The sequence below is a fragment of the Carya illinoinensis genome, chromosome 12, assembly GCF_018687715.1.
Source record: "Carya illinoinensis cultivar Pawnee chromosome 12, C.illinoinensisPawnee_v1, whole genome shotgun sequence".
NCBI lineage: Eukaryota > Viridiplantae > Streptophyta > Magnoliopsida > Fagales > Juglandaceae > Carya > Carya illinoinensis.
Window position 1 is genome coordinate 1166777 of NC_056763.1, and position 72089 is coordinate 1238865.

The window sequence follows — 72089 nt, forward strand, 5'->3', positions numbered from 1 at the left end:
GCTAGAACTTTAGAAATCAACTTATATACTACATTACAAAGGCTAATAGGCCTAAATTCAGAAATCATTTCAGGCTTGCTTTTCTATGGTATTAGGGTTATAAAAGTATGATTTAAAGAAGAGGGAATTGTACCAGTTCTGAGGGCCTATAGAACAGCAGAGGTGACTTCATTTCCTACAATATGCCAGTATTGTTGGAAAAAAAGTGGTGGCATACCATCAGGTCCTGGTGATTTTGTAAGGTGCATCTGGTTTAAAGCAGCTTTGACTTCCTCTCTTGTAAAATCTTTTAGTAACTCCACATTCATATCCTTAGTTACTCTTCCTTGCAGCCCTTCCAGGAAATTCAGCTCCTCATTCGAATTGCTACTTTGTTGCTCTGATTGAAACAAATTCTGGAAGTAGGAAAGAATAAGTTGATTTCTGTCCTCACCATGCTGCCAAATCCCATCTTCATTTTTCAGGCTTGTAATCCAGTTTTTATTTTTTCTTTGAGATGCTTTATGATGAAAGAACTTAGAGTTACTGTCACCACCTTTGAGCCATAATGCTTTTGCTCTTTGGCTCCACAGTATCTCTTCTCTTTCTAACCAAACCTGAAGTTGATCCTGAGCCTTCTTCATTTCTTCTCTTGTTATACTACTTGGTTCGGCTAACTGAATTCTTTGAAGTGACTCTCGAGCCCTTTTGATCTGCTGTTTCACATGCCCAAACTTCTGTCTGTTCCATGCCTCCAGCCCCTTACTGCATGTGCTCAATCTGTCAATGATAGTACCTAAAGGCCTATTTGCATGAATTCCTTGCCAACATCTTGATATAACATCACCACATTCATCATCCTCCACCCACATTGCCTCAAATCTAAAAAGCTTGTGTCTATATTCATTCTGAGTAGAGCTTAGTACAAGAATGATAGGCACATGGTCAGAAGATGCAGCAACACCATGCACAACTCGAAAATGGGGAAAACATACTTTCCAAGAAGGAGTAGCAATAAACCTGTCCAGTCTTTCACTAACCACCCCATCTTCATATCTTCTGTTACACCATGTATATTTCTGGCCCTCAAATCCCAAATCAATCAAATTGCAATCATCAAGTACACTTCTAAAAGCTTGCATTAACCTCTCTGGTCGTGGCCTGCCCCCCAACTTCTCTTGTTGACTGAGTACTTCATTAAAATCACCACATACCAACCATGGTATATTTCCTTCTACCCTCAGTGTTCTAAGTAAACTCCATGTTTCCTCTCTTTTTTCAGTTTCTGGGTGTCCATACAAACCAGTGAATTTCCACTCCAACCCTCCATCATTCTCACTACTTTTGGCATCAATGTGAAACAAAGAGTAACTTGTTATAGATAACTTTATTTCCTTCCTCCATAATAATGCCACACCACCCTTCCTTCCATCACTATCCACTGCAAAACAGCATTCAAGCCCAACTCTCACACGAACTCTTTCCATTTGTCTACTAGTCAACTTTGTTTCCATTAAAAATAAAACCACAAGATCTTCTCTCCTGACTAAGTCACAGAGAGCTCTACCTCCTCGTGGGTTCCCAAGCCCACGAGAGTTCCAGCTTATAGTTTTCATTGTTCTCGGCGAGGCTGCTGAACAGCCACCACCGTTGTGTTTAAACTGAGATCCTCACTTTCAACCATATCTCTCCTACTACGTTTTTGAATAGAAGAAATCAGTTGAGTAGAAGAAGCCTTCCTCTTACCTTTCACTTCTGTTACCAGAGACACTCCAGTATCTGCATGAGCTACGTGACACATTCTGACCCACTTTCTAATAGGCCTGCCCCTCTTTGATTTTGGTTGTGTTTCCTCCTCTCCTATGGGCTGAAGCCCACTTGTATCAATCATCATTTGTTCAGCCACTATATTAGTATCTTCATATGATGGATACTGAACCTTTTCCATTCTGTCATGCTTTGAGGAATCCTGCTTAGTTGGCATATTAGTTATAACACCCGGAGTCATCATAGCCATATTATGACATGCTACGTTATCTCCCATTAACTCCTCCTCCCGTAATTCATGCATAACAGAAACATCAAATAACTCATTCTCTTGTAACGTCTCCTTGTTCTCCTCTCTCTTCTCTGTCGATTCCATACCTCCTAGCTGGACACCAGTGGCCTGTCGTTCACTCCCTGATGAAACTTCCGGTGTAGACTTCATATGAGCTGAAGTCTGAGGTTCAGTACTCTCCTTCCCTCTGCGTTGCAATGATCCAGCACGTAGCCAAGGCCCAAATGGTAATTGATCAGCAACTCGTGTCTCTTGAGGGCCAGCAACCTCACAGTCTTTAAGTTGATGGCCAAGTTTGCCACACCAGTAGCAAAAGTTTGGCAAGCGTTCATAGACAAAGCGGATCCAACATATACCATACTGACCCAAATTAACTTTGACACCACGCATAAGGGGCTGTGATATATCCATCTTGACTCTAATTCTCATGAATTCTCCCCATGCAGCCTCGCCTTGTTCACCATCAACCTCCTCCACAGTTCCTATCTTGTTACCAATAAGGCGTCCCACCTCCTCATTCATTGCATTTAACAGCATCTCATGTAATCTAATCCAAAAAGAAGCTTCTGAAATTTTAATTTTAGTTACCTGTCGATCACCTTCCAGTCATTGCAACAGAACTAAGTTTCGATCAAATGACCAAGGTCCCTCACGAAGAACACGTTGCTTATCACGCTCGTCCACAAACTCCACCAGAATAAGCTTAGGCCCCAAATCCTTAAAACTCACTTTATGAACTGGTTGCCACACTTTCCTCATCATGCTCTTGAGGGCCTCACGATTATAATACCGATCCGACAACAATGACATCACCAGACAACGTTCACCACTTAGAATATTTGGTTCCAAAACATTAGGATCCACATGAATCTCACTTCTCTCTTTCTCGGATAGAGACAAATGTTGGTATAAGGATTCAATCTCATCTGCCATTGAGACAGGAGACAAAAGAAAAAGAAGAAAAAACCTGCACTGGGACAGGGGAGAGAACCTCTACGCAGAGAGAATTTCAGGAGTGTATTTATTTAGCAATCTAGTTACTTTGTTACTTTAATGTGCCTGAAAGTATAATTTTGACATTTTATCTTCTCATTTCAAATTGTTTCAATTTTGTGGTTGTGATAATAAGGTGATTTGTAGGTTTTCAAACTACAACTTATCAGATTGACAAAATGGTGCAGTGGTCTTTCTGGTTATTATATTAGTGATTTCTTTGCTTTACTCATAAGAGTATAACTTTTACTTTCCCTTGGAATTGTGTTCTATTTAACTTTTTCCTTCTTGCTTATGACACTATATCCTTGCGTATTGCAAATTCATGGCCTTGCTGAATATATAGCTCAGGTGAGAATTTCATTTGATTTTCTTTTGCATTTTATAATATATAAAGCTAGGCAATTGTTTGGTTTCCTTCTAGTCAGTAGTTCCTGCTTCTGAGCGTTCAAGTGTCAAATATTTTGCTTTCAGAAGCCAAAAAAAAAAAAAAAAATTGTTTATTTGTTCGTATTGCTTATTTTTTTGAAATAAATTGTTTACCAGACTGACTGTGGTCCGAGAGCAGATGGATTTAAATGAGTCTGATTCTCTTGTTCATTCCTTGACTTTTCTCTCTTTTTTGTAATCCAGGTTCGTGTGCTGAGAAAAAAGTACCCAACATTTGATATGGAGGAAATATTCACAAGACTGTTAAAATGATCCAAAAAATATTTAACAATGTTATTTATTTTGGATTGCTAAGTATTAGTTTAATTAATTGTGATGTATTATTATTTATTTTGCTCTATGTAAATTTTGTTTTGCATTGTGATGTAATAACAATATTATTTATTTTGCATTTTTAATTATTTTGTTCTTTAATTTATTTTTTATAGAATTCTTTTAAGAAGTGTTTAAATTATTTTTTTAAAGAAATTTGGGCAATTTAAGGATGATATCAGAATTTATTTAAAAAAAAATTGCTATAAAACATTGTTTTAGGTTATAGTCTTATTTAAAAAAATATATATGTAAAAACCCGGATTCAATCCGGATTTAAGCCAAAAAAAAGAAAAAAAATTGGATATGTGATTACAATCCAGATATTCGGATTGGATCCAGTTATTCATCCGGATTGAATCCGGATTAATCCGGACGGATAACAGCCCATTACTCTCCATTTTGCCGTCCGATCTCACATTCCTCTGCATTCAGATTTTGTTATTACGCTCGTACGTACACACATTCCTCATCAATTAATTTAACTTTTTTATACAATAATCGTACTCTCACGCTTATTTGTTTTTGTTAAGTCTTGTTTAGATAGAAAGATACTATAAATATAAATATTTTTTAATTTTAAATCTTCAACTTTTTAATCTAATTATTACATAATTATTATAATTTTTCTAAACTTTTAAATAAAACATAAAAAATAAGTTTTGCTACAATAATCACTTTTATATATTTTTAACAGACTCTATTAATGTGATTAGTCAAATCAGTTATTTTATATTAAAAAAATGTGACACAACTAATTATATTAGTGGAGTACATAAAAGTGACTGCATATAGAATTTTTGATATTTTATTTTTATTCAACTTTTTCTCTCTTTTTTTTTCCCAAAATCTCAAAAAAATTTAATTTAAACTAATTCTAATTTATCTCATCTCATCTCATCTCAATTCAAATATCTCACTATTATTTACAAACCATTTCAATTCATTATCAAAATCAAACCTTATTCTATAACTAGCTTTTAATAAAGTCTTATATATGATGTTGACAAATAATATAATTAAAAATAAAATGGATAATCGAAACGTTATTGCCTATCTTATATGATATTGTGAAAGATCAGAAAGTCAATTGATGGAACCTTCGTACGTGTGCATAGGATGATGTGGATTTTCCTACAAAATAAAAATAATAAAATAGTGACAAATAATTGAGACCATATCATAAGTAATTGTGAAAAGCATTGACCTTCAATTAATTAGATGAAATATTCAACTCCACCCCCACCTATCTTTCATACCTAAACAACCTAAACACTCGGATTCATGTGCTTTAACCACTTGATACTTACGTGCATGACAACTGCTACACATCGTGCGCTTTACGTACGTCCTTTGAAGATACCTATTGCCTCAAATTCCACAAACTAACAAAAATAAATAAACTGACAGAGATAGAGACAGGCCTAATTTTTTCTCTCAATAACTCATATATAGATATATATAAATATATATATATATATATTAAAGGCAAAATGATGATAAACTAGACAGAACACATGGCCTGATCAGCAGAATATGGTTTGGCGAAATGTTCACTAATGTAAAAAGTCCAACCACTACATTTTTAATATATGCTATTTGATCACAGACAATGAAATCAGGCTAAATTAAGGAAGCTAAATTAAAGTTTATATATAGAAATGAGACCCACCTATTTTAAATTAATCATTGATAAAATTTATTATTATTTTAATTTTTTTATAAAAGAATTTATATGTATTTCAATCTATTTTATATATTTAAATATATTTTATCTATAAAATAATATTATAGAAAAATTAATTCACATCATTTAAAATTACCACAATATTCAAATTCAGTCTGATTTTATCTCACGGCGCAACCCAAGTGATCGTGGCCCTCGACTAAAGAGAGCTGCAACGAGAATTTCGCATGATTAGGTTTGACAAGTAAAATAAAACATAAAATTTTCATTTTATTTGATTTTTTTATTATAATTTTTTTAAATTTTTACATAAAATATAATAAATAATTCAACGTTTTCAAATCTTAATTCAATTTTTTTAAATTTTAAAATAATAATAATATTAAAAAATAATATTTTAAATTTTCATTTAAAATAAAAAATTCTTATCTACACGGAATCCTCTAACAGTAAAGCCTTAAGTTCCTGAAGTTAGGGACATGTGTTTCTTCGTAGTTATAACTCGACGCCTACTATGTAGGTAGAATACTGGCAAATAGTTGTATCATAATTAATTGAGTACTGTTAAGTACTATTATTGGCCGTATGATCCTCCTCGTAATCCTTTAAAAATATATAGTATTTATTATTAAAAACTTATTTTTTTTCAAGTAGTATCTATATTTATTTACTTCAGCTTTTAAAAGGAGAGCGTCGTGCTTATATATTTTATGATATAAATATCATTTCTCTAATTAATTTGTAGAATTATCTTATGGTACCACGCGATTAGTTAGAAAAAAATCATGTTTAAAATAAAAGGGCATCTAAAAATATAAAAGCATGAAGACTAAAATTCTAGATTCTTTATACTACTTTTGTATTTGTGTGGTTTTAGAAAAAAGATATTTATAATTTTAGAATGTGTAAATCTCGCACACCAATTTTTAAAAAGATATTTAAATATTAGATCTACGTAAAAAAATGATTTTTAACAATAAATCCCATTTATTCAAAGGAGTACACGAGTTTTGTATATTTTAAGACTTTATCTATCATTATTTTTAATTTTTTTTTTTAATAAACCACTTGTGTTAAGAGAGCCATCCAAAAGGTGGATTTCCAATGACCAAATAGCATTATTCTTTAGTTTTGATCTTATTTCCATTGGTGGGGGCACGCCCTCTCTTAAAAATAAAAATGTTTGATAATGGTTTTAAAATATATAAGTACCATGTATTTACTTTTTTTAAAAAATGGAATCACTATTAAAAAGTGAATTTTGCATTCGTGTCCCCTATTTACAAGATTTCTTTTATGGGAAATGGTTATATAATTATAAATTATGTAAAATTCATGGACTCCATAAGAAAAAATTATTTTTTTTATAGTGAATTCTACTTTTTTTTAAGGACAATGCGAGAAGTTTGTACAATCTTATAATTTTTTTTAAAGACTTCAAAAAAAAAAAAAACCTTTTTTGATCAGACAATGTGCAATACTTGTATATTCTAAAATTACATCTAATATTACTCTTTTTCTTTACTGAAAATTTGTGGGACTTGAAATTTTAAGACGGTACAAATCATGTTTTTTTACACTTGAATTATAATTTTGTAAATAGTAATGAAATGATTTGAATTAAGATATTTATTGAATTTTAGAAAATCTGAGAAAAAATTGAATAAAAATATTATAAAATTAAAAAATTATTTAAATATAAATTTTATTTTAATGTTTGAAAAAATTATATTGATTTTGTGTTTTAATTTAAAGTTTGTAAAAATTTTAATAGTTATAAAATAATTAAATGAAAAAGTTAAGAATTTAAAATTAAAAAATATTTTATGATCGAGTGATACTTGTAAATGAATTTATGAAAAAAATTATGATAATTTTTCGTTACCCGAACCTACCATTAAATTCTACTTACATAGTAGTACTTTATCATGTTTTTCAATAATATTAAATAAACTCATAAATTCTATAAGTGGTGTATACTCTTTTTAAAAAGAATGACTAAAGAAATTAAATTTTTTATGTGTTCACATAAGTTATAAGTTAGGAAGCAAGCGACATACAATATTTTTAAAAAATTAAGAGGAAGATTTTAAGTATAAAGAGATTATATAAACTTAATTTTATAAATTGACGTGATTTGGTGTGATTTATCAAAATATTAAATTCATTTTATTATAAAATCAATTTAATCTATTTTATAAAATTATTTTAATTTATAAAATTATTTTTATATAATTTTTTTTTTTATGACGGTAATAGTTCAAACCCCACAATGAAACATTTATAAAAAAATGAAAAAAAAATCATTCGGATGAAAAAATAACGATTAAAATTGTTTTTTTGTAATTTGTGTGGGGGGACATTGTGATTTATGAAGAAGTAATTATCTCCCGCCTGCAGTTTTGTTTATTTACTTAATTGAGTGCTCCCGCGAAGTCATCATCAAATATGTAATTGCCTAAAAAGCAAAGCCAAGGTAAACAAAGGGCAAACAAGTTAGAGATACGAAACAACCGTCACGGCCCAATGGTGTGTAATGATCATGTGAACAAAAGAGATGCTGTGAGGAAACGCATGGTGAGGTTAGGAGACAGCTCGAAAAAAGAGGGTGGACCAGGCCGGGAAGCTTTCGCTATCCAAGCTGTCAATTAAACTCGTAAAGGATACCGTATTTATTGAAAGGCGAATTGGGTCCCACGCTAAAAGCTGTGAACCCAGATATCTGACTTTTCGGCTCAATTTCCGATTTACTAATAAAACAGTACTCTCCTTCCCCACTCTCAGATCTCACTCCATTGATTTTGATTTCTCGTGTTTCTTTGTTATTCGGGTGGTGCTTATCCCATCGCCGGGAGCTCCAGCTGCGGGCTCCGGTAGATGTTTTGAAGTTTTTCTTTTTGATGAATTTTTGTAATATATTTTAGTATTTTATAAAAAATAAAAAAATTATAATATTATTAAAAATATTTACTTAAATATTAAGTAAAGAAAAAAAATCACAACAATAACTTCTAAAAATAAGAGTATCATTTTCATACAACTCTCAAATTATCTTTGACCCAAGCCCATTTCTCTCCCCTTTACAGACCCAATTGGCAAAATATCTAAAAAAATATTTAAAATATATCATTATTGGAAAACATAAGGACACAACAAAGTTAAAAAGGAATATAAGTTCTTATTATAATCTGAAACGATTTAATGATTTATAATAAAAATGATTTTATGACATAATATATATTTGAAAAAATTTTACACTAAACTTTAAAGCTTTAAATGATAATTAACGGATGAAGATAAAGGAAAGTCGTTTTCATACTTGTTTACCAAATCGGTTAGAAACTTTAGATAAAAGTAATTTAAGAGAGAAAAAAAAATGAAATCCCTTAGAAATGAGAGTATTTAAAAGCATTGGGATGAATAATACGAGCAGTTAAATTTGATACCCAATTCAGTATCATTTGTTTTTTTTTATTTTATTTTTTTTTTATAAGAGGGTGAGGAGTTTTCTATTTGAAGAACTGAATTATATATCATTAGATCATCACGCTTTTGGCCTATCCCGGATCATTGTTAGAGAGTAAGTTGCAAGGAAAATAACAATTTATTTATTTATTTTTATTTCTTATTTTTTATTGAAGTTCTAGTTATAAATTATATTGGTCATTCAATTATTCAAACGCCTCACAAATAAGTAATATTTCTCGTCGTTCTGTTCACAAGTTGGTGGAAGAACAATCAATATAATTGATATGAGATTATTTAATTTATAATATTTAAATTTATAAATTCTACTTACAAATTAAAACCTGCCACATTAACAATAATCAATATGTAATCTACAGTTTAGGATGGTAATATATGTCACGACTCGTGAATTCAATATATGAAGACAATATGAAATTAGCATGTTTAGATTTGATATAAATAGATTCAAGTCAAAACGGGTTGAACCGTTAAAATATGATTAAAAAGCAGGTCAATAATAGGTCAATCTACTTAATCCGCAATAATTTATTTAAAATTTATTTAAAAACTAAATTTTTATTATTGTTGAGTTATAATATTTATATTTCTAAATATCCTTATATTTTTATTTTTGAGATTGTAATTATAGACCCATACTTATAATTGTTATTATTGGATTTATAATATTTGTTTTATTATATGTTAAACTTTAATAAATATGGATATTTTTTGTTAGTAAGTAGTTTTATTATTATTTTAGATATTGTGTCTACTAATAAATATAGATTTTAACTTTTATTTAAAATTATATTAATCATATCAAATGAGTTATTTAGGTCAGTTTAACTAATTTATATGAAATAAGTTGAAATATATTGTTTTGTGTTCATCGGTTTCTAATAAATTATTAAATGGGTGACACGATATGACCATATATTTAAGTAAATCGTGTTAAGATTTAAATGTCTGACCCATTTCTAGTTTAACAGATTAAGTTTAGATTGAACTATATAGTCAAATTTCTATGATATGATATGACGTGCAAAACTAATTGCAACCCTATAATTTTCTAATACAAATAATAATAATTCCAAAACAACTTATTTTTGTCCATCTAGTTATAAATTACACAATCGATCATATTCTTCTCTACTTTTATTTTATCATGGGACACTTTGTATTATCTTGGATTATTTCTATTTCTTAATAAGAATTAAATATTAATAATCAACGCCAACTCATTTTAATAATATAAAACTTAGATTTTTATTAAAATATTATGTTATTAGATTATTTATATAAATAATAGTGCATACTGCATAATCACTTAATAATTACTTAGATAGACTGACCGTCCCCACTCTCCAAAGTCGCGTCTCCATTGTCTGTCGCTGCTGAAGTGCTACCATTTCTTCCTCCATTTCATTTCCTGCTCCTCTGCCTCGCCCCTTTCCCTACAATACATCCATACATCCATCCATCCCCCTCACCTTTTATCTCTACCCTGTCTCTCAAAACCCTAACAAAACTCTCTCTCTCTCTCTCTCTCCCTCTCTCTCTGTTCGCTGAAAAAGCAAGCAAGCTCGCAAGCTCGCTCGCGACGTCAGCCATGAAAGCACCAGAAAACGACCCAATAACCCTCTCCAACCACCTCATCTGTTCGCTCCTAGACTGTATCCCACACGCTGAGACCTTCAGAGGAAAATGGTCTCTAGTCAGAGCCAAGCTTACTGATCTCCAAATTCACCTCTCCGATTTCGCCGACTTCCCCAACTCTTCCTCATCCATCCCTCTCTCTCTCGACCTCCTCCACTCCATTTCCCACACATTGACCGACGCCGTCTCCCTCTGCCACAAGTGTCAGACCCCTAATTTTTCAGATGGTAAGCTCAAGACCCAGAGCGACATCGATTCCGTCCTAGCCAAGCTCGATCGCCACGTCAAGGATTCCGATATTCTGATCAAGAGCGGGGTTCTCCGAGACGGCGTCGCCCCGAGCACCTCTTCTTCCTCTAAGAGAGAGGCCGCTCGGGCTGAGTCGAGGGGCTTGATTACCCGCTTGCAGATTGGGAGCGCTGAGTCCAAGAACTCGGCCATGGACTCCTTGCTCAGGCTTCTCGAAGCAGATGACAAGAACGTGATGATCGCCGTGGCGCAGGGAATGGTTCCTGTGCTCGTTCGCCTACTCGATAGCTCCTCCTCCTGGGAGATGAAGGAGAAGGCCCTCGCCGCGATCTCTAGGATCTCTACGGTGGATAGTAGCAAACATGTGCTGATCGCCGAGGGTTTGTTGGTTTTGAACCATTTGCTCCGTGTTTTGGATTTGGGAAGTGGATTCGCCAAGGAGAAAGCTTGTGTGACCCTCCAAGCGCTGACCTTTTCGAAGGAGAACGCAAGGGCGATTGGGTCTCGAGGTGGGGTTTCGTCGCTGCTGGAGATTTGCCAGGCCGGCACGCCGGGTTCTCAAGCTTTCGCTGCTGGGGTTCTGAGAAATCTCGCTGTGTTCAGTGAAATCAGAGAGAATTTTGTCGAGGAAAATGGGGTCGCCGTTCTTTTGGGGCTTGCAAGTTCGGGGACTGTATTGGCGCAAGAAAATGCAATTGGGTGTTTATGCAATTTGATCTCCGAGGATGAAAGTTTGAAGCTTCAACTTTTCAAGGAAGGTGGGATTGAGTGTTTGAAGAATTTCTGGGACTCGGCTCCTACGGTTCAGAGTCTCGAAGTCGCGGTGGACTTGTTGAGGCACTTAGCCTCGTGCCCCATAATCGCTGAAGTTGTTGTTTCAGATGGGTTTGTAGCCCGGCTTATGGGGGTCTTGAATTGTGGCGTTTTAGGGGTGAGAGTTGCGGCGGCTCGTGCTGTGTACGAGCTGGGATTCAGCACAAGAACTCGGAAAGAGATTGGTGAATGTGGTTGCATTGGTCCTTTAATCAAGATGTTGGATGGTAAGGCTGTGGAAGAGAAAGAAGCGGCCGCCAAGGCCTTGTCGATTTTGATGTTATATGCAGGGAATCGGAAGGTTTTCAGGAAGGATGAGAGGGGAATGGGGAATGCAGTCCAGGTTTTGGATCCTTCGGTTCAGAATTTAGATAAGCAATACCCTGTTTCTATATTAGCCTCACTTGCGCATTCAAAAAAGTGTAGGAAACAAATGGTTGCTGCCGGTGCTTGTGTTTACTTGCAGAAGCTTGTTGAGATGGATATTGAGGGGTCCAAGAAACTATTGGATAGCCTTGGTCGTAGTAAGATTTTGGGCGTTTTCTCCAGACCTTAGCAACGGAATTTGATGTTGAATTCGGCGCAAAAACATGGTTATAGGAACAGGAGGATCATTTCTATTGATCTGTATGTAAAATAGTCGTGTTTGTTCTTTTTCAGTTATTTTTTTGGTTTGTTTTTATCTGTTTTAATGTTCATAAGCGCTGTTTATTTGCGGTAGAAAAGCCGATGTTGCTAGCTTAATTCTTGATGAATACTTCTTCTGTGTAGAGACATGATATAGGTTTGGTGACCTAACTGGATTCGAGTTATTTTATTGTTTTTCCCCCACTCAAAAACTTAATAAATTTTATTGCTTTCTGCTCCGACTTTTGTTCTTGTACTCTTTCTTCTAGTTCTATTTAAGCTAACAACTTACAGAGCAAGGCTTCTCTCTGTCTTTCTTGCTCATTCACTTCCATTTCTTTCTGCACGAAGCACTCATTCTGTATTCCAGGGAGTTATTTTCAGCATTGATACTAATTAGATATCTCTATAAGAAATTGTTTGCCAATTATTGCCCAGTGTTCTCTAATTTTATTGAGTAGAAGAAATCTTCGTGGCTGATACGTTTTAAAGAATTGTGGAACTTGGTTTTAAGCATTTGAGAAGCATTTCATTATCATATGCAGCAAGGAAAAGGTTGCTTTGTGGCCCTGAAACCAGGTTGGCAGGCAAGGCAACTCGTCTCTTCTCCTCCCGTTTCTGGGACAAAAACTTCAATTATTTAGACGAATTAGTTGGTTTCCACACAATTTAATAATTTAGATTTTCACATTAGTTTAGTACCTGTTTGCAATTTGGCAGGTCTCCCCTGTTTGATGTCCACCTAATACATGTGCATTTGTTCCTGACCACGTGCATTTGCTCTACGCGTTGCCTGAAATTGCACTCTTTGTGTTGGCAGTTACCTAAACAAGTAGGGATCTGCAAAACTGTTTTTCCTTCAAGACTTCAATGCCCGTCTTCTTCTTCTTCTTCTTTTTATTTTTAATTTTTAATTTTTTATTTTTTATTTAAAAAAAAAAAAAAAAACTGTTTGGACATGAAATGAGACAATTAAAAAGCCTTTTGTTTTGGTGCAAATTGCAATATCGACACCCCGGTTGGACATGAAATGAGACAGCTCAGTCCGGTGAACCTTATTTATTCCAGTGGTTTGCCTTTCCAATTTATTGATATCGTCAATTCAAAGAATCGAAAAAATCTATTTCACCTCTAATATAATCAACGTTGGCTTCGTCAAAAACCTAGCCAGCTTCAAAATTTGATGATATGTCTAAGAAATTTGGTAAAGACATCTATGACAAGATTTGAACTATAGTAAATGTTGGACTTTTTTCAAATTTGAAGGGCTACTATTCATTCATCAACTTTATATTTTATTCTAGTTTTAATCTCGACAACCGCCTCTTCTGAGTGCTTTCCTCTTTCCTGGGCGAATTCGAGTTCTTTTGACAATGGCGATGACCATCGAAGGTACGATTCCCACTTCATAGAATTATTGTTTAAATGATTATTGCGGGTCTGGGCGGGCTTAGCCAAAAAGGATTGGACTAAGGTTTCAAAGCACTAATTATTTCTAGGATCTGAACGAGCGAAACTATGTGGATTAATGGATGTAGAGAAAAGTTAATTGATTTGATTTTCAATACTGGTAGTTAACGCAATGGATATTAATAGTTTTGAAGATACTAATAGTTGGGAAAAAAAATAATTTAATTAAGATGAGGAAAAAAATTAGTTTGGAAACAATAATTTAAGTATTAAATTAAATTATTAATTAACATATGGTTATTGTAATTGTAAAATATATAAAAAAATTAAAAATATGATTATTAAAAGAATAATATTATATTATTATTTTGATGAATCGAATAGCTAATCTAATGTAGAATTATTGTTAAAGAGGTTTTGGATTTATGAAAAATATGTATTTTTTATCAAATTTTAGAGACGGTTTTGATAAAGTCAATGCCAATGTTCTAACATACCACTAATGCGTCTTACTCATAAATTTATCCAAGAATGGTAAAAGAAAAGAATTATAGCCAGAGAAATTTTACAAAAAAATAAATTTACAGGTGATTTCATATGATATATTAAATTTATTTTATAATAAATATAACTTTACAATCTATCATATCACATTAAATTATATTAATTTATAAATTTATTTTTATGAAATCTATTTGTAATTATTTTTTTTTTATTTTTATTTTTATATAAAAACTAAAGAGCACAACTCTTACATAAGCTGAGTCTTATGTAAGCATTTCCAAGTTCTGGAATGCGTTTCCTATACATACATATATATATATATATATATATATATATATATATAAAATAACTCTTACAGGTCTACCTTTTAAGGAAGTCTAAATTTATTATCTTGTTTAAGAAACACTAGATTCATTAATGTTCTTCAAATAAAGAGAACTATTATGGTAAAGGTACCTACCCACCGCTCATTGATATCAGAATATTTGGTCACCACCCACTTTTTCAAACAAACGGTGAATGTGTTTGAATAGGTGACTATTCAAAATTGTTGGGTATATGGGCTGTCAAGGCTGATTAGTTCCCTGGTCCGTCGGACAAGCCACCACACACAGCTAGTTAGACCCAAAAAGTTAAAATTAATTATATTTAAATTATTAATTAAATTATAGTTAGTGTTAACATTAAAATGGGCCAGCGCTCACAAGAAGCCGAAGGTAAAATCGCAACCAAATTCAGAACAAGATGGTGGACAAGTCACCATCCAGATGGTGAGGCGGTGGACAAGTCGATAGATCACACTCAACTCCTTGAAAGATGGCCAAGCAAAGCTAATTGCTCCTCTTTTGGGGAAATGTCTCTTGACACGAAAAATTGATGTCAAATCATTAAATATACAACATATAAAAGAGATATCTTTCCAGTTAACTTATCTTATCTTACCTTACCTTAAAATTTTTTATAATCTCATTTCTAAACATAATTTAAATCTAAACACTTTTTAATTTTAAATTTTAAATTTTTTTATCTAATTATTATCTTATCGTTATAATCTTTTTCAAATTTTTAAATAAAATACAAAATAATTATACTTTTTTTAAATACTAAAGTAAAAATAATATTTTAACTTTATAATATTTATATTCAATATTTTAACTCTTCTTTTTCAAAATTTAATAAAATATATTAATTCAAATTATTTTATTACTATTTACAAACTAATTTATCAATATTAATAAATTTTTATTTTATCTCATTCTCTAAACGAGACTTTAAAGCGATGAAAGCTAACGAGATAGAGACTCTCATCACTTTAAAGAAGATAATATTGAATAAAATGCAATATTTAATAAAGGTTAGTTTGAATTCAGAGATGAGATGCTATAAGATAATTTTAGATAAAAAAAATTAAATAAAATATTATTAAAATATTATTTTTAATATTATTAAAATTTAAAAATTTAAATTATTTATTATACTTTATATAAAAATTTTAAAAAAACTTTATGAATCCGAGCCATCTCCAATGGCGTACAAGATCCTCATAAGGGAGCATTAAATGCAGCCACCTAAGGTACAGTTGCCCTAAGAGGATGTCCCTTGCACAATATATAGTTTAAAGGCTCTATTATAAATGAAAAATTCTACGTATAAACTTTACTCCCAATCTATTTAATTAAAATATAATTTATTATTTTTATATTTCTATCTAAATACATATATATATATATATATTTAAAAATTAAAATAAAATAATAAATATAATAAATTATATATTAATTAAGTGAATATATATAGTGTAAGATTTGATTATAAATAACTACAGTTATGAAGTAAAAAAGTTTCATTCCTTGCATACTTTTATGCTTATTAGTACATCCTTACTCCTTAGTCTTTTCTTGTAGGTTACCTCGGACTCATTCCTTGCATTATCTTTTCTTGTAGGTTACCTCTGACTCATTCTTTGCATTATCTTTATTGTAAGTTTTTTTTTTTTTTTTTTTTTAACATGTATTACATTTTTATGCCCACGAAGAAAACTATTTCTTCTGGTAGCAAGAAGCTCATAGTTCTATTCAGTAACAAACTTGGTAACTGTTCATCCATCTCCATCTTAATTTTTGTACCCTCGTCTAACTTGCACATCCAGTTATTGTTTTTTCAAGCTCAACATTTACTCTTCCAATGCAATGACGATGAAAGCTTTCCCATAAACGATAATATAATAAAGTTTATACCACATACTGATTTGTCTTCCTTTGAAAGTCGAATAGTATTATAAGTTCTACAGGTGTGCTAACCAGAGGAGGAAAAACAATGGAATTCAAAAAATTATAAAGGATGATGGCGTTGAAACTACTGATCCGAGAGAAATCTCTGTATTATTTTCCTAGTAATTTCAAGATCTATTTACCTCTTCAAGTCCAAGAGATGTGGATGTCTGTTTGAATCATGTCCATCACAAAGTAGATAGAGAGATGAACTCCAAGCTATCCAAACAGTTTACAGCAGAAGAGATAAAGGCTGCTCTTTTTCATATGAATCCTATGGGTGCTCCTGGCCCAGATGGTTTTCCAGCCTTGTTTTACCAGTCTCATTGGGAAGTTGTAGGAGAGGATATCACTAAAGCAGCCCTGGAAATATTAAATGAAGGAGGTGAGATTGCTCCTATTAATAATACCTTCATTGTCTTAATACCAAAAATCAAGAATCCTCAGAAAGTACTAGAATATAGGCCTATCTCCCTCTGTAATGTCATCTACAAAGTGGTCTCAAAAGTTCTATCTAACAGGCTGAAGGAGATTCTTCCTCTCATCATTGCCCTTACACAAAATGCTTTTATTCCCGGGAGGATGATCCTTGATAATGTCATTGTAGCTTTCGAAACACTTCACTCAATGTCCACTAAAGGCAAAGGGCAGCAAGATTATATGGCTATTAAGTTGGACATGAGCAAGGCCTATGATAGGGTGGAGTGAGAGTTCTTGAGGAAGGTCATGGCAAAAATGGGATTCAATAGTAGATGGATTAGACTAATCATGAAATGTGTCTCTACTGTATCCTACTCTATTCTTATAAATGGAAATTCTCAAGGCAGCTTCAATCCTTCTAGAGGCATTAGATAAGGAGATTCTCTCTCTCCCTACTTGTTTATTTTGGCGGCTGAGGTGTTAAGCAGTTTGTTGAACCATGCTGAAGACTCCAAAGTGATTCACGGCTTTCCAATTTGCAGGGGGAAACTCAGCATCAACCATTTATTTTTTGCGGATGATAGTTTGCTCTTCTGTCGAGCAAATGCAAGGGACTGGTCCTCTATCCATTTTCTGTTAAACCTCTATGAAGAAGCCTCTGGCCAGAAACTAAATAAGACAAAAACCTCTATCTTCTTCAGCCCAAACACTAAACCAGCTACAAAAGAATACATCTTAAGCCTTGTAGGTACCAGATCTTCATCTTGTTATGAAAAGTACCTTGGATTACCAGCTCTCATAGGTAGATCCAAGAATGCTGCCTTCAAGAGCATAATCGATAGAATCAAATCAAGAGTAGGAAATTGGAAAAATAAGTTCCTTTCTCATGCAGGCAAGGAAATACTTCTTAAGGCTGTGGTACAGGCCCTCCCTGCTTATTGCATGGGGGTCTTCAAAATGCCCAAATCCTTGCTAAGTGATATTAACAGAATCATGCAGCATTTCTGGTGGGGCCATCTACAAAATGAAAGAAAGGTGCACTGGGTGTCTTGGGGTCAGATGGGAAGATCGAAAGCTACAGGAGGGCTGGGGTTTAGAGACCTTGAGGTTTTTAATTTGGCATTGCTGGCAAAGCAAGGGTGGAGACTTGTTCAATACCCAAACTCTCTAGCTGCTCAAGTCCTGAAAATGAAGTATCATCCACAACATGACTTCTTCCAAGCCAAGGTGGGAAACAGGCCATGCTTCATATGGAGAAGCTTCTATGCAGCAAAGGGACTGCTGGTTAAAGGCTCATTGTGGCGTATTGGAAATGGTTATAGAACCAGAATATGGAAGGACAACTGGCTGCCTCAACCTACTACATACATGGTCCAATCTCCAGTACATATTCTTCAAGAAGATGATAAAGTGGAAAGGCTGATTAACAGTGAGACTAAGCAATGGGATAGAGGCTTGATCTCAGATGCTTTTGATTCAGATACAGCTGCAATGATACTAAAAATTCCCATTAGCTCCTTGGGTATTTAAGATAAACTAATTTGGCTGGGCACCAAAGATGGTTCATTCACTGTCAAAAGTGCTTATCATATGCAGAAAGAGGCTATCAAAATGCATAGAGGGCAGTCATCAAGAGGGACAGAAACAGAGAAGCTGGTCTGAATGCTGGAAGATGCAGGTCCCTAATACCACAAAAACTTTCTTATGGCGTGCATGTCTTGAGGCTCTTCCCACCATGCTCAACCTTTTCAAGAAGAAGATAGTGGACTCTCCTATGTGCCCCATCTGCTGCAGAGAAGAGGAGACCACCACCCATGCTCTATGGAGCTGCAGTTCAGCCATGGATGTTTGGAGTCAAGGCCATATCTTTTTTCAAAAAAGCACTTTGAGGGAAGCCAGCTTTAAAGAGTTGTATGAATGTCTCACTCTACTGTGTGATAGGGAATTACTTGACCTGTTCTCAGTCATTGCTAGGAGCATATGGTTAAGAAGGAATAAGCTGCTATTTGAAGGGTCATTCTTGCACCCAAACATGCTACTGAGGCAAGCATCCCAGTCCCTAGAAGAGTTCAAGACAGCTCAACCTAGTAAGATGGTTAAAACTCAAGTGGCCTCTATTCACCCCTCGAGGTGGACCCCTCCTCCATCTAATTGGGTAAAAATAAATTGGGATGCTGCTGTGAATGTGGATCAAGGTAGAATTGGAATAAGTCTGGTGGCTCGAGACCATGAGGGTTCCATTTTGGCCACTAAGAAGCTCTCTGTCCCCAACTTGGCTGAACCTGTGTTGGCTGAAGCCTTAGGAGCTTTTCATGCAGCTTCCTTGGCAAGGGAATTGGAGTTGAACTCGGTTATTCTGGAAGGAGATGCACTCCAGATTGTGGCAAGGATCAACCACCATTTTGAAAGATGGGATAGAGTGGGCATGGTTTTCTTGGACACTAGGATGGTACTATCTAGTTTGGTCCAGTGGAAAGTAGTTTTTGTTAGGAGGAGTGGCAACCAGTTTGCTCATGGTCTAGCTAAGGAATCTTTAGAGCTAGCTGAGAGCTCAGTTGAGTTGGTCGTTAGACCTCTTTGTAATCATGTTCCTTCTTTTCCTTGAAGGTGAATGAAAGTATGATGTTTAAAAAAAAAAAGAGTATTATAAGTTCTAAAACTCATTTGTCTTGCATATGCGTGGACCACTATATGAAGAAGACAAGACAGTTCTCAATTTAGTTAAAAACTCTATTAGGCAAGTTCATGTCTTGTTAATGCTGTCCTATCATTTCAACTTCAGTATCAAAATCGTAGCTCTACCAACTGGCCGGGGACCATGCATGCCTAAACTTTCTTTTTCTCTAACTTTTAGGGTTTATATTTGCTCCATTTGGCTCTCCATTTTAAAGCTTGAGTTTGTGGATGCTACAGTGGTTCCCCATACATAGGATTGTAAATGAATCAGTATGTTCAGTAGCCCGTTCGGTACTCACTTGGTTAAACTTAAATTGAACTTGACTTGTGAAAAAAAAGCTCGCCTGTGAACGCAGATATCTGCTCGATTAGTAAATAACATATACCCAAAAATGATCAATTATGTATGCAAGTAAATCACGTACAAGGGCAATGCAACTCAAGGAAGAATTGACCTTGATTCAGTGTGGAAATCGCCCAATCCTAGAGTATCTTCATGCGATTAAAGGCTTGGCTGATGAGATAGTCCTCATCGATCACCCAATCTCCAACGATGACATCACCTTCTATGTCCTCAACGGGTTAGGGCCTGAATCTGGTGAGATTGCCACACCTGTTCGGCTAGAGAAAAATCTCTTGCCTTTGAAGAGCTCCACGATCTACTTGTTGGGCATGAGAGTTACTTGTGAAGGATGGAGGCTACTACCCACATGAGCTGCTGCGAATCACAAGCCATCGTTCTGGCTTCTCTCAGCAATTGAAAGGAAATAACAAGGGTCAAGGGTCTTCACGTCAACAAGGCGAAAATCATTCCTCAAATGGCCCATCTTGTGATCAATGGCGTACAAATAACTCGGGCCACTCCAATTCAAACCAAAGACGATACCAGCCCAAATGCCAGTGTTGCGACCAAGTGGGCCACACAGCTAAGGCCTGCCCCTAATTACATCCTTCTGAAATGACTATTAATTGTGTAGGAACATTTGATGGTCAAGAACATAAATGGTTAATTGACTCTGCAGCTTCTCACAATATCATGGGTGATATACAACATTTATCAATTCACTCTAAGTATGATGGCATTGATGAAGTCATTCTTGGTGATGGTACAGGTTTGGCGGTTACATATATTGGTTCTTTAGCCTTACCCATACCTAAAAAAATCTTTCATTTACACGATGTATTATATTTTCCAAATATTCATAAGAATCTCATTTCCGTTCATCACTTCACCAAACAAAATGATGTTTTTCTTGAATTTCACCCACTTTATTTTCTTGTAAAGGAACGATCCACGGGGGCGATACTGCTAAGAGGAGCGTGTGAGAACATCATCTACATGTTTCCAAACTCAATGGAGGCTTCTTCCACTCTTAAAATGGTTGCTTATGTGCATGAACAGACATCAATCGATGGGTGGCACAAGCGTCTTGGACACCCTTCGATTAAAGTTGTTCAAAATCTAGTTAATCTTTTTTCCCTTCCTCTTACTACAAATAAGTTACCATCTTCAAGTACTTCTTGTTCAATAAATAAAGCACATCAACAACCATTTGGCTCTACAAGTCTTCAAAGTCATCTCCACTTGAAATTATATACACTAATGTTTTGGGTCCCGCTCACATTACCGGGTCCAATGGCGCACAATATTATCTCATTTTTGTGGACCATTATACCAAATACAAGTGGTTTTACCCAATGTCTACAAAATCTCTTGTTTCTAGCATTTTTCCACAATTTAAAATACTTGTTGAAACAAGGTTTAAGTCCAACATCAAAAGTTTCTACTTGGACAATGGTGGAGAATTCCCAAGTTTAAAAAAATATTTGTCCGATCATGGTATAAGCCACTACACCACTGCTCCCTAAACCCTCCAATGAAATGGTGTTTTCGAAAGGTGTCATCGTCATCTTGTATAGATGGGTCTTACTTTGCTTCATGATACTTCCTTACCTCTCTTTTATTGGCCTCATGCATTCCAAATTGCCACTTATCTCATAAATCGACAACCAACTCCCCTTCCCCAAAACAAGTCTTCGTTTGAGGTTCTTTTTGGTCAATGCTCAAATTATCTCAAACTGCAAAAAATTTGGATGTTTATGCTACCCTCTCACAAGGCAATACGATACCTGTTGAGGCTTCTCCGCGATCCTCCTTTGATTCTTAGTCATTGCCTTAATTATAGTAGTTTACCCATGATTGTAGAGATGTTGTATTTATTTTTATGATTGTTTTCCTTTCTTGTTGTATACCTGTACATGTATGTCTATCTCTATGAATGGAAAACTGTCTCCACCTTTTTATAATGTGGTGGATTTACAAACATTCTCATGGTATCAAGAGCCTCTCTGGATTAACATTCGATACCAGTCTTTTTTGTTTTCCCCCTTTTCTCTCATGGCTGAATCTCTTTCTTTCAATACCATGGTCCACATGGTAACTACCGAACTTTCATCCAGCAACTATTTGCTTTGGAAGAGCCAGTTGATTCCGTTGCTTGAATGTCAAGACTGTCTTGGTTTTGTGGATGGTTCTCTCCCCAAGCCCTCTCCTACCACCACCAATGGTTCTTCCACTCCTAACCCCAAGTTTCTTGAATGGAAACTCAAAGACCAAAGCATCCTTAGTCTTCTCATCTCTTCTCTCTCTGAAGAAGCCATGGCCGAAGTTATTGGTCTCACAAACTCTCGGGATGTCTAGGTTGCACTAGAACGTGCTTTCAGCCACACTTCTAAAACTTGAGAGATACGGATCAAGGATGAACTTCAGTTGATTAAGAAAGGAACCAAAAATATTGTTGAATATTCTCAAGCTTTTAAAGCTCTCTGTGATTAGCTAATGGCTATTGGACGCTCAGTCGATGATGTCGATAAATCTCATTGGTTCTTACATGGTCTCGGCACCAAGTTCTCTGCCTTTTCTTCTGCACAAATGGCTCTCACGCCGCTACCCTCCTTCCATGAACTTGTTCCCAAAGCTGAAAGTTATGATTTCTTTCAAAAATCACTTGAATCTCCTTCTCTGTCTTCTGCAGCTTTTACCACAACTTGTGGACGTGGTCATGGTCATTTCTGTAACAATGGAAGTCGTCGTTCTCAAGGCCATTCAAATGGTCGTAATAATGGTCAGCCCATAGGCACTGGACATGGTCGTCGATCCTACACCCCACAGTGTCAAATTTGCAAAACTGAAGGTCATATAGTTGATAAATGCCACAACTGGTATGATTGCAGTGAGCCATCTGTGCAGCTTACTGAAGCTTTTCAGACTGGCTGTTCTCTTTCTGAAGGCTCCTCGTCCGACTGGAACCTTAACACCGGTGCTTTTGCCCACATGACTTCGGACTCAATTGCCCTTGATTCCTTCGAGACTTATGTTAGTAAGGACAATGTTATTGTAGGTAATGGGGCTTCTCTGCCTATTACCCATACGGGTACCCTCTCTCATTCTCCCAACATTCAATTACTTGATGTTTTAGTGGTCCCACGTCTAACCAAAAATCATCTGTCCATTAGCATGTTGACTCTGATTATTCCCTCTCTATTACCTTTACTGATTCTTGCTTTACCATTTAGAACAAAGCAATAGGAAAGGTGGTGGCAACAAGATGATGTGATGGTGGTCTTTATGTACTGGATCGTGGCACGATAGCCTTTGTTTCCATCCTTAATAATCCCTCTTTGCGTGCTTCATATGAGTTATGGCATGCACGTCTTGGCCATGTAAACCCCTCTATTATTTCTTTATTAAATAAAAAACGACAGCTTTCCCTTATTTCTTTATTGCCTACTCCGTCTATTTGTTCTACTTGCCAACTTGCTAAGAGTCATAGACTTCCTTTTTCCACAAGTGCTAGTCGGGCCTCTTCTATTTTGGGTCTTGTTCATTTTGACATTTGGGGCCCATCCTCGATGAAATCTAATATGGGCTTCGCTTATCATGTCTTATTTATTGATGACCACTCACGGTTTACATGGCTTTATCCTATGAAATTAAAATATGATTTTTTTTGCCATCTTTAATCAGTTTCAAACATTTGTGGAAAATCAATATTCTTACAAGATTAAAATTTTTTAGAGTGATGGTGGCGCTGAATTTCGTAGCACTCACTTTCAATCTCAACTCCTTTCTTCGGGTATTCACCACCAAATGTCTTGCCCCTATACCCCTTCCCAAAATGGCCGTGCCGAATGCAAACATTGCCATGTGACTGAAATGGGTCTTGCCCTTCTCTTTGATTCACATGTCCCTAGTCGTTTTTGGGTTGACTCTTTCAGTACAGCCACCTATATCATCAACTGGTTGCCCCACCTCTCCTTGGAGACATCTCTCCCTTTGAAATTTTGCATGGTAAGGCTCCCAATTATATTAATTTTCATCCTTTTGGTTGTCGTGTCTATCCATGTTTACGTGACTATTCGCCTCATAAATTTTCTCCCCATAGCATTCCTTGTATTTTTCTCGGCTTTAGTCCCTCATACAAAGGTTTTCGTTGCCTTGACACGCTTACCTCTAGGATTTACATCACTAGACATGCACAATTTGATGAGACTTATTTTCCTTACTTACGTACCTCCCAAGCCCAGCCCATGTCCTCTCTTGATTTTTCCAATTTTTTTGAGCCCAGTACTGTTTCCTCCCCTACACCCACCCAGCCCACTATGCCCACAATGTCACTATCCAATCCATCTAATTCTTGGACCAGCAACATGACATGCCGCTTATGCCCTGATGATTTTTTCGAGTCCTTGCAGGTTCCAACTGAGCCCACTCCTATTGTCTAGGTGCCTTCAGCTCAATATCCTTCCTCTATGTAACCTTCCGCACCAACAGTTGGATCTGAACCTTCTGCTTCGGTCCATGATGGTTCTTCTGCCTAGCTCTGGTCACTTCCTTCTCACTCTATGATCACCAGAGCCAAAGCAGCTGTCTTTCAACCTCGTCATCCGTCCTATCTCAACCATCACACCTTTGGTCTTCTAGATGCTCTACTCACCTCCTCTGAGCCCAGAGGTTTCAAGTTCGCTGCTAAGAATCCTGCTTGGCTTGCCGCTATGGATGAAGAAGTTCATGCTCTCCGTGCCAACCATACTTGGGATCTTGTTCCATGTCCTCTAAACACCAATATTGTAGGTTCCAAATGGGTTTTCCAAACCAAATATTTGTCTGATGGCTCCATTGATCATCTCAAAGCATGTCTTGTTGTAAAGGATATACTCAGCTCCCTAGTCTTGATTATACAGACACCTTCAGTCCTGTTGTCAAGGCCTCCACTGTTCATGTTGTTCTCTCTATTGTTGTCCCCAATGGATGGCCTCTGCGTCAACTTGATTTCAAGAATGCATTTCTCAACGAACATGTCTATATGGAGCAGCCCCTTGGTTATGTTGATCCTCGCTTCCCTACTCATGTTTGCAAACTCAAAAGGCGCTCTATGGCTTAAAGCAAGCCCCTCATGCTTGGTTTCAACGTTTTAGCTCGTTTCTTCTGAAGCTTGGTATCTCTTGTAGTCATGCTAACACTTTTCAATACCCATAAATTACAACCAAAATCAATTCCATGTATTTTCATTGGGTATTCACGAACACAGAATACATATAAATGCATGGATCCTTTAATGGATCGGATATATGTTTCTAGGCACGTGACATTTGATGAACTGTAGAGCCCAATTTCTCCAAACCTCACACACGACCCAAGCTCCAGAGAAAGCCCACCTATCGATCCCCATTTCATTCTTACACAGAACCCGTGCCCTAATTTTTTCTCCTCTGCTCCTTTAATTCCTACACCTTCACGCAGTCCCGATAGCTCCTCACAGCCGCCCCCGAGCTTGGAACATGTTGCCGTCATTTCTGCACCACGACCAGGTATATCCTCCTCTATCTCTACTCATTTTCGTTATGAATTTCATGAAAACCAAAGTGATGTGAATTTAACTTCAAACTTGGATGCTGGTTTAAATAACTACAGTTATGAGGTAAAAAAGTTTCATTCCTTGCATACTTTTATGCTTATTAGTACATCCTTACTCCTTAGTCAACGCTAACATTATCTTTTCTTGTAGGTTACCTCGGACTCATTCCTTGCATTATCTTTATTGTAAGTTTATTTTTTTTGACATGTATTACATTTTTATGCCCATGAAGAAAACTATTTCTTTTGGGTGCAAGAAGCTCATAGTTTTCTATTCAGTAACAAACTTGGTAACTGCTCAATTATCTCCATCTTAATTTCTTTACACTCGTCAAACTTGCACATCCAGTTATTGATTTTTCAGGCTCAACATTTATTCTCTTTCAATGCAATGACGATGAAAGCTTTCCCATAAACGATAATATAAAGTTTATACCACCTACTGATTTGTCTTCTGATCCTTTGAAAGTCAAATAGTATATTATAAGTTCTAAAACTCATTTGTCTTACATAGGCGTGGACCACTATATGAAGAAGACAAGACAGTACTCAATTTAGTTAAAAACTCTATTAGGCAAGTCCATGTCTTATTAATGCTGTCCCATCATTTCAATTTCAGTATCAAAATCGTAGCTCTACCAACTAACTGGCCGGGGACCATGCATGCCTAAACTTTTTTTTTTCTCTCTAAATTTTAGGGTTTATATTTGCTCCATTTGGCTCTCCATTTTAGAATTTGGGTTTGGTGATGCTACAGTGGTTCCCCATACATAGGGCTGTAAATGAATCAGTCTGTTCCATAGCCCGCTCAGTTAAACTTGAATTGAACTCAACTCATGAAAAAAAAAGCTCGCCCGTGAACGCAGATATCTGCTTGATTAGTAAATAACATATACACAAAAACTCGACTCGACTCGACTAACGCTCTTTAAGGTCTGCTATCTCTTTTATGCCCCGAGTCGACTCATTAGCTCAACTTGATTAAAACTCATCTATATATTGATAAATATATACATAAACCTATATGTGTGTGTATATATATATATATATATATATATATGTATTAGGTAATAATATAAGCATATATTAGCTAATAATTACTTATTTCTATATATTAAATATACTTCATAGCTATATTTTATAATTTGTAAAAAGGTTGTTGATAAGATTTAATAATTTTATATACTATTATGTGGGAACCATATATGAAATAGATATATGCTATCATATTATGTGTATGTATTAATAATTTCTATAGGCATATAATATATTGTTATTATGGATAAATATCAACTAGTTAGATATGAATTATTTATAAATTTTTAAAATCTTATAATTCAATAGAAGTTCTACTTGTTAATTGTACAAACTCAATATTAGATTTTTTTACTTTTTATCTATCTAATTTATTAATTATTAAATCATTTAAAAAAAATGAAAAATTTGAGCCGAGCTCAGCTTGACTTGAGCTAGTTTTTGGGACAAGCTCAAGTTGGAAATTTATCTTACCAAGTTGAGCTCAAAAAAAGAATAAATAAAAAGCTCGAGCTCGATTATTTTGTGTCATGATATGGGAATTTATTTCACACATTTTCTCAATCCTAATTGTTTTGATTCAAAGTATTTTGTATGTTTCATAACTCGTTTACTTAGAATCTTTGGTGTCTTTTACATTTATTTAATTCTTGAAAATGTTTAGCATTTTTCAGGTGTTTAATTATTAAAATAGGTTGAAATTGGGCTGATGTGAAGATACACAATTAGGGCTAGGCCTAGAGAACAAATCGTAGTTGAGCTGATTAAGTCAAAACAGAATACTGTTTGGATTTTTGGGTTCTAACTGGAGTTACACATCTCGGTTTTAGGTGTTGTTTGGATTTCTGGAAATCTAAGAGGTAGGCCTAAAATGTTTATGAAGAGTCTAAAACCTAGTTCTGCCGTTTTGAAGTTTGAAACTTAGAAGAAACAGAGAAATCCGAATCTGTCCAGAAGTTTATTACAAGTCACAGCCCGTTTCAGTTTTTAGCCTGTATCTAGAGTTCTAAACGTTAGAATACAGTATACTTAGGTGCGTTGAAAAGCTGAGAATGAAATCTAAAACTTTAATGAAGGGCCCAAATCCAAAATATGTTATGCTGATACTCTAAATCTAGCTAGAAGTCGGGCAGCTAAGAATTCCAAATTTTCAGCAACATATATGGGGAATATCTTTTGTTTTAAAATTTGAAAAGAGAATCATTTTTGAATGGATTAGATGGCCTGAAGCTATGGAAGGAGGTTTTTAAAAAGAAAAAATTTCCAGAAAAAAAGAAAAGGAAGTAAGAAAAAAAGAAATCACAGATGGAATCCATAAGAAATTCAAATTCAAAATGCACTAGGAGATAGCCTGTACATGGTTTAGTATTTTAACCATACCTTTCTACTCACATATCTGATCGATAGGATTCTTGATGGGTTGGAAAGCTATCTTAAAGGGCTACAACTGTTTTTAGATAAGGATTTCAAAATTTAAACTCCTGAAGCTCAAACACGACTACCAAGATAAGTAAAACAATTTAGGCATTTTTTAAGAAAAATCAGGAAAACCTTAGGATTTCTTTTCTACTATATATAAGCATATTATTGGCATAAAATTGAAAGAGGGGGATTGAAAGGAGCAGCTATAATTCCAAGAGAGAAAACAAAGCTCACGATTTGTACAATTACAAAGTTCTTTTTTTCTTTCTATAATTTTTAGTTGCTAAATTGTTATTAAGGATGTTGGATTTGAATTTATGTTTGAGAAATAATTGGATTGTTTTATCAGTTGTGATTTGCTAGTTTTCTTATTCTAGGGCTAGGATGTAGTCATTGAGTTTTTAATATGATTTGAGTATGGTTGTATTGAATATCCATTGTTAGTTGCAATCTGATGATTTCAGTTTTCATTCTTGCAATATGCTGACCTGAATTACATGCTTAAGATGTTGAATTAAGTAACGAAAGTTGAAGTTCAATATTAGTTCGTGAATTCATCAAACATTGGCAGTGTAGTTTAGATATAAATACACACATTTGTGACCTACATTCAAGAATTCCATCGAGCATAATCAATTTATATTAATTTCTATGATCACGACAATAGACATAGGATTAATATAGGTATAAGTGTTATACCTTGAAAGAGGATATCACATAAAAAAGTGAATTCAGTTATTGTAATTAGCAAAACATTAATGCAAGCAACCATTTTTAAACTCACTGAAGGAATTCAATTTATGAAATCCAAGCTCTAGGAACTTTTCATATTTGATTTTTCAAGTAAAGAATTTGTAGTCAGTCACAATAATTTGGAATCATCTAAATAATATAGGAGATTTTATAAATTGATATTTGAATCTCTTCCTTTTGGAAACAATACGCTTTTTGCCTTATTCTATTTGTCACGACCCATGCACTTGTGGTAAAATCTAGGGACTATCAAGTTTTTTGCGCCATTGTCGGGGATGATTGTTTTCAATATTGATGCAATAATTACCTATATTAATTTAGGTTGTTTTTGTGTTTTGGTTTTTCAATTTACATTTTTTTATTTAGTGTATGCCACGTAGTTGTAAGCTAATTGAGCTTTTTGATCTAGAAATTGAGAGAACCCTATGTGCAATAAGGAGAAAACAAATATTGGAGCAAGAGCAAGAACAAGCCATAGCCATGGCAGATAACCAGAATCAGAGGGTGTCGTGTGACTATGCTGTGCCGGATGTCAATGGTGCTCAACCCAGTATTGTGAGACCTACAGTCAATGCTAATAACTTTGAGATTAAGCTTATCTCATCCAGATGATGCAGCAGGAGAAATTTGGTAGAGGACTTGTTGAGGATCTACATGCACACCTTGCCAATTTATTGGACATTTGTGATACAATTAAGATGAATGAAGTTAGTGATGATGCTATTTGGCTCTGACTTTTTCCATTTTCTCTAAAGGATAAAGCCAAGGCCTGGTTGAATTCCAAAGCGCCTAACTCTTTTACCACTTGGAATGCATAGTCATAAGCTTTTCCATGTAAGTAATTTCCCCCAAGTAAGACTGCCAGGGGCTATGATGAAGGTCGAATTTTTGGGTGTACCTGAGTATAATATTAGTAGCTCTAATGAATGGCCATCGATTGATATGGCAGGGTAACCCAAATGACCATCTTAATTGTGAAATTTTCACAAAGGCAACTGGGATTTGCAACCATCCTATCTTGTGCCCTTTGCTATGCTTGAGAAGTAAAGATATAAGCCTCCTTGATATGTAAATATAAGCTATTTTGCATGATGGTTTTATGCTATCTTGTGCTTTCTTCGCTGATTTGGTTGGGTATGCATGGAGGGTTGACCTTTGTTGGTTCATGTGGAACATGTTTTCTGCTTTGACTTGTGCCTTATACCTTGTTTCGGAGTTTGGTTTTGTGATTTCTTGGTAGTGCTTGGTTGGTTGTGATTTCTTGGCATTTGAGGTTTTTCCTAAATGTAAACCCTAAAATTTAGGGAAAATGAAGTTTTAGGCATCCAAATGCGAGTGCTCTTAGAAATATATATTCTTAGTTGGTTCAATACATACATGTAAGTAATTAGTTATTGAGAACAACTTGTATTCAATGGGATAGATGGCCATGAAAAGAGTAGAAGGTGCAACCCCTTTTGGTTCTTGATTGATATTAATGTATTTACCATTGAAAACTTTATAAAAAGTATTGAAATTAAGAAATAACTCCAATTGATAAATGTTTTCTTATACATTTCAACCTTACAATCTTGTCCAAGACTTTCAAGGTTTGTGATTGTATCCTCTTGAATGTAAGTTAAGGCTCCAGTATAAGGAAGACTAATATGAGCTATGTAATCATTGGTCAAAAGAAGAGGTAGGAGTGGTGATTATATCCTAGATCCAATCATTGCCCATGTTCCAAGATCTCACTTGATTCATGAATCTTCTTTTTATTTTAGAGCATGAATTAACTTGCTTTTGGTCCTCCTTTGCTATCGCTGCTTTGTAGCCTCAGCTAAACTAGCCATTAGCCAAAGGTTATCATGAGTGTTTGGGATTTTTATTGGTTGATAGGGGCAATGTTCCAATTTAAACTCTGTTAAGAAATTTGTTGTTTTTATGTCTTATGATTGAAATAAAGGTTGGAATGTTGTTTGTTGTAACTGTACCTATCTTAGAATTGAACTACCTTTAAATAGCACAAATCGAGTTGAAATGTTGTTTGTTGGCATTATAACCATTTCCCAGAATTGGTTTAGCTTAAAATATCATTCCCTAGCTATGTATATTTTACTTAATGAAATTTAGATACAGCAGTGTAGAAGGTGAACTTTCATCTGGATATTTATTCCTATACTTTTGTCTCTTTGTTTGTCTAAGTTGAATAGGCAGTGGCCTTTTCATTTCTCATTAACTTTGCTTGAGGCACGTGTTTTGTGATTTAGGTACTCTACTACACTACATGCATGCTATTCAGTTTTTTGAAAGTTGGATTACTTTGATGAGTTTGTTGTTCAATTAAAGGTATATTTTCCTCGGATGCTTTTCTTGTTTGGTATGATTTTGGTTGTGTATCTTCCTCGGCTGTGATGATAACAAAGTTGGGCAGGAACACAAAAAAGTTGTAACATACTCCATGGCATGGTAATAAGGATGGCCAATCACAAAGGCAATTGATTGTTGCAGCCATTTGACCATGTTGTTTTTTCCCATGTGTTACCATTTCTTTCCTGAGCCACTTTGTATGACTTAATGGTTTGGGTATGTTTGGGAGCTTCACAAGAGAAAGTTGAGTGTCGACAACGACTCATTGTTTGTCTACAAACTTGATGCAAAATAAAAGACAACACTACCCAATGCTTGGGTCAAGTAGTAGCATGAGCAATATCTTATGCTCAACAAATTATCGTCAAAATGAATATCCAGTTTTTTATTGTAGTATTAAAGCATGTCAACAAATTGCTCATACAAAGGATAATGAGGGGCGCCGATTTTTCGGTTGCCAAAACTATGAGCTAATTTTGCATTTGTTGGTGGTCTTATTTGTTGAATTGTTGTGGTATTATTGTAATTATAGATTTCAATATTTGTCAATTGTGCAAGCTGGGCAGGCATGCTTGTTTTTCTATTGGTATGATCTAGAAATATCCGCATATGGCCAAAAGGCACTTAACCAGTTAAAAATTGAACTTCATAAGATACAAACTTCAATGGACATCCAAACTACTAGACATCAACTAGAAATTGATGTAGAGAGGCGTAAGAGAAAGCTGGAGAAAATCAGTTTGATTATTTTAATTTTGATGTCATGGTTATTTGTTTTGGCAATTTATTTTGAAAAATTCTGAGTAATCTTATGGCGACATGTACTAAACTTTTGGGTCCGGTGTATGAGCATTTTCAGTAGTTGTAATTATAATATAGTTTTATTGTTCACACATTAAATTTGTGTTTTGGGGCTAGTGTGAATGGGCAAGAGTAATACTTATATGTAAAATTTATAAAATATTATGGATGTATTTTACCTCTTGTCAATTTTGTATTTCAGTTATTAAGAATGAATCAAATTTATCAAGTGTGTAATTTTTCTTAACGTGTGAAAAAAACATATTTATCATTTCATTTGCTTCAATTGTGTCTAAAAATTAGATCATTTCGATCATTGTTAGATCTGGTAGGAAAACGATATTTTTGTATTTTATTTATTCATTACAAATAAAATACCCTTGGAAAAGATGAATATTTATTATTTTTAAACTCATAATAACTTCAAAACTATTTTCATACCGGGATAAAAAATCAGCTTCTTGTTTAAAATTTATGTAGAAGCTAAGATTGCTTAACATAGGAAAAAGATAAAAGAGTAAGTAGTTAAGATTGTAAATGGAAGTGAGAAAAAATAATAAAAAAAGAATAGAGAAAAATTATTTTAATAGAACAAAAAAATATAAAAAATTAGATGTAGAAGGTTTTTGAAAGATTAGTAAAATTTAAAATAAAATTTTAGGAATGGTGTATTTTAGTTTTATGAAAAATGGGATGTGAATGCTCTGAAGGAGATGCCTTTCACTTTTCGTTTGCAAAAAGTATATTATAATTGCTAATATATATACTTTTTAGGAGACAATAATCTTAAATATATTAAAAGAGTAATGCTATACACTACACTCTCATTCTACTTTCATCCTATTAAGTAAGATGTGGCACATTCATCATTATTTGATGATAAAGAAGCATGCAATAAATGATCATTCAATAGTTTGATACTCTCATGTTCCTCCTTGGCATTAGGTTGACACTTTTAGCATGGCGAGCTATATTATCAACCGGTTGCCTATGCCTGTTCTTGGTGGTCTTTCACCTTCTAAAGTTCTCTCTGGTAAGTCTCCTAATTATGAAAATTTTCATCCCTTTGGTTGTCGAGTCTACCCTTGTTTATGCGATTACGCACCTCACAAATTTTCTCTCGATAGCTTATCGTGTATTTTTCTTGGCTATAATTCCTCCCATAAAGACTTCCGTTGTTTTGACACTGCAACTTCTCGCATATATATTGCACAGCATGCTCGGTTTGATGAGAATTTGTTTTTCCATTTTCAAATACTTCCCATGCCACTTCTATCGCTAACATTGGTTTTTCCAATTTTTTCTAGCCCTGCTCCCTTGAACCATCTCCCAGCACATCTTTTCCCACTACTACGCAGGTCCCTACCACTGCTCCTTGTCATTTTTGTGCAGATGACTCTGTTGTTGAGCCTTTGCAGGTTTCTTCTTCAACTACAGAGTCAACACCTTCTTCAGCTGTAGTTTCACCAGCACCTGCGTGTGCTACGGACTTGGTTCCTTCTGTAGATTCCATGGCCCCGTCTCGTGCCACTACTTCAATTGTTCCTTCTGCCTCTCATCCCATGGTTACTCGTGCCAAATCTGGAATTTTCAAGCCACGACATCCAGCCCATCTCAACTTTGTGTAGTCTTCACCATTGCTTCATGCTGTGCTTGTCACCTCTGAGCCTAAGGGGTTTAAATCAGCTGCCAAAAATCCAGCTTGGCTTGCTACCATGGATGATGAGATGAAGGCTCTTCAAACAGATCATACTTGGGATCTTGTTTGCTAGCCCTCCAACACCAATATTGTCGGTTCCGAATGGGTTTTCCAAACTAAATTTCTTCCCTATGGATCCATTGATTGCCTCAAAGGGCGCCTCATTGCAAAGGGCTGTACTCAACTTCCCTGTCTTGATTACACGAACACTTTTAGCCCTATGGTAAAAGCCTCTACAGTTCGTGTTATTCTCTCTCTCGTCGTGTGTCACAAGTGGCCCTTACGTTAACTTGACGTAAAAAATACTTTTCTCAATGGCATTATTCATTAAACTGTCTACATGGAGTAGCCCTCGGGCTATGTTGATCCTCGCCATCCTCTTCATGTTTGCAAATTAAAGAAGGCCCTCTACGGCTTGAAACAAGCACCTCATGACCTTCTAGTTCTTTTCTACTAATTTTTTTTTTTTTTAACAGCCGCACAGACCCTTCTTTATTTGTCTTTAATCAGTAAGATGATCTTATTTATCTCCTTCTCTACATTGACGACATCATACTAACTAGGAAAAATTCTGCTCTCATAAACCGATTTACTACCCAACTGCACTCCGAGTTTGCTATCAAGGATTTAGGCCCACTGAATTGTTTTCTTGGCCTCGAAGCGTCTTACATCCCAGACGGCATTTTCCTCAGCCATGTCAAATATGCTACTAATGTATTGGCCCGTGCTTAGCTACTGGACAACAAACCAGTTCCTACCCCTATGATTGTCTCTCAACTGCTCTCCTCTGAAGGTGCCCCATTTGCGAATCCCACTCTCTATCGCTCCTTAGTTGGTGCCTTGCAGTACTTAACAATTACACATCCTGATCTTGCCCATTCAGTCAACTCTGTAAGTCAGTTTCTTCATGTGCCTATTGATGTTCATTTTTAGGCAGTCAAGTGAATCCTTCACTATGTGAAAGGCATACTTCACTTTGGTCTCAAGTTCACTTCATCCTTTTATATGTGTTTAGTTGCATACTCAGATGCCGATTGGGCTGGATGTCTGGACACTAGACACTCCACTTCTGGCTACTTGATCTTTTTCGGCAATAATCTTGTCTCTTGGAGTGCCAAGAAACAACCCACAATTTCTCGTTTGAGCTGCAAATCAAGGTATCGTGCTCTCGTCCTTCTTGCTACTGAAGTCTTATGGCTCACTTATCTCCTACGAGATCTTTGGGTCACTTTAACTCATCGGCCTCTCCTTCTTTGTGATAACAAAAGTGCTATTTTTTAAGCTCCAATCCCGTGTCCCACAAGCGCGCCAAGCATATCGACGTTGATTATCATTTTCTACGTGAGATCATTGTTGCTAGCACTCTTCGTCTTCAACATGTTTCGTCCCACTTACAACTGGTCGACGTGTTCACCAAGAGTGTTTCATGGGATCTTTATGTCTTTTTCCTATCCAAGCTTCTAGTTTGTGTTAATCTCACTCTTGGCTTGCGGGGGGTTGTAGAGGATTCCAGTAAATCAGTTACGGAATCCTCCTTGATTGTAGGAGATGCGGTTTCCTCTTGTAATTATCTTTCCTATTTTATCTCCTTGTATTCAACTTATATTGTGTTTTGTATATATCTATATATATAAATGGAAAAACGCCACCCCAGACAAGTGTGGTGGTTTTACAAACGTTGTCAGATAGAAGATGTGAATCTTCAAAATCGTAGTTGTGGGTGCAAATTAAAAAAGGAAAAAGGTAATAAATAGTTTGGACGAAAACACAAATGTAAGAAGTTCCATTTTAAGATGGTTTATTACAGATCCAAGTCCATAATTACATCCCACCATCATGTTCCCATGTCGTTATTCTTCTTCTTCTTCTATGGATAGCATATACTCTAAATGAGGAGTTCTAAAGCTGAATCTGGGTAAACTACAGAATTTGCCAAAGTGATCACAAATTCGAGGCCAACCCGCATGGCTGTTGCCATACCGTCTAATGTACCCTTCAACTATCGCAGCCGCACATCCAGCAAGAACCAACGACATCATAAACTGTCACAATCAAGACCAAATAAATTATGTTAATGAAAACATCCTTTTCTAGGTGATATATGCCCAATTTTCATGAGAACTAAAGATATTTGGACAAAATATAAAAATAATAACAAAACTAAGCGTACCAAATCATGTAAGAACAAGTATTAGTAGTACGGCAGAGTTTGTGCCTGGACGACATAAAACGAAAACAAAGAATAGGGAAAACATAGAAAAGGCACATGCAACAGCGTTTGCAAAAGCAAAAAACTTGCGAATGGAAGATTGAATTGTATATAAACATGGCGCCCGAAGTTATTTGTGGTTCTTCTTCTTTCGTGCATTTTTACTTTTTTCACAAAGCTTTGTCTTACTTGAAAGTAGAGGAGTAGCTATATCGAGCATCAAAGGTGATGCCAATAATCTCTGTTGATTGCTTGCTAGTGAAAATAATGCAAGTTGCAGCCAATGTTGTCACAATTGCAAAAATTCTAGAGCAAATCTGGATTCCAAGGACAATCTTTTGGGTTTTCAGAGGTGGGTTCTGTGAAAACATGGCTTCGACGCTATCCGTTATGAGATCTTAGAGAAAAACCAAGAAGTGTTGGTAGAAGGCAGAGCTAAAAGAGTGCAGGAAATAGGAATAGGGGAGAGAAGCATTAAATAGTCTTGAGTTTTGATTATTTTCTCCAAAATATACTTAATGCAGGTATTAAATAGTCTTAATTTTGTGTGGTTCTCTCTGAAATATGCTTTAAATTCAGGTAGAGGGCACTCAATTATTGTATTTTTCTTGGAAGGAAAGGGAAATCCACCAATTAAGAGAGAGGATAGTGAAATAAATGTTAATTTAGGGTAACTTTGTCATTTTAGGTTTATTGAAACAAAAACAATAAGTCCCCAACCCAACATGTATTTGGGAAGCCAAATGCTACAAAATATGGCTATCAATTAGATATGATCCTTGATAAGTGCAATATCTAAACCAAGTCATATGTCCTACCTTCCTTTCCTTACTCGAAGACATTTTTTTCAACATTTCTCGGAGCGTTGGGGATTCTAGAACCCTGTTTACAAAAGAGTTATGGTGGTTATGATATGGGAACATATACCAGACAACATTTCTAGAAAGGCTTTCAATTCTAAATTCTGATAGCCAAATGTTGGGAAAGTGATGTTTTCTTCAACGAGTAATGCTACAAACGACACTCTCATCCCACTATGTGCAATGTGACACTTTTATCTCTATAGGATTATCCTTTATTTTTAAAGAAGAAACTCAAAAATTGATGAATAATGCCACCTCATTATAGTAGGATGAAAGTAAGATGTGAGAGTAGATTATAACATTGTCCAGTTTGAACAATTCAAGCAAGAATACTTTCGAAGTGACTATACTATCTTGGATAATAGATGATCAATTTAGTACCATATATACCTGACGATATTGCTGGTTGGATAGTGCAATGCATCAAATGGTAATTGATCTAATCCTTAGATAGAATGTATAACTGACGATAAAAGTCACCAAAATAGTCCTAAGATAGAATAGGCCGCCTAAACCGTAAGAAAACTACATGTGATTTTAATATGAACAAATATGGAAATGATCCTATTCGATCGAGTAGATGATATACTTTAAATTGAATAATATAATAGTTTATATATTAATGTTAAATATATACTTGAAGGAGAAATTCTATTAGCAATTCCAGGTGGGAGATTGCATGTGCAGACCCATTGATGTATGGGAGCAAAAGGGGAAAAAGCATCATTAATTTTGAGAAGTATATTATTGTAATTTTAATTTTTTTTAAAGATAACTATATGGGTTTGCATGGACAGTCTCTAAATGGAAACAGTACATAGACTAACTCGCATGCATCTTCTTATTTATTAAGTTGTCATAAAAATCATCTTATTAAATGTATCACTTTCTTCCTTTTGTATAGATGTCAAGAATCATTGAAGTCATAGTTGCTATTATTGTTGATGGTCAACTTATGATCAGGGCAAACAGATAAATATACATAGGACAGAGAATAGAGATACCAAGTCGCTTGGGGAAACTCATAGTTTCACTTTAATATGCCCATAGTTAATGAACATCGGCCCCTACAGCACCTGCAATTAGTTATCCAAATCCGTCATAGAGAATATTCTTGTAACATCCGTTCTGCTTAGGATTAATAATAATGTTAATTTTAGGAAATAGAGGGATTAGAATGCTACTCACCTTAATTTTTTTTTTCCTTAACGAAGCACTGGTTACGAAAGATCTACTTCATAAAAATATAACATGATTTATAAAATTAAAAGAGAGTTTGTTGAAGTATTTATTAAAAATTTCTAAAAACTCTTTCTATCAAAAGCGTAAAATAACACCTAAATTCATGATATAGGCCTTTGCATCTTCTCCTTGAGCCAAGTCTCATCTAGTAGCCTTTCACTTTAACTCCACTTCCTGAAAGTCTAGGCGAGGATCTTTAGTACCAAGGATGCTAGCCAATCGGTCAAAATCCATGAGGGGATGGATAGGCGCGTAATTTTTTAGAGGGAAGTACATGTGTAATATATTTAACTAGTAAAATCGTAAAGAAATTTAAGCAGAATACGTTGCATTAACAATGCTTATAGTTAAGTACTAGGACACTAAAATTTATGAAAAAGAGGCTTCTCGCCCTTCATTAAAACCTCAAAATATAACATTATCCAAAGTATAGAAGATTAGTTGCCACGAAATGACTAACTGATTACAAAGAGTTGCCAGAATCATTAATGGACATTCGAGAGGAAGGTGTAAGGTAGCTATGCTAGGTACTGATGCTAAGGTAGGATCTCATCTCCATAATCAGGACTCAGGTGGGATTGATCCTTCTTCCTTGAGCGTCATACTAGGGTTAGAATATGCATTAAATTCTATGGTCCCAAAAATAAAACCATAGGCAAGTTAGGTAGCTATAACATAACTACTAATGAGGGATAATGCAACCAAGGATGCTATGAAAACTTTTTATATAAATGCTGGACAGACAGGTATATGTGAGGAGAGGAATCACCCTCACTCTTATAGCTATGTGCATCCTCAAAACCTATTGAGGAATCACACCCTCTTAGTTAAAATGTATATATAGGCACGATGAGGAATCACCCTTTTAGGACGCTGCCATTTCTATATGCAAAATAGATAAAAACGCATTAGTATTATCATGGAGAGGAGTAATCCATCCTCATGTAGTATAAAACCAGTCAAAACCAAAATTCAGCCTAGTAAAAATCTCCCACCACATAGATATTTGTCATATAGACATACATTTGCCACACAAGTATTCATTCGCCACACAGATCTCTCACATAGAGAAACTTGTTGCACCATGGATTCTGCTCTACCTAGACAATCAAGCCAAGGACACCACCACGTGATACGTCGGGAGATGCCCCGTCCCAACTATTAGGTGTGGCCAAGTATGACACCGTTCCACCCCACTGCCCACAAGACATTATGCTTCTTGTGTGATATACGGCTAACATTTCGAGGAATGGTCCCAGGGAATTCTCCGTCCTATACCATGAGTATAGATTTACACTAATGATGTCTCATATAGAGACAAACACATAATCGAATACTCAGTAAGAACTACATCATACAATAATCATATAAGATTAGTCATGCAATAACATTCACAGTTACATTCAATAACATTCAATAACATTAATACATCAATGGGCATCACTAAGTGCACCGCCAGTAAAACATTATGACGCTGCATTCGTCCCTTATCTTCATGGTTCATGGTTTCATCTTTACTATCATGGCCCTTTTAAATATTTTACCTCAACAGTTAAACATGCATTTAAGTCCATTTCATTTTACTTTCATTTAGCCTTTCCTTTTATTGTCTTGCATTCATTCAATATATAGTAATACTAAACATACAATTAGAAACATGCAACTTATATCATTCACATATTACATGTAATAATAAGGGTACATGTACAAGGGGCAGCCAAAAAAGGGTCTAGACATATATCATTAAAACATATACATATATCGTAACTTGCACCAATAACATTTTTGTTTACATAAAACATAGAAGGTTATGAACATAGTCACTGACCACGAGGCTTGTGCAAAAATTCACCTTTATGTAGAAAATCACTTTCATCCAATCAAATCACATTCATGTCACTTGACACCTACATGTAACATATTGTAATTTCAATTTCATTCTTAAGTGCACCATTAATATAAATACATAGAACCTCACTTAATAAGACTACGACCTTAGACCCATTATACGTTCTCAAATTGTGAGGACCACATCGAGGTAAGGGAAGAGACCCCCTTTCAAGCACAAAAGGTGGGTGACAAGGAGGTAGATGGGCAAGCAAAAGTCCAAGAGAAGGGTGAGTAGCACTATGTAGAAAGCTTGAAGGACACGGTTCAACATCAGGCGATGAAGGACTATTCCCCTCATGCCAAGCGAGCATTGAGGAAGGACAAGCTTGATGAAGACGTGAGAGCTCTCTGAGATAACACAAAGGTGCTCAAAGGGCAAACTCGTACATAGAGACCCATACTCTATAAGAGATGTCATTGGAGTGAGTCTGCGAAAAGAAAAATTATGAACTTGTAGGCCATATTGTCTGATCTTTAAGGAATGGTTTACCATCCCATGGGAAACCCTTATTAGGGGAAGGACTGTAGGATTGGACTCAAGGCAAGTTGTAGGGACGTGCATGCCTTATCCCATTAGCTATTTGGCTTCTTCAAGTTCAGAGGGAAAATTCATGGTCGAGAGTGAATGTCTCTTATTCAAGCATACTAGAAGTCAAAAGAGCATCGGGACTATAACTAACAGTCTTGTCATATAAAGGCATTGGACAAAAGCCAAAATCTCACTTTTAAGATTGAAAAGTGTTTACTCTCTTTTAGAGTCAGTGTCTTCAAGAAAGCAAGAGACTTCAAAGCTTGCAACGGAAGGATCAACACTAGTGCCACTATGGTACTCAAAGCATTGTTCATGTAGGTTAGCTCTTACATTCATTTTGTGAACATATGGGTAAATGTTTGTGAGTATGTTGTAAATTTAGGGTTTGCATATTCTGTAAGTTACCTTCTTCTTACATGAAAGTACATTCTTCTTCATTATATTTATTGGTTATTTTTACACTATGATTTTGAGATGATGATGTGATGTATGAGTGGTGAGTCTTATCGTGTGTTTATAATCATGGAAGGGTTGAGAGTCCCCGCATCATTCCTATGGCACGTTAACACGAGTTACATATGGGTAGATTGATTCCCTGTGATAATCGATGAGGGGACCACGCTGAATTAAGGGAAGAGACCCCTGCCCAAGGATGAAGGGTTACAAAGACGAGGCAAGTAGGCAGGCAATGTGCAGCCAAATTGAAAGTAAGATGAGCAGCATGTTGTAGGAAACCTTGCTAATACAGTCCAATACCAGGTGATAAAATACTTTTCACCCTATACCAGGTAAGCAAGCACTATGCTGATAGTACAAGGGCAAGAACGAAGAGCTCAAGAGGTTGGTAGTTTTGAAAAAGGATAGCTCGCAATACAAAGGCACGAAACTGTGAAAGAAAAGACCGATATAAATGTGAGAGCTCTCCAAGACAACATGAAGATGCTTAAAGGTGGTAGGTGTCGTATGCAAAGCCCATGCTCCAAAAAAGTTGTCATGTCTAAAGTGAGCCCACGAAAAAAAGATTATGAACCTACGTGCCATATTGTCAAATATCAAAGGTTTGGTCTAGCGCCATGTGGGAGATCCTCATTTGGGGATGGACTAAATGATTTGATATTATGGAAAGATTCAGGAGTCCTTGCGCCATTCTTATAGCACATTACCACAAGTTTCATATGGGTAGAGAGAGTCCTTGAGTTGATAATGCATGGTGTCCTTGTGTGTGTTGTCTAGGTTGAGTGATTCCTTGTGTCGGATAGTTTGGATTTGACGAATTAACTTGTACGTTGGCTGGGTAGAGTGATTCCCGACGTCAAATGGTGGAGTAATTCCCTATTGGTACTTATATGATAAGATATAATGGATTTTATGTGATTTGATAAGAGGGTTCTTCCTCACCTTGATAATGACTATGCATATATGAGACTTGCTAAAAGGGTGGCTTCTTGCCATGCTTATATACTTATGATTTATTTTGGGGGTGATACCTCTCCATGACTATGAATACATGTATTTCTGCTCGGAGGTTGATTCCTCGCCATGCATAAATATATGTATTCATAGATTTATTTACATGAAACAATTCATACATATTCATCTCCATTCTCTTATTAATAATACTGTCATGGGATTTCTTAGAAGTCTCACTGTAGTGGTTCCATTAGCAGTTTAGTTTACCAAAGCCATAGATCTTAATGTAGTGTAGCCCAGGTGGAGTTCCCTGAGGAAGAAGGGCTGATGTCGCCTTAGTTGTAAATACTGAGGTCTGTCTCCGATATTAGTTATTTGTAATTGTTAAGATATATATTTTAGATAGGCAACAGACCATGTTCAGTTTGTTGTATTTAGACATAAGTGATTCAGTAATGATGGTGTATAAAATTATTTGGGAAGAAGTGATAGTGATATCTAGATACTACTATTATTAATGGATAAGTTTCTTATTGGTATAAACCTCTAGTACAATTAGTACTAGTCTCTGACTAATTCTTTGCTCATTTTGCTTTGACTTATTTCACTTACTATGTACTCTATCCATGATTACACACCTAGACCTAAAAAAAACCACTAGGGTGTTGTCGATAGGCTAACATCTCTAGCATGACGAATCCACTTCAGGCTCTTTACTGAGGGACGGTGTGCCACAATCGAGGTGGAACATCTTTGTATTGGACTCACTTTGAGGAGAGATTTATCTTTCGAAGAAGGTGATTGAGTTTATCTCAAAATCTCTCCCATGAAAGGAGTTAAGCATTTGGTAAAAGTAGGAAACTGGATCCGAGATATGTTGGCCCTTTCAGATTTTGGAGAAGGTAGGGTCCGTCGCTTATAGAATTGCATTGCCAGAATATTTTGGGAAAATTCATGATATTTTTCATGTATCATCCTTGAAGAAGAGTTTTGGACAACAAGAGCCGCGTTTCATTGACCCAGAGCTTATTCAGCTCCAACTGGATCTTACTTATGAGGTTGTTCCTTCGTAGATTATGGATTGGAAAGAGCAACAGTTGAGATCCAAGACGATACCTCTGGTAAAGGTGGCACAGGGAGATTCGTTAGCTCAAGATTTCTCTTGGGAGAGAGAAGCAGACATGAGAGAGCAGTATCCCTATTTGTTTGAGAAGCAGACATGAGGGGCATCGCTCGTTTAGGTGTCACATGCGTAGTCGTTACCTGCGGTGTGGCACAGGAGCCAGAGTGTGCAGATGATCACTAGGGGAGATCATGGTGCATGCAATAATTGGAACAGGTTTTGGATATTGGATACGGGCAATTTTCTGGAAAAATGGCAAGGTTATGTTTGAGGTTATTGTGATTCATTTTCTGGGAAAATGGTGGTTTTCTTGTTTTGGGCCATTATCTGGGATAATGGCAAGGATTTGTTTAAATGATATTTTTTGGGCCAAAATGGGATTTTTGGCGTGCGTGGAAAAATGTAGATTTATGGGATATGTGCAATTGACATTCTTTCATGCATATTGTTTGAGTTTAATATGTTTTTATCTTGTGGCGTTTGGAATGTTACTTACCTGAGGCACCATTTTAGTACCATAGATTTTGATGCAGATGTCGAGGAGGAGGAGGAGGCTGAGCCCGAGGAGGCGGCTCCGCCAGAGTTTTGATTTGGAGTTTTTATGCCTTGCAGTTTGGTTTTGAAACGATATTTGTGACTTGTAATATTTTATTATGTATGTTTTAAATGGATTTGTATCAAACAAAAATTTCTGGTACTCAGTTATAAGACTTTTATTATCCATTGCGTGTTTTTATTGTACACTTGTTGCATGTACACATACTTGGCACTTGGCGATAGGATGGTGACCCGTGTTGTTATCATCCCGACGCTTCGATCTCCACGTGTCCGTACGTGAGAATTGGGGTTGTCACATAATCACACTCCTAACATGTTTGTAAATCAAACTTAAGTGATATCATGCTTGATCAAACAAAAAATGACAAAAATGTAAGCTATAAAGTAGGCTTGAACTAAAACATCAAAATCGAGTACAACATGCTTTAGGTTTTAGATCAAAATCACTAGATTCCAAATTTTCATGCAATTAATCTTCAAGAATATAACCATATATCTCATATTCAAGTTCTAAGTTGATCTAAACATTAAATCTAGCATCACATGGAAAAAATTTCATTAAAACACAACTCGTACCTGAGGTCCTCTAGATTGAGTCCTAAACAACTCTTGCATGTGTAAAATCGTTACATCAACGATAAAAAGGAGTATTCTCAAAACATAAACTCCTAGCACATAGATAAAATCCTTAAGAACATAATATATGAATATAACTTAAGAACATCATATGTGAATATCAAAGCCATTAGATCAAGTCTCCATAACAAAAGATTACAACTTCACAAAAATAGAAATTGCTATGAACCTTTCAATTTCTAACTTTCCAAAATCATGCAAAAATTTTTATAAAAATTATTAATATGTTGAAGATCAATATCTAATTTGCATGTTAACATGTTATCACTTCACCATAGCAAGATCTACCAAGGATTTCACCAAAACTTTCATCAAAGTATCAAAGTTTCATACAAACATCAAGACCATTGCTCACTGTTACCTTTACATGTTCAAACCAAACTTTCACCAATCAAACTCCATGAAAAACTACCCAAAATAGACCAATGTAAACTATACTAAAAAAGGAACAAAATATATGGGATAAAGTCATGAGTATAGACTTCAAAATGCTGAAAAATGCAAGGCAAAAACTGCCAAAAAATATGCCTGAAACTCTCTCTAAGGTTCTCTCCATACAAGTGAGGAAAATATAAAGTGTGAAATGAGGAAGGCATGATATGCACGATAGAGGGCTAATATGGGGTGACTGGGTGACCCTTGGATGGGAGGTTTGAAGCCAAAATATGGAGGACAAAGCGGTTGCACAACTACTGCCTTTTGCTGCCCAAGCTGGCCGAGTGATGGCTAATGATGGTGGTAGGCTTTTTGATTTCTATGAAATAAGTCTTGGGGCCTAAATTTGAGTGGTGTTTTAGGCATTGCCTTGGCCACGGGAAGGAGAAGAAACTTCCTTAAGAAGCCTCCTTTGGTGGTGGTCTTCGGTGGACCAAAAATGGGCCTAACTGATGGGCTCCAATTTAGGGTTTCAATGGGCTTCAATTGGGATCAAGTCCAAATCAAATTTTTCTTGACCCATGTGATTAAAAAAAATTTAATATAGTGGTTAAAGATGTATGAGTTAAAAATACAGTGATTAATAACATGTAAAAATGATTAATCTAAGTGATTAAACACTTAATCAAAACTAGGCCACATTAGGGTTTGAAACAAAGTTTAGGATTTTAGCCATCATCATGGTTTTAGGGTATTGATTGAATTTCAATAGTTTGAGGTTTCACTATGATTGAAACCCTATTTTTAGCTTACCAAAAAGTGTTTCGGGTGGTTGGAATAGTATTTGTATAGTTGGCAAGATCACATGCCTTGATTTGCCCTCCATACCATTACACTCAACTCTCTAATTGACAAATGTCCTATTACTATTTCAATGAGTGGTTAGGAATGAGGTAAGTATTCATCCAAAAAGTAATCTTAGTGATTCTAAGTGGATTTGGATACTCTACATAGCGATTTGACAATCGTTTGAACCAGGTGTCACGTGATACTATCCTGGGTGTTACTATTTATCAAAAAAATACAATATTTATTATTATACCATAAAATATTAAATAATCATATGAGTCTAGTGATGCAATTCAATTCAAAAAATTTGACTCCTAACTGCCTTGATTAGATCAAAAGGCACTCCTAGGTAACATTCACTCAGAAAGTGGAAAACATATTTTTGTATTGTAAAATCCTAAATATTCATTTCAAGTCTAATGGTGCAATTTGTTTTGCCAACTTACACTTCTAAATTATTTAAATAAATAAAAAGACAACTTTTTCACCATAACAGGTTGGGATGCAACTATGCAGATAGACTAAAATCTAATCGGTCGCTCAATTTGTGAGATTTTTTCAGGATTTCACAACATTACTAAGGTGTAAAGAAATTTGTTAATTGAATTTTTTGTGGGCTGTTAAACCATATGTGCTACCCTCATACCCCTTAACAATATGGAATTACTGTGATGAAGCATAAAAACATAATTAAAACTGGTTTGGCTTTGCTTACATTCTCATTTACCTTTGACATATTGGGTCAACACTTCAACACTACCATTTAACTGATTAATTGACTCTCTACTTTTTCCTATTAAAGAACTCTCCATTTCAAGCACTATTACACAAAATCCTAATTATACATCAGTCAAAGTCTTTGGTTTTACTTGTTACCTACTTCTTAGATTTTATAATGCCCCCAAATTGCTGTTTCGTTCCAAAAAGTGCATTTTCTTATGTTACAGCTCAAATAATATGGGGTATCAATATTTAGACCCCTCAACTAATTGTGCCTACCTCAATAGAAATGTGATTCTTGATGAACACTATTTCCTTTATTGTGCCTCCACTCAATCCCTATAGAGGTGACTTGTCATGGAGTATAATCTTGGACACTGCAATTTCACTACAACTGCTTCTACAACTAAGGTATCTTCTCATTCTTCTTCTTGTTTATTTGATTGTTCCTCTCATATTTTATTGTCTTCTTCCCAACATAGCCATGCCAATCAATCACCTCAGCCACTACAACCCAACAATCTTATAATCCGCCTGACCCTCCATCCTCCTTAGTTTTTGCTTTGCCTCCCTCTTCGGAACCTAAAAGTGTTAACCAACTTAGTTTCTCCACTAGTGTTAGTCAACCTACCTCTACATTTCCTATGCTTACCCATGCTAAGATAGGTAGTCATCGTCCCAAACACTTTCCTAACTACCATTTATATTACTCCATCAAGCTTCCCTTGTATGTATTGTATTCTCAAATGGTTCCTAGAGCTCCCTCACCATTCACTCAAGTAGTAAGGTGTGCTGATTAGAGAATTGCCATGCAAGAGAAGTTTCATGCATTGCAGGCCAAGAAGTCTTGGTCTTCATGTCCTAGGCCTCCAAACCACAACATAATTAAGAACAAGTGGGTTTACAAAGTGAAGCAAAATTTCCATGGTTTAGTTAAATGATTTAAAGACCATCACCAAAATAGTTAATAACCACAATGAGAAATAATTCACTTTCAAGAGAGAAAGGGGGTGAGAAGTAAAAAATAAAATTCTGAACATTCTCATTAACATTTACCCCAAATTACTAGCATAGTCGTAGAAGTGAACCTACCTGGAAAGTAATGTTCTCGTTGGTGAAGACTCTGAGCCCTTAGTCTTCTTGAAGTCCCAAAAATAAGGAGAAAGCAAAGAGAGTGTATTGATGTACTTAATGATCTCGAAAGTGAGATAAAGATTGTCATTGAGATGTCTTTTATATAGCAAGATTATCAGTCACGTTTTCGACAGTTCTAGCATCTAATTGACTAACAGACTGTATGCTAGATTGAAGAATGGTAGATACTGAATGGATTGATGGGACAAGATGCGCGGGTCCCTACAACTTACCACAAAACTAGGTGCATAGTTTGTCTCCTTATGAAAGTTGCCCACGAGGTGTTAGGCCTTACTTTTTTGTTCAGGCATATTGCAAGTTCATATTCCTCTTTTCCCATGCATGCTCTTATTGACATGTCATTGTTGGAGTAAAAGTCTTAGAACGTTACTTGCTATGATCTAAGCGCCTCAGTGTTATCTTGGAGTGTTCCTGGCTTTGTATAATATTATTTGTTGCTCAATTTTCACCTTACGTAGCGCCAACAAGTCGCCTTGTTTGTTGCTCACCCAAATGACACTCGTCGTGCTACTTGCATTGATCTTGCCTGCCGGGATGTGCTATTTGCCTTACATCATTGTTGGCTGCATCGCCTCGCTGCCTTCTTCTCATTAATGTTTTGCCCAAGTAGGAGGACTCATTCCCTTGATTTGGCATGGTCCTCATAAGTTTCGTTGAAATCTCACTGTGATAGTCCCACAAAGGTTTCACCCCTTTGAACGATATATTTTGATGCAGATGTTGCTCATGATGGTTACCTCGAGGAGGAAGGACTAGTGCAGCTCGAGGAATAGACAAACACCATAAGTCAAAGTGTATTATTTCAAGTGGAGCCCTAGACAGTCGAGTAGGGATAGGAAAAGTTAAAGACTTGCACTTTGCTAATTAACAAGGCTTACAAATGGAGTTATTGTCTACAAGGCCCTTAATTGGAAGATTACATTGAGATTTTAACAACTTAAGAACAATAGATGCTAGGTGGTCTAGAAATAGGTGCTAAAGTGTAGACATAGGTGCTAAATTGAAGAATCTACTAAAACTCTTATGTGGGCAATGTAAGCATCTATGTGTGTTATTGGTAGAAGCTAGAAATTGAATAGGGTAGGGATCATCCCTACTTAGCCTCTTGACAGAGTTTGCCCCCTGTGGTTGTCCTTCACAACAAAGAAAGTCAAAAGTTAGTTTGAACCAAAAATTGCTATCATGCCAAAATCTTTGAATAGAAAGAAGGTCGACAATAGCATTAGGGCAATGAAGAACATTGTTTAAATGGAGGCAAGCGGTAGGTGTTTCAACATGGCTAGAACTTGTGTGTGTAATGTGTGATGACCTGCTTTTACGTGTATTTTCACTGAAGGAGTGTTTTTAATTTAATTAATATATTAGTTCTTTTATTTTAAATTATTGTATTTTAAATTGGTTTTAATTTATTTGATGTGTTTAATTTATTTTAGTCGTGTTACAGTTTTTAAAATCGTTTTCGACAGATCAGTTTTTGGTTTCTGGAGTGAGGATTGGACTTCATTTCTTTTCTTTTCTCTATTTTCTTTTTCCCTTTTTCCCTTTTTCCTTTTCCCTTTTCTTTCCTTCTTCTTTCTTTCTTTTTCTTCTTCTTTTTCTCTTCTCCCCGTGCGCGCGCTGCTTCCTTTTCTCCCCTTCCCGTCGCCGCCCGTTGACCAGCCCTGACCCACCACCGTCCGGCCGCCGTGTAGTACACCACCCCCACCAAAATCTTCCTCTCCCACCGGTGATCACCCCCAACAATTTTCAGGGCCATCCGTCCAGCCGTTAGCCGCCACGCACAGCTGGAAGTCATGGCACCAACTCTCTTTCCTCTCTCTGTCGCCGGTTGCTTTCTCAACCCAGAACCGTTGCTCGCTGGTGGCGTGGCCTACACCACCCACCCAGTTTTCTTCCCCTTCCACCGGTGAACATCCCCACCAAGTTTCACCTCCATCTGAGCCACCGTTAGCCGCCATGAGCTCCTCCAAGCCACACGGTTTTTGATCTTTTTTTGGTGCCATCGTTCCACGTCTGGCCACCACCTCTTCATAGATTCTTCCCCTACCTCTTGCTGACCTAACCCACCCATTTCTGGCCTCGATCCGTTGCCAGAGCAGCTCCCACGAGCTTAACTCCGATCAGCCCCTTTTTGGCCTTCCACCGCCATTTCCACGGCCACCGAGGGCCAAAACTCACTCCCTTTAGCTTCATAAAAATCTCAAGGCCATTCCCTAACAATTTCGTGCATTGGTTTGTCCCCGTTCGAAAGTGGGTAAATTACCCACAGCCACAGTGTAAAATACACTGTTACGTTGCTTTTCCTCCGCCTTTTGCAACGCCGCGAGTTTTCAAAAAATACCTTATAGCGCTGTAAGTATTTTCCAAACTCTACTTTTAGATTTAAATATATTTTTCTTTTACAATAAATTTATCTGCTGGTTGGTTGATTCCGAACTGAGTCTGAGGAGTTCGAGGCTCGGATGGATTGAGGATGGAGTTGCTTGATTTGTGATTGGTTGTTTGTTTTGTGCTTTGAGGCGTGCATTACATGGAGCATACATGTGCATTTTATTTTAATTGAGAAAAATCATATTTTGTTGGCGTAAATGGATTTTCGGGTGCGTGTGTCTCACGAGCACAAGTCGGGATGGGTTATTATCTCGATGGAGCTCTTCTGGTCACTCAGGAGTGGATAATACTGAGTGACTTCCCCTGGGTTGTTGCAGGGCGACTACCGGTCGCACGATACGGTAACGCTGTCGTGTCAACTCCGTGGCCCCTAGAGTGGCGGGGACTAGAGGATGGCCTGGCCAAGGACACGCTAGGTGCGAGTTCTGGGCATCGCTCGTTTAGTTGTCACACGCGTAGACATTACCTGCGGTGTGGCACAGAGCCAGGGTGTGCGGATGATCCCTAGGGGAGATCATGGTGCATGCATAATTGGATCATTTTTATGGTTTTGGTTACGAGCCCTTTTCTGGGAAAATGGCGAGGAATGATTTTAATGGTAATGTTTTTGGGCCAAATGGGTTTTTGGCGTGCGTGAAAAAATGTGTTTAATGGGTTATGTGCATTGCATTCTTTCATGCATGTTGTTTGAGTTAATATGTTTTTATCTAGTGGTATTTGGATCTTACTTACTTGCGGCACCATTTTTGGTACCGTAGATTTTGGTGCAGAGTTCGAGGAGGAGGAGGAGGAGGCTGAGCCCGAGGATGCGGCTCCGCCGGAGTATTGAGTGGAAGTTTATGTCTTGTTTTTGGCTTTGAACTATATTTGTAATTTGTAATATTTTATTATGTATTTTTTGATCAGCTTTGTATTAAACTAAGAAAAAATTCTGGTACTTAGTTAAGACTCTTTCGTTATCCGCTCCGTGTTTTTTTTGGCACATTTGTTGCTTATACACACACTTGGCACTTGGCGATAGGGTGGTGACCCGTGATGTCATCATCCAGACATCTCGATTTTCCCGTGTTCGTACATGGGGATTTGGGGGCGTCATAGGTGGTATTAGAGCGGTTTGGCTCTGGGTAAAACCACATGTCCCGTAGGTAGTACCAGAATGTTTGTAAAGTTGTGTTTTAAAATTTATTTTAAGTAAAGTTGCTATTTGACATGTTTTATTTGTTTTATTTGTCTGATGCTTGTTGCTTGTTTTATTTATTTAGTTATGTTATTGCATGCTGGTTTCTTTTGTTTCTTGTTATGTGGTTTTGATTTTTGGTTTTTGGTTTTATGTTGTTGGTTTTATTTTTTTTTTTTAAAGGGGGTCAAAGGTTGTGTTGTGGCAGGAAAATGGTGAGACCAAGAAAAACTACTCAAGGGCCTCGGGACATACACTGAGAGATGATTCCATAGCCCAAGCAATAAGGCAGATGCCTGAGTTCATGTAACAGAATTTTAGTCCACAACAAGGAGGGCCTTGGCCACAACAAGGAGGGCCTTGGTTACTACCTGGAGGGCCTAGTGGAGGGGTGCAAGCTGGGTGTACCTATGAGCGCTTTCTGGCGTATAGAACTCAACACTTCACTGGAGAAGAGGATCCACTTCAAGTTGGAAAGTGGGTCAGAGACTTGGAAAGAACTTTTGAGGTGTGTGGTTGCAATGAGGCGCAACAAGTACTTTATGCCAGCTATCTGTTGCAAGGCACCGCTTCTGAGTGGTCTTTTGCTGGAATGCTGGAATCAGAATTGGGGTCTTTTGCCCCTGTGACCTGGCAACGCTTCAAGAAAGAGTTTAATGATCGCTTCTTTCCCGCTTCTGTAAGGCGACAAAAAGCAAGAGATTTCTTAAGCTTGGTCCAAGGGAGCATGACCGTGGAACAATACGCCCGGAGATTTATAGAACTTGGGCGTTTTGCTCCCCACCTCATCGCCTCGGAGGAGATGCAGGCCGAGCGTTTCTAGGAGGGTCTGCGTCCTGATATACGCAGAATAGTGGTCAACCACTGGATATGCACTTTTCAGGATTTAGTGGATGTGGCCACCCTTGTAGAGCGAGAGAATAATCTGAGTCTGGGCTCCCCTCCAGGACATAAGTGGTGGAGTTTTTCTGGTGAAGGAAGTAGCTCGGGTTCACCTCAGAATTTTGTTCAGCGGACCGGAACTCGACCGCAAGCGTCCTCAGGTGTTCGTATGGGAGGACGAGTGCCAGCTTGTGGGGTTTGTAATAAAGCCCATATGGGTGATTACCCTTCAGGTGGGGCTCGATGCTATAACTGTGGCCAGCAGGGTCACTTTGCTCGTGAGTGTCCTAGGCTAGTTCAAGGAAGCCGTGGAGGTAGACGTGGTGGAAGGACAAATCCAAGGCAAACAGTGCAAGCCTGGGTTTATGCTGTCACACTCGGAGATGTTGATGATGAGGCACCAGCGACCCATGATGCTGGAGTAATTACATGTATGGATCTAATTTAATTTAATGTTGGATTTGATTTTTGGTGTATTTTGGTTTCTTCTTTGTTTTTTGGATTTCATGGGTTAATGTGTTTGGTTCAGGGAGAGTCCATTTATCTGAGTTTTATGCTTGCACTTTGTTTGATTCGGGTGCTTCACAGTCATTTGTATCTTCCACTTTCGCTTGGATGTGTAATTTGGTCACGGAACCTGTGCGGAAGTCATTGGTAGTGGCTCTAACCAATGGTGAAATGGTATGGTGTTCCAAGGTTGCTTTGGGTTGCCCATTAAATTTTGATGGAAGGTTTTTGGATGTTGATTTGGTTGTGTTTAAGCTGCTGGGTTTTGATATCATCCTCGGGATGGATTGGCTATACCGATATTTTGCGAGTATTAATTGCAGAAGTTGGGTAATTAGCTTTCAGCTTCCAGATGGTGATTGTCTGGAATTTACGGGGAGTAAGCTAAAAGAAAAGCCGGTAATTATATCGGCAATTCAAGCAAGAAGAGAGATTGCATGGGGAGTGGATGCCTTCTTAGTCCAGATGGTGTCTACGCTGTCTGAGGAGAAGTCTTTGGTAGACATTCCCATTGTGGAGGAATTTTCGGATGTGGTTGTGGAAGACTTGCCTGGGCTACCCCCTGTTCTTGAAATGGAGTTTGTTATAGACTTGGAACCTGGAGCAGCTCCTGTACATAAAGCTCCTTACCGCATGGCACCGACTGAATTAAAAGAGTTGAAGACTCAGTTGCAAGAGCTGGTAGATAAGGGGTTCATTCAGCCTAGTACTTCGCCATGGGGTGCGCCAGTGTTGTTCGTTAAAAAGAAAGATGGAACCCTTGATATGTGCATTGATTATCAGGAATTAAATAAAGTGACTATCAAGAATAAATATCCTCTCCCATGGATAGATGATTTGTTTCATTAGCTTGAAGGAGTAGCTGTGTTCTCGAAGATTGATTTGAGGTCAGGATACTACCAGTTGAGGATAAGAGACAAGGATGTGCCCAAAACTGCTTTCAGGTCGAGATATGGGCATTATGAATTTAAGGTGATGTCGTTTGGATTAGCCAATGCCCCTACTGCTTTCATGGATTTAATGAATCGGGTATTTAGGCCTTATTTGGATTCCTTTGTGGTAGTATTCATTGATGATATTCTGATTTATTCCCGAGATGTTGAAGAGCATGTTTATCATCTTCGTCTAGTTCTTGGGAAATTGAGAGAACACCAGTTGTATGCCAAGCTCAACAAGTGTGAATTCTGGTTGGAGGAAGTTAGATTTCTTGGGCATGTGATTTCCCGAGATGGAGTGGCTTTTGATCCTAGTAAGGTGGAAGCCATTTTGTCATGGCAGCATCCGACGACAGTGCGGGAGATCCGGAGTTTCTTGGGACTTGCCGGGTATTACCGAAGGTTTGTGGAGGGATTTGCTCGCCTATCCGGACCTCTCACAGCGTTGACTAGAAATAATGCAGAATTTGTTTGGTCAGATAAGTGTGAGAGAAGCTTCCAAGAATTGAAGAACAGGTTGACGACTGCACCAGTGTTGGCACTTCCAGAATCGCATAAGCCATTCGTAGTCTTCAGTGATGCGTCTAAATTTGGATTGGGTTGTGTCCTTATGCAGGAGGGACGGGTTGTTGCTTATGCATCCTGTCAGCTAAAGGACCATGAGAAGAATTATCCGACGCACGATTTGGAATTGGCTGCGATTGTTTTTGCTCTCAAGATTTGGCGGCACTTTTTGTATGGGGAAGCTCGCGAAGTATACACCGATCACAAGAGCTTGAAGTACTTGTTTTCCCAGAAGAATCTGAACATGAGGCAGAGGCGATGGCTAGAGCTAATCAGTGACTATCAGTGCGAGATTAAGTACCATCCGGGAAAGGCAAATATGGTTGCTGATGCTTTGAGCCGAAAATCGCACTTGGAAGATGAGGTCAAGTCGTCAGGATTGGATTCTTTGCTTTGCAGGATGAGAAGACTCCTTATTGAAAGTTCACAACAAGAGGAGGTATTATCTTCAATTCTTAATATTCGAGTGGCTGATTTTGAGGAATTGAAGACTCTTCAAAGGAAGGATCTGAAGCTGTTGGATATCAAAAAAAGAGTCAGAAAATCTTGAGGGCCGTTGCATTACAGTATGGATAAAGATGGGATTTTTCGGTTCCGAGATCGTAGAGTGGTCCCCAAAGATGAGAATTCAAGGAGCGGATCATGGCAGAAGCTCATGCGGCCCCTTATTCAGTTCATCCCGGCAGTATGAAGATGTACCGGGACTTGAAGAAAAATTATTGGTGGGATGGAATGAAGAAGGATATTGCCTTGTATATCGAGAAATGCCACACATGCAGTCAAGTTAAGGCCGAGCATCAAAGACCCGCAGGTATGCTCCAACCCCTCCCTATTCCTGAGTGGAAGTGGGACGACATCATGATGGATTTTGTAGTGGGCTTGCCGATGACTCCTGGTGGGAAGAATTCTGTTTGGGTGATTGTTGACTGGTTAACGAAGAGTGCTCATTTCTTGCCTGTTAATAACACTCACTCCTTGGGTAAGTTGACATGCTTGTATGTGAAAGAGTAGTGCGGCTGCACGGCATACCGAAGAGTATTGTGTCGGATTGGGACCCAAGGTTCACGTCTCAGTTTTGGAAAAGTTTGTAGGCAACATTGGGTACTAAGTTAAAGTTCAGTACTGCATATCACCCGCAGACGGATGGCCAATCAAAGCGCACCATTCAGACCCTTGAAGATATGTTGTGGGCATGTGTCATGAAATTTCAAGGGAGTTGGGAAAATCACTTGCCACTCATGGAGTTTGCGTATGATAACAGTTTCCATGCGACCATTCAGATGGCTCCCTATGAAGATCTTTATGGGAGGAAGTGCAGATCGCCTTTGTGTTGAGATGAAATCGGGGAGAGTAAGATATTTGGGCCCGAAATAATTCAAGAGATGTAAAGCCAAGTTCAGATCATCAGGGATAAAATGGCGGTAGCTCAGAGTCGTCAGAAAAGCTACGCTGATACCAGGAGGAGAGAGTTATCTTTTGAAGAAGGTGATTGGGTTTATCTCAAAATCTCTCTCATGAAAGGAGTTAAGCTTTTGGTAAGAAGAGGAAACTGGATCCGAGGTATTTCGGCCCTTTTCAGATTTTGGAGAAGATAGGGTCCGTCGCTTATAGAGTTGCTTTGCTAGAATATTTTGGGGACATCCACGATGTCTTCCATGTGTCATCCTTGAAGAAGAGTTTTGGACAACAAGAGCCGCGCTTTGTCGACCCAGAGAGTATTCAGTTGCGACCAGACCTTACTTATGAGGTTATTCCATCGCAGATCATGGATTGGAAAGAGCAACAATTGAGGTCTAACACGATACCTTTGGTTAAGGTGGCATGGGGAGATCCGTTAGCTCAAGATTTCTCTTGGGAGCGAGCAGTGGACATGAGGGAGCAGTACCCCTACTTGTTTGAGTAATGACGGTACGTTTCTTAATCTTGATCGTTTTCTGTGGCTTGTTTCAAGTTGGTGTTGATCTTGCAAATTTTGAGGACGAAATTTGTTTTTAAGGGGGGGAGGATGTGATGACCCGCTTTTATGTGTATTTTCACTGAAGGAGTGTTTTTAATTTAATTAATATATTAGTTCTTTTATTTTAAATTATTGTATTTTAAATTGGTTTTAATTTATTTGATGTTGTGTTTAATTTATTTTAGTCGTTTTATGGTTTTTAAAATCATTTTCGGCGGATCAGTTTTTGGTTTCCAGAGTGAGGATTGGACCTCATTTGTTTTCTTTTCTCTTTTTTCTTTTTTTCTTTTTCCTTTTTCCTTTTCTTTCCTTCTTCTTTCTTTCTTTCTCTTCTTCTTTTTCTCTTCTCCCCGTGCGCGCGCTGCTTCCTTTTCTCCCCTTCCCGTCCCCGCCCGTTGACCAGCCTTGACCCACCGCCGTCCAGCCGCTGTGTAGTACACCACCCCCACCAAAATCTTCCCCTCCCACCAGTGATCACCCCCACCAATTTTCAGGGCTATCCGTCTAGCCGTTAGCCGCCACGTACGGCTGGAAGTCACGACACCAACTCTCCTTCCTCTCTCTGTCGCCGGTTGCTTTTTCAGCCCAGAACCGCCGCTTGCCGGTGGCGTGGCCTACACCACCAACCCAGTTTTCTTCCCCTTCCACCGGTGAACATCCCCACTAAGTTTCACCTCCATCTGAGCCACCGTTAGCCGCCACGAGCTCCTCCAAGCCACACGGTTTTTGAGCTTTTTTGACGCCGTCGTTCCACCTCTGGCCACCACCTTTTCACAGCTTCTTCCCCTACCTCTTGCCGACCTAACTCACCCATTTCCAACCTCGATCCGTTGCCGAAGCAACTCCCACAAGCTCAACTCCGTTCAGCCCCTTTTTGGCCTTCCACCGCCATTTCCACCGCCACCCACGGCCAAAACTCACTTCCTTTAGCTTCATAAACATCTCAAGGTCATTCCCTATCAATTTCATGCCTTGGTTTGTCCCCGTTCGAAAGTGGGTAATTTATTACCTACGGCCACAGTGTAAAATATACTGTTACGTTGCTTTTCCTCCGCCTTTTGCAACGCCGGGAGCTTTTGAAAAATACCTTATAGCGTTGTAAGTATTTTCCAAACTCTACTTTTAGATTTAAATATATTTTGCTCTTACAATAAATTTATCTACTGGTTGGTTGATTCCGGACTGAGTCAGAGGAGTTCGGGGGTCGGATGGATTGAGGACGGAGTTGCTTGATTTGTTGATTTGTGATTGGTTGGTTGTTTTGTGCTTTGAGGCGTGCATTACATGGAGCATACATGTGCATTTTATTTTAATTGAGAAAAATCATGTTTTGTTGGCGTAAATAGATTTTCGAGTGCGTGTGTCTCACGAGCCTAAACCGGGATGGATTATTATCTTAGTGGAGCTCCTCTGGTCACTCAGGAGTGGATAATACTGAGTGACGTCCCTTGGATTGTCGCAGGGCGATGACCGGATTGTACGATACGGTAACGCTGTCGTGTCGACTTCGTGGTCCCTAGAGTGGCGGGGACTAGAGGATGGCCTGGCCAGGGACAAGCTAGGTGCGAGTTCTGGGCATCACTCGTTTAGGTGTCACACGCGTAGACGTTACCTGCGGTGTGGCACAGAGCCAGGGTGTGCGGATGATCCCTAAGGGAGATCATGATGCATGCATAATTGGATCGTTTTTATGGTTTTGGTTACAAGCCCTTTTCTGGGAAAATGGAGAGGTTTGGTTTTGAGGCTATGTGATCCATTTTCTAGGAAAATGGTGGTTTCTGTTTTGGGCCATTATCTAGGATAATGGCGAGGAATGGTTTTAATGGTAATATTTTTAGGCCAAATGGGTTTTTGGCGTGCGTGGAAAAATGTATTTTATGGGTTATGTGCATTGCATTCTTTCATGCATGTTGTTTGAGTTAATATGTTTTTATCTAGTGGTGTTTAGATCTTACTTACCTGCGACACCATTTTTGGTACTGTACATTTTGGTACAGAGTTCGAGGAGGAGGAGGAGGAGGAGGCTGAGCCCGAGGATGCGGCTCTGCTGGAGTATTGGTGGAAGTTTATGTCTTGTTTTTGGCTTTGAAGTATATTTGTAGTTTGTAATATTTTATTATATATGTTTTGATCAGCTTTGTATTAAACTAAGAAAAAATTTTGGTACTCAGTTAAGACTCTTTTGTTATCCGCTGCATGTTTTCTTTTGCACATTTGTTGCTTATACACACACTTGGCACTTGACGATAGGGTGGTGACCTGTGATGTCATCATCCGGACGTCTCTATTTTCCCGTGTCCGTACATGGGGATTTGGGGGCGTCACATAATGTGTAGGCTTGAGCCATTACCTATTGGAACCCCATTTTCACCCTGGTAAGGTGTTATGCTTTGAAGATTACCCATATCTACAATGATGGGTTATAGTGGTGCAAACCACATGTGATTTCTAGTGTTATTAGGATCAAAATTTGTAGCAATCTTGGCTCTCTCTCAGCTAGAAGGTGTTGCCCCTTGTAAGCGAAGTTCATCCTATGGTAGCAATTAAGTGTTTGGTTACCACTCTTACACATATTTAACAAGGGGCTCTGGTTTGAGCAAGGTGTAGGATTAAGACATGTCTACTTTCTTGTGATTTGATGTAGAGGACTACCATTGTGAGGAACCTCCTGAGTGACTTTTTTTTTTTTTTTTTGCTTAGTTGTCATTCTTTTCTAAGAATAAAGAGTAAGACTACTTGCATATGAATCAATAGCTTGATTTTGGGGGCTAATTTTCATTTCATGGTTAAGTAGCTCAGTTTGAAAATAATCAAAAGTAGTGAGGATTCTCGAGTTGCAAAAGAATAAGAGATGATGAAGGTATGAAAAGATGAGTTTAAGCCACTAATGATATAAGAAATTAAATCATCTTCATCAACTAGTTTGTCAAGTATTGCCAGCTGATTAGCCCATGACTTAGCTGTTTGCAAGAAATGTGTGCATGTCTTAGAACCTTGATGAAGTGATTGCACCTGTCTCTTGAGGTGTGCCACTCGAGAGCATGAGTGAAGGCAAAATGTGAAGTAACGAGATTCTAGACTTGCTTGCAGGTACTAAGTTCATAGACTAATGACAGGATAGTATAAATCAAGGTTGCATCTGGCCAACTTAATAAATATTGATCTCTCTTTTGGCAAAGGCTAAAGCCTAAGCTATTAGTTGTGATTCACTACCAACAATGATTCCAAACAAATCATGGTTATGGATGTTTGGAGTAATATGAGAAACCCATAGTAGATAATTGGTATTATCAAGTTTCACAGAATAAGAGGAGCTAAATTAGATGTAGAAAAGAGAACTTGGGATACTGAAGCCATAATAGGGTCATAGAGGTGTTAAACTAAATAGCTTTGGTACCATGTAAGATAACAATATGGTTTTGGAGAAAATCAACTTACAATGTATTGTATGTTCATTGAATATATATATAGAGTACATAACATCGACTCTGTAATGTTTGTTACATAAACTTACTTGTATCTACAATATTTGAGATAAAAGTAAATAATAAGATGATAATATCATATAATGCAAATATTGATAAGTTCTACCATTGGCTTTGTTGAGCTTTATCTCTATCCCTCTATTGGCGAGCATTGTTGATGTTGACAGAGGTTTGGCTTTGCCAAGCTGTCTGCAGAAGGGAAAGTTGTGGTTCTCATTCCTAATTAAAGAACATGGTGAGGATTCGTAGTGCCAAAAGTGCCAGCTGGTCGGCAACATCTCAAATTTAAATTGAGAATAGGCATGCAATTTTCACAAAGAAAGCAAGTGTAGCACAATAGGCATGTGTATATATATCGCACTAGAATAAGTAAAGGTTTATTAAGAGACTAAATGCTATTTGTACCAGAGGTCTAAACTATAAATAGGTTCATTCACACAAATATCCGTGTTATTGTCACTTCCCATATAATATTACACAGCACCAACTGTTCATTGCTTACGTCTAGGTACAACAAATTAAACCTAATTTGTCGCCTAACTAATTAGTACACCTCAAAAATACAAACAACTATTAATGGAAATAGGCTTCCATTACTATCACTTGAGCGGGGTAGGTCCTTCTTTCTTGAGAACCTCTCCTATACCTACCTCTCATCAAAGTCTATGATTGTGATAAATGAAACCATATGTAGGTTAAACAGTTTTGACAAAACTAATAATGAGAGACAATGCAAGTGAAGATGCAATGCACAATTTCATGTAAAAGAACTATAAACACATATTTATGCGTGACGAGGAATCACCCTCTAACCAAAACACATGTATTCATAGTTATGTGGAGGAATCTCTTGAAATAAAACAAGAATATATAAGCATGGTGAGGAATCACCCTTTAAGGGAATTAACCTATGTGCAAATCTGAAGTATACATATTTATCATCGAGGTGTGGAACCACCCTCTTCTCAACCACATAAAACTCATCATATTCCATCATTAAAATCTTGTCACTCCACCATTTGACTTGGGGAGTCACTTTACCTATTCAATGTGCAAGCTGATCCACCTATTTCAAATCATCCGATACAAAGAATTACTCATCCCGATCACATACTGAAATGTACATGATTGACCTTGGAAATCTCTCTACCTAGTCAATCGACTTGAAGACACCACACATGATATGCCTAGGAATCTCTCAACTTGTTCATCAAGTAAGGCCAATACGAAAGCGTTCCACCCCAATCATCATGAGGACCCTTCCTCCCGGTATGAAATTGCGACAGCGTGTCCTAGGAATGGCTCGGGGACTCCTTTACTCGTCCATGATGATTAGCATGCAGTAAGACTTGCGCATATGAAAATTCACAACACCATCAACCCGAATCATTCAAACCTAGTATCTCAAAATCACAGTGTGAAGATATTCCATAAACATAATGAAGGAGATGTATATTATTTTCAAGAAAAGAAATGGGAAAATTATAGAATATGCAAGCCTAAATCTTACAACATACCCACAACATTTATCTCACAATCCAATTATTGTCTCAGAGGCTAACCTACCTCAACAATATTTAACCTACTACGATTGTGCTAACCCTGCTGCTCTCATCACTCCCTTTAAAGTCACTTGCTTTCTTTGAAGACATCGACTCCAAAGAAGCTCAAATACTTACGATCTCAAAAATGAGATTTTGTCCCTTGTGTAATCCCTTTTATAGGGTGGGACCACTCTCTCTATTTGGACTAGGCTGACTAGCTACACTATGATGGCCCCTGCCTAATCTTCCATCTTATCAAAGAAAGACTCTTCTTCGCTTTCCTTTTGCCCTCAGAACATGGTTTTTCCCCTTGCACTGGCACAACCCTAATATAAGTTATCCTAACAGCCCCTTCCTTTGTTTTAAACAGCCATGGATAGCCTCTCACACCAGGTTCCTCTCTCTGCAAGTCCTTTTCAAGTTTTTAAAGCCACTGTGATGATGTCGTGAGCCAACTAGTGTGCACCATAAAGCAACTAAACATGCCTTTTTTTTGTTGCACTTTTATCACAAACCAAGCCATGGCAAGCCAACCACCACCTAGGACAACTTACACCAACTCCCTTAACCATAGTCAGTAACTCCTCACCGTAGCTATCTCTTTCACATCCTTAGCAGCGTCCTCTATTTCACACATCATAATACAGAGCAAATTGATACCCCAGTGTTGGCATACATGATCTTCCTTGGAAGAAAGCCACTCACCTTGTTCAACTACTGGTTTCACGTCCAACGCCTATAGAATAAACGACCAGCTGTCTAGTTGCTCTCGCTATGTCCCACCAAGTTGCACTCTATGTCAGTTAAAATGCACACTGAAAATTAGGCCAACCGACCTCTCCCACAAGTTTCAACCAACTGAACCCAACCCATGGTCATCGCCATTGTTGCACTAGACTAGTTCTGCGCTAGCATTCATCACCATGCTCATCCACCTCTGTTAGTTACACCTTCCCTTACATGATGGTATACCATCTCTCTGCACCTCTCACTCCCTCTCTTACAAGTTCAATTAGTGTATTAGTTTGGGTTGATATTGAGGTTGTTATGTGTTGAAGATGTAAGATCACATGATTGTAGTAAGGGAAAAGACACCATGTTATATGGATTATGTGTTATGGGTGCTACAAGTACATTTAAGCTTGATGGTTACATGTGATATGTTATTGGTTTAGTTATTTAAGAAAATGAACCATGGGTTGAGAACCATTTCGAGCATGTGGTTTACAAGTTATGTAAAATATGGGTTGTATGACTTCATTTTTATGAGTCATGCACGGTGGCGAATCCTAGTTATGGGTTTGCATTGTTTGGTTATGGGTTGAAAAGTTTGAGGTGCTATGTTGATAACTTAAGATTGATGGTGTCTCGGGCTGGATGTTTTGGATTTAGTATGTGTATTGTGAGGCCCCCAAAATCAGCTTGGGACTGGACAAACATTTGAAGTGTCGGAAAATACAACACAAGGTTACCTGCTCCCATTCATGATAGATAGAGTTATAATGTTCTTAACATGCATCTAGCAATATCCAATATTCGCAGCGGATACTTTTTTTTACCAATACTATGCACCAACTAATAATATCCCAAATGATTCTTGAACATAATACATAAACATTAAAGTGATAGACCTTCTTAATTCCATCATGAGTCCAAAAGACTTGTAATCATAAAGAGTACTAGAAATCAAGCTCATTAAATACAAGCAGAAACTAATGCAACTACTAGGCTAATCTATTAAGTAGCTCGCACAACTCAATAAAACAGAGCTTTAAGACCATGAGCTTCATGTCATGCCATCGTCGTCAAGTTGACTGTCTCTAGTTGATCAACTTCTGGTGTGTCTCCTGATCTTAACACATGGTCTACAATTTTAGGGGAATGGTAGTTAGGACTACCACGGTGAGATTTAAGCAAGTTAATAGATAACTTAACATAAAGTATACAAATGCATGCATGATAATAAAGGCATGAATGCATAATCATAATCATAAATAAGCATGGCATAACTCGACATGTAACATGGCATAAACTGACGTGACTTAAACTGAATGTGGATTGAAATTGACATGACGTGAACTGGAACGTGAACTAAAACATGAACTAGAACATGAACTGAATGTAAACTTGAAACATGACTGAACGTGAATTACATGGACTTGAATTGAGCATGACTAAATGTGAAATACATGAACTTGCAACTAATTGAAATAGTGTGACATGAAACTGATGGTGAAATAACAAGAACTAAAACTAAATGTGAAACTGAAATGAATTGAATGATGAAGTTAAATGAATTTTGACAATCAAAATGATTTCTCTAGTTGCTTCATCAAGAATAGTGAACAATTATAATGATTCGCCCCACATATTCTGTCAGAGATACTCAAACAATCAAAATCGTTATGTCATGAGTATTTAAAATGAAAAACACTAACAATTAGAATGATTAAGTCAAGAGCATTTTTGTAGAGGTATTCTAACAATCAAAATAATTACGCTGAAAGTACCTCGCATGAATTATAAATGGAGATGCTCCAACAATTATAGTGATTATATCACGAGTATTCTTGGCATAATTGACTAAGAAAATACTGTTTAAGAGACACAATGTGACGCCCCCAAATCCCCACGCCCGAACACGGGGAAATTGAGACGTCCGGATGGTGACAACCCGGGTCACCATCCCATCGACGGGTGCCGAGTGTGTGCAAGGCAACAGATGTGTACAGAGAAACACGCAGCGGATAGAGAAAGTCATAACTAAGTACCAGAATTTTTCTTAACGTAATACAAGCTGTTTAAAACATACATAAATAAAATATTACAAACACAAATACAGTTTTAAACAAATATAAAAGATAGCATCAGCAACCCGGCGGAGCCGCATCCTCGGGCTCAGCCTCCTTCTCTTCGTCTTCTAACTCTGCACCAAAAGCTACGGAACCACGAATGGTACCGCAGGTAAGTAAAACCCAAACACTACCAGATAAAAATACATAAAACTCATACAAGATGCATGAAACATGCCCAATGCACAAAGCCCACAAAAACCCAAGTTTTCCACACACGCCAAAAACCCATTTGGCCCAAAAGCATATCCTTTCCAAAAAAACACGCCAAAAGTCACATTTGGCCGCCAAAAGTCCATTTGGCCCAATATCTCGCCGGAAGTCCATCCGGCCCAATATCTCGCCAGAAGTCCATCTGGCCCACGCCAAAAGTCCCATTTGGCCTCATAAACCATTATCCAATTTTAACCGTATGCACCATGACCTCCCCTAGGGGTCACCCGCACACCCTGGCTCCGGTGTCACACCGTAGAGTACCACCACGCATGTGACACCTAACGAGCGATGCCCAGTTCCGCGCCTCCCGCGCGTGCGTAGCCAAGCATCCTCTAGCCCTCGCCAGCGAAGGGCCACGGAGTCGGTGAGTAGGGCGATGCCCGGTTCCGCGCCCGGCGCGTTCGTAGCCAAGCATCCCCTAGCCCCGCTCCCGTCATCTCTCTCGACAACTCATTGGACATCACTCAGTTTATTCCGCTCCCGAGTGACCAGAGGAGCTCCACCGAGATAATAACCCATCCCGGCTTGGGCTCGTGATACACACGCACCCGTAAAACCACTCACGCCAATACACAGGCTTTTCACACGTGAACAAAAACGCACATGCATGCACCATGAAATGCCAAATCAATGCATAATAAAATAACCAACCAACATAATCAATTAAACAGACAACTCCGTCCTCCATCCATCCGACCCCCGAAACTCCTCGGACTCAGTCCAGAATCAACAACCAACAACAGTAAAATATTTGAATGAGCAATATATATTAAAATCTGAAAATAGGGTTTGGAAAATACTTACAGCGCTATACGGCAATTTTAGAAAACAAGCGGCGTTGCAAGCGGCGGAAAAACAGCAACGTCACAGTGAAAATTCACTGTGGCCGTGGGTCTGAAAAACCCACTTTTGAACGGGGACAAACTAGGACACGAGATTGATGGGGGATGGTCAAGGGATGGTTGTGAAGCTAATGGAAGTGACGGACGGCCGTGGGTGGAGGCGGAATGGCCGGAAATGGCCAAAAAGAGCAAATCGGAAAACAAGCTCGTGGGAGCTGCTCCGGTGGTCGTTGGAGGCCGGAAATGGGTGGGTTAGGACGGCAAGGGACCGGTGATGAAGTGGTGAAGAAATGGTGGCCGGAGGTGGAGCGACGGCGGCGGATCGGAGTGAAATCCGTGGAGGCTTATTGGGCTTTTTCCGGCCAAATGGCCGGCCGGTTGGGGGTGGTTTTCGGTGGGGAGGCGCACCGGAGGGAGGGGAAGAAAATGGAGGTCCGGTTGGTGGCCGGACGGCGTTGGGCTGGAGGAGAGAGAGGGACGACGCGGGGGAGAGGGAGGAGAGAGAGAGCTCGGGGGGGGGAGCCGATCGGGGAGAGAGAAAAGGAGAGAAAAAAAAGAAAAGAAAAGAAAAAAAGAAAGAAGAAGAAAAAAAGAAAAAGGAAAAAGAAAAAGAAAGGAAAAAGGGAAAAGATGTAGGGAAAAGATGAGGTCCAGTCCTCATTTCGGGAAGCAAAACTAACCCGCCAAAAAGATTAAAAACCACAAAACAACTAAATAAAACGCAACATCAAATAAACTAAATTAAATTGAAAACCAATTTTAAAAACGCGAATAAATTAAAATAAATAGCTAATATATTAATTAAAATAAAAACAAATATTTCAGCGAAAATACACTCAAAAACGGGTCATCACATCCTCCCCTCCTTAAAAACAATTTCGTCCTCGAAATTGCAAATCAACCACCAACTTAAAGCAAGCCACATAAACGCTCATAAACCAACTGAGATCAAGACTAAAATACATACCTTCATCATTCGAACAGATACGGGTACTGCTCCCTCATGTCCGCTGCTCGCTCCCAAGAGAAGTCTTGAGCTAACGGATCTCCCCAAGCCACTTTAACTAAAGGTATCGTCTTGGACCTCAACTGTTGCTCCTTCCAATCCAAAATCTGCGACGGAACAACTTCGTAAGTGAGATCCGGTTGCAACTGAACACCTGCTGGGTCGACGAAACGTGGCTCTTGCTGCCCAAAGCTCTTCTTCAGGGATGATACGTGGAAGACATCATGAACATCCCCGAAATAATCTGGCAAGGCAACTCTGTAGGCGACGGACCCTACTCTCTCCAGAATCTGAAAAGGGCCGACGTACCTCGCATCTAGTTTCCTTTTCTTACCAAAACGCTTAACACCTCTCATGGGAGAGACTTTAAGATAAACCCAATCACCAACTTCAAATGACAATTCTCTCCTCCTGGTATCAGCGTAGCTTTTCTGGCGACTCTGAGCTGCCGCCATTTTATCTCTAATGATCCGGACTTGGCTTTGCATTTCCTGAATTATTTCGGGTCCAATTACCCTACTCTCCCCAACTTCATCCCAACACAAGGGCGACCTACACTTTCTCCCATAAAGAGCTTCATAGGGAGCCATCTGAATGGTCGCATGGTAGCTGTTATTGTAGGCAAACTCAATGAGCGGCAAGTGATTTTCCCAACTCCCTTGGAATTCCAGGACACATGCTCGCAGCATGTCTTCCAGGGTCTGTATGGTGCGCTCTGACTGGCCGTCTGTCTGCGGGTGATAAGCAGTGCTGAACTTCAACTTAGTACCCAAAGCTGCCTACAAACTCTTCCAGAACTGCGATGTGAACCTCGGGTCTCGATCCGACACTATAGTCTTTGGTATGCCATGTAGCCGCACTATCTCTTTGACATACAAACGGGTCAACTTACCCAAAGAGTCGGTGTTGTTAACAGGCAGAAAATGAGCACTCTTCGTTAACCGGTCCACGATCACCCAAACAGAGTTCTTCCCACTAGGCGTTCTCGGCAAACCCACTACGAAGTCCATCGTGATGTCATCCCACTTCCACTCAGGAATAGGGAGGGGTTGGAGCATGCCTGCAAGTCTCTGATGCTCGGCCTTTACCTAACGACACGTGTGGCATTTCTCCACATATAAGGCAACGTCCTTCTTCATTCCATCCCACCAGTAATTTTTCTTCAAGTCACGATACATCTTTGTACTGCCGGGATGAACTGAATACGGGGCCGCATGAGCTTCCGCCATGATTCGTTCTTTGAAATCTGAGTCCTTCGGGACCACTCTACGATCTCGGAACCGAAGTACCCCATCACTATCCATGCTATAGTGCAACGACCCTCGAGATTTTCGGACTCTTTTCCTGATGTTCAGCAGCTTCTGATCCTTTCTTTGGAGAGCTTTCAATTCTTCGAAATCTATTACCCGGATGTCAAGAACTGAAGACAAAATCTCTACTTGCTGCGAACTCTCTATAAGGAGTCTTCTCATCCCATAAAGTAACGAATCCATCTCTGACGGTTCGGCTTCATCCTCCAAATGAGACTTCCGGCTCAAAGCATCAGCAACTATGTTAGCCTTCCCCGGGTGGTACTTGATCTCACACTGATAGTCACTGATTAGCTCTAGCCAACGCCTCTGCCTCATATTCAAATTTTTCTGGGAAAACAAATGCTTCAAGCTCTTATGATCAGTAAATACCTCACAAGCTTCCCCATACAAGAAATGCCGCCAGATCTTGAGTGCAAAAACAATCGCAGCCAATTCTAGATCATGCGTCGGATAATTCTTCTCATGGTCCTTAAGCTGACGAGATGCATAGGCTACAACCCGTCCTTCCTGCATAAGGACACAACCCAAACCGAACTTAGACGCATCACTGAAGACTACGAATGGCTTATGCGGTTCTGGGAGTGCTAACACTGGTGCCGTTGTCAACCTGTTCTTCAATTCCTGGAAGCTTCTCTCACATTTCTCTGACCACACAAATTCTGTATTCTTCCGAGTCAAAGCTGTGAGAGGTCCGGATAGGCGAGCAAAGCCCTCTACAAACCTTCGGTAGTAACCGGCGAGTCCCAAGAAACTCCTGATCTCGCGTATTGTAGTTGGGCGTGGCCATGACAAAATGGCTTCTACCTTACTAGGATCAACTGCCACTCCACCCTGGGAAATTACATGCCCAAGAAGTTTAACTTCTTCCAACCAGAACTCACACTTGCTGAGCTTGGCGTATAGCTGGTGTTCTCTCAATCTCTCAAGTACCAGACTAAGATGATACACATACTCTTCAACATCTCGGGAATAAATCAGTATATCATCGATAAATACTACCACAAAGGAATCCAGGTAAGGTTGAAACACCCTATTCATCAAATCCATGAACGCTGCAGGGGCATTAGCTAACCCAAACGGCATCACCTTAAATTTATAATGCCCATACCTCGACCTGAAAGCAGTTTTAGGCACATCCTGGTCTCTGATTCTCAGCTGGTAGTATCCCGACCTCAGATCAATCTTAGAGAACACGGCTGCTCCTTGAAGTTGGTCAAATAAATCATCTATCCGCGGGAGAGGATATTTATTTTTGATGGTCACCTTGTTCAACTCCCGATAGTCAATGCACATACGAAGGGTTCCATCTTTCTTTTTAACAAATAAAACTGGAGCACCCCACGGCGACGTACTAGGCTGAATAAACCCCTTCTCTACTAATTCTTGCAACTGAGTCTTCAACTCTTTCAATTCAGCCGGTGCCATGCGGTAAGGAGCCTTATGCACAGGAGCCGCTCCAGGTTCCAAGTCTATAACAAACTCCATCTCTCGCACGGGGGGTAGTCCGGGCAAGTCATCCACAAACACATCGGGGAACTCTTCCACAACTGGAATGTCTGCCAAGGACTTCTTCTCAGGCGGCGTGGACACCATCTGAACCAAAAATGCATCCGCTCCCCATGCAATCTCTTTTCTTGCCTGTATCGCCGATATAATCATCGGCTTTTCTTTTAATCTACTCCCCGCAAATTCCAGACAATCACCATCCAGAAGCTGAAAGCTAATTGTCCGACTTCTGTAATTAATAGTCGCAGAATATCGGTATAGCCAATCCATCCCGAGGATGATATCAAAACCCAACAGCTTGAATACCACCAGATCAGCATCCAAAAACCTTCCCTCAAAATTTAACGGGCATCCCAAAGCAACCTTGGAACACCACACCATCTCGCCATCGGGTAGCGCCACTACCATAGCCTTCGGCAACGGTTCCGTGACCAAGTTACACACCCGAGCAAACGTGGAAGACACAAACGATCGTGAAGCACCGGAATCAAACAAAGTACAAGCATAAAACTCATACAAACGGACTCTTCCTGAACCAAACACACAACCCATGAAATCCAAAAAAAAAAACAACGAAGAAACCAAATGCGCCAAAAAAATTAAATCCAACTTAAAAGATTAAACTAATCCATACCTGTGATTACTCCAGCATCATGGGTCGCTGGTGCCTCATCGTCCACCTCTCCGGGCGTGACAGCATAAACCCGGGCTTGCACTGCTTGTCTCGGGTTGGTTCTTCCACCGTGTCTACCTCCACGGCTTCCTTGAGCTCTAACGGGGCAATCCCGAGCAATATGCCCCACTTGGCCGCACCGATAACACTGGGGTCCGCTACTCGTCCGACACTCGCCCTCATGAGCTCTATTACAAACTCCACAAACAGGCATACATCCTCCCATGCAAACACTGGAGGATGCTTGAGATCGGGTTCCAGTCTGCTGAACAAACTTCTGAGGCGAACCCGAGCTGCTTCCTTCACCAGAAAAACTCCGCCTCTTTTGCCCTGAAGGGGAGCCCAAACTCAGATTATTTTCCCTCTCTATAAGGGTGGCCACATCCACTAACTCCTGAAAAGTGGTTATTCGATGGCTGACCACCATGCGGCGTATGTCCTGACGCAGCCCCTCCTGGAAACGATCTGCTCGCATCTCCTCAGTGGCGACAAGATGAGGAGCAAACTGCTCAAGTTCTATGAACCTCCGGGCGTACAGCTCCACTGTCGCGCCCCCTTGGACCAGATTAGAGAACTCTCTTGCCTTTTGCTTCCTTACCGATGCGGGAAAGAAGCGGTCATTGAACTCTTTCTTGAAACGCTGCCAGGTCACCGCAGCGAAAGATCCCAATTCAGATTCCAACAGCACCCTCTTGGTATCCCACCAATCAGAAGCAGTGCCCTGCAAGAGGTAGCTGGCGTAAAGTACTTGTTGTGCCTCAGTGCACCCACACACCTCAAAAGTCTTCTCCAGATCTTTGATCCATTTTCCAGCCTGAACTGGATCCTCATTTCCCGTGAAGTGTGGAGTCCGATGCGCTAGGAAGCGCTCATAGGTGCATCCGGCCTGCACCATGCTGCTGGACCCTCCTGGATACATCCAAGGCCCTCCCTGATATGGCCAAGGACCTCCTGGTTGTGGCCAATACCCTCCTTGTTGCGGACAAGGTTCTCCTGACGGTGGATAAGGTCCTCCTGATGGTGGCCAAGGACCCCCTTGTGGTGGCCAAGGTCCTTGTGGTGGCCAAGGCCCTGCCTGTTGGGACCTCGCACTCTGTTGCATAAACTCCGTCATCTGCCGAATTGCTTCGGCTATGGAGTCATCTCTGGAGGTATTTTCTTGCGGTTCCTGAGTATTTTTCCTTGGTCTCCCTGGTCTCCCCATATTCCCGTCACAACACTACTCTTGACCCTCCTTTAAGAAAACAAATAAAACCATCATAAAACCATCAAAAACAAAAACAGCACTACACAGTAAGAAACAAAAGAAACCAGCATGCCAAAACATAACTAAATAAATAAAAACAAACAAACAAGCTCACACAAATAAAACAAATAAGACAACTATACTTAACATAATTTTCAAAACACAACTTTAAAAACATTCTGGTACTACCTACGGGACATGTGGTTTTACCCAGAGCCAAACCGCTCTGATACCACCTGTGACGCCCCCAAATCCCCACGCCCGAACACGGGGAAATTGAGACGTCCGGATGGTGACAACCCGGGTCACCATCCCATCGACGGGTGCCGAGTGTGTGCAAGGCAACAGATGTGTACAGAGAAACACGCAGCGGATAGAGAAAGTCATAACTAAGTACCAGAATTTTTCTTAACGTAATACAAGCTGTTTAAAACATACATAAATAAAATATTACAAACACAAATACAGTTTTAAACAAATATAAAAGATAGCATCAGCAACCCGGCGGAGCCGCATCCTCGGGCTCAGCCTCCTCCTCTTCGTCTTCTAACTCTGCACCAAAAGCTACGGAACCACGAATGATACCGCAGGTAAGTAAAACCCAAACACTACCAGATAAAAACACATAAAACTCATACAAGATGCATGAAACATGCCCAATGCACAAAGCCCACAAAAACCCAAGTTTTCCACACACGCCAAAAACCCATTTGGCCCAAAAGCATATCCTTTCCAAAAAAACACGCCAAAAGTCACATTTGGCCGCCAAAAGTCCATTTGGCCCAATATCTCGCCGGAAGTCCATCCGGCCCAATATCTCGCCAGAAGTCCATCTGGCCCACGCCAAAAGTCCCATTTGGCCTCATAAACCATTATCCAATTTTAACCGTATGCACCATGACCTCCCCTAGGGGTCACCCGCACACCCTGGCTCCGGTGTCACACCGTAGAGTACCACCACGCATGTGACACCTAACGAGCGATGCCCAATTCCGCGCCTCCCGCGCGTGCGTAGCCAAGCATCCTCTAGCCCTCGCCAGCGAAGGGCCACGGAGTCGGTGAGTAGGGCGATGCCCGGTTCCGCGCCCGGCGCGTTCGTAGCCAAGCATCCCCTAGCCCCGCTCCTGTCATCTCTCTCGACAACTCAGGGGACATCACTCAGTTTATTCCGCTCCCGAGTGACCAGAGGAGCTCCACCGAGATAATAACCCATCCCGGCTTGGGCTCATGATACACACGCACCCGTAAAACCACTCACGCCAATACACAGGCTTTTCACACGTGAACAAAAATGCACATGCATGCACCATGAAATGCCAAATCAATGCATAATAAAATAACCAACCAACATAATCAATTAAACAGACAACTCCGTCCTCCATCCATCCGACCCCCGAAACTCCTCGGACTCAGTCCGGAATCAACAACCAACAACAGTAAAATATTTGAATGAGCAATATATATTAAAATCTGAAAATAGGGTTTGGAAAATACTTACAGCGCTATACGGCAATTTTAGAAAACAAGCGGCGTTGCAAGCGGTGGAAAAACAGCAACGTCACAGTGAAAATTCACTGTGGCCGTGGGTCTGAAAAACCCACTTTTGAACGGGGACAAACTAGGACACGAGATTGATGGGGGATGGTCAAGGGATGGTTGTGAAGCTAATGGAAGTGACGGACGGCCGTGGGTGGCGGCGGAATGGCCGGAAATGGCCAAAAAGAGCAAATCGGAAAACAAGCTCGTGGGAGCTGCTCCGGTGGTCGTTGGAGGCCGGAAATGGGTGGGTTAGGACGGCAAGGGACCGGTGATGAAGTGGTGAAGAAATGGTGGCCGGAGGTGGAGCGACGGCGGCGGATCGGAGTGAAATCCGTGGAGGCTT

General features: G+C 38.5%; 2 protein-coding genes and 1 pseudogene across 2 annotated transcripts; 2 read left to right on the forward strand and 1 right to left on the reverse strand.

Moving 5' to 3' along the window:
- Positions 1-10287: 10287 nt before the first annotated feature.
- LOC122290131 lies at positions 10288-12532 on the forward strand. Its single transcript, XM_043097683.1, has one exon. The coding sequence runs from the start codon at positions 10558-10560 to the stop codon at positions 12220-12222; it is 1665 nt and encodes a 554-aa protein (XP_042953617.1). The 5' UTR covers positions 10288-10557; the 3' UTR covers positions 12223-12532.
- A 5923-nt stretch (positions 12533-18455) lies between these two features.
- LOC122290067 lies at positions 18456-19502 on the forward strand. Its single transcript, XM_043097591.1, has one exon. The coding sequence runs from the start codon at positions 18456-18458 to the stop codon at positions 19500-19502; it is 1047 nt and encodes a 348-aa protein (XP_042953525.1).
- A 15819-nt stretch (positions 19503-35321) lies between these two features.
- Positions 35322-36143, reverse strand: LOC122289200 (annotated as a pseudogene).
- Between the last annotated feature and the right edge of the window lie 35946 nt (positions 36144-72089).

Bases quoted from the DNA above. Each gene is read 5' to 3' on its own strand.
- LOC122290131 (XM_043097683.1), top strand. From the start codon at position 10,558: ATGAAAGCACCAGAAAACGACCCAATAACCCTCTCCAACCACCTCATC.
- LOC122290067 (XM_043097591.1), top strand. From the start codon at position 18,456: ATGGTTCATTCACTGTCAAAAGTGCTTATCATATGCAGAAAGAGGCTA.